The 64,817-nt window shown below is 48.0% G+C and overlaps 6 protein-coding genes across 6 annotated transcripts; 4 read left to right on the top strand and 2 right to left on the bottom strand.

Moving 5' to 3' along the window:
* Positions 1 to 6,048: 6,048 nt before the first annotated feature.
* On the top strand, positions 6,049 to 9,434 carry LOC146591352 (olfactory receptor 51A7-like). The gene is made up of 3 exons (XM_085313067.1): positions 6,049 to 6,965; positions 7,968 to 8,006; positions 9,257 to 9,434. Exons 1-3 carry the CDS (start codon positions 6,049 to 6,051, stop codon positions 9,432 to 9,434), a joined length of 1,134 nt encoding a protein of 377 aa, XP_085169193.1.
* Positions 9,435 to 10,955: 1,521 nt separating this feature from the next.
* On the bottom strand, positions 10,956 to 11,891 carry LOC146591351 (olfactory receptor 51G2-like). Its single transcript, XM_085313080.1, has one exon. It carries the CDS (start codon positions 11,889 to 11,891, stop codon positions 10,956 to 10,958), a length of 936 nt encoding a protein of 311 aa, XP_085169206.1.
* A 15,538-nt stretch (positions 11,892 to 27,429) lies between these two features.
* LOC146591350 (olfactory receptor 51G2-like) lies at positions 27,430 to 28,412 on the bottom strand. Its single transcript, XM_085313066.1, is given in 2 exon segments — positions 27,430 to 28,211; positions 28,214 to 28,412. Coding segments are annotated over 2 exon segments (981 nt in total).
* A 4,404-nt stretch (positions 28,413 to 32,816) lies between these two features.
* LOC146591349 (olfactory receptor 51H1-like) lies at positions 32,817 to 36,752 on the top strand. The gene is made up of 2 exons (XM_085313079.1): positions 32,817 to 32,829; positions 35,833 to 36,752. The coding sequence occupies exon 2, from the start codon at positions 35,865 to 35,867 to the stop codon at positions 36,750 to 36,752; it is 888 nt and encodes a 295-aa protein (XP_085169205.1). The 5' UTR covers positions 32,817 to 32,829; positions 35,833 to 35,864.
* A 16,755-nt stretch (positions 36,753 to 53,507) lies between these two features.
* On the top strand, positions 53,508 to 54,470 carry LOC146591348 (olfactory receptor 51G2-like). Its single transcript, XM_085313078.1, has one exon. It carries the CDS (start codon positions 53,508 to 53,510, stop codon positions 54,468 to 54,470), a length of 963 nt encoding a protein of 320 aa, XP_085169204.1.
* A 7,642-nt stretch (positions 54,471 to 62,112) lies between these two features.
* LOC146591347 (olfactory receptor 51E2-like) lies at positions 62,113 to 63,069 on the top strand. The gene has a single exon (XM_085313076.1). It carries the CDS (start codon positions 62,113 to 62,115, stop codon positions 63,067 to 63,069), a length of 957 nt encoding a protein of 318 aa, XP_085169202.1.
* The last annotated feature ends 1,748 nt before the right edge of the window (positions 63,070 to 64,817 follow it).

The following is a 64,817-nucleotide window of genomic DNA, read 5'->3' as shown; positions in this document are numbered from 1 at the left end:
GCATCCAAGGAGGAGAGACTGAAGGCACTTGGCACCTGCCTCTCCCACATCTGCGCCATCCTGGTCCTCTACATTCCCGTGGTTCTCTCGTCGGTAATCCACAGGTTTGGTCACCACGTTGCCCCTCATGTGCACATCTTGATGGCCAATTTGTACCTTCTCTTCCCTCCCATGATGAATCCTATAGTGTATGGCRTCAAAAYCAAAGAGATCCGTGACCGGGTGCTYGCTGCCTTTTCTTGCAAGAGGCTCTAAGTTCCAGCTGTCATCTGCTGCYGGTCCAACTTCAGCTGCAGCTTCTTCTCAACTAGACCTGYAGAATGATGTAGGGCTGTCATGAAGCATCTCCAGACACTTCCCACCTGAACAGGCCCCATCATCCCTGCTACACTATGGACATTCTGTCTCTATTTGCAATTGCAATGTCCCTGCCATGCCATGAGTTACTTGCTCCACTCTGGGTTGCGCAGAGCGGGACTTGGGGCACATCTTTGGAGGATGCAGCACAGGGACCAGATGATGCAGCTGTGCAATCAGCACAACYGGACTTGGGTCCARCCCTCRGCTCTGCCTCAACCGTTTTCTCAGTGACAACCTCTGGCTGTGCATCCTGGAGCACAGAAGAAGATAGAGAAGGAGGAAGGGCTGAAGTCAGAGCGGTTGGGAAAGGGCATGGCACATGGGATGGTGCATAGTCATGCTAGTCTCTCCAACTTCCTCCACTGCAACAAAATATTGATGTATTTTTACACACCAGGAAACGAGAGCGGTTTAAAGCCATGTAGATGAACACCTAAATATTTAATGGGTTTTTAACAGGAGTTATGGGAAAAGTCTTCCTGGGGGCTTGAGATAGAGACTACCTGAAATCTAAATTCCCAAAGGGAGGCGTAGTCATCAAAGTTATCACATCTGAGTATCTCTCTCTTTCTGAATAAAATTTCATTGAGATTTGTGGTTTGTTTTTTATTAAAGCACTTCATGCTCTTCACAGAGAGGGTAAAATTTAGCCATTCACCCTTTCTGTTGAGCTGTATGTTCTAAGTAGGATCATAGGCAAGATACTGCTGTGATTTAAAAGCCTTTTTCTAACAGTGATGTGGATTAGATTTTCAAGTGAACATGGGAAACTGRATTTGCCTGCACCCAGTGGGTAATCCAATAATACCAGCAGCAGCTTGACACCTAACTCACGCTGGAGTGCTTCTTTTGGCTCCACTCTCCTGCCAATAGAAACCACATTTTCAAGGCACAGCAGATGAAGCCTTGTAATTGGCACCATAAATTTTATCCTCAAACCATTACTACCTGTTTAATTTTTCTGATTTCTCTTCCTACTTGCCTGTCTCAGGATCACTTCAGCTTTAGGGTGGCTGAAGAGTTCTGGTGCTGTATCTGCATGAATCACCCTTGAAAGACATCTTCCTTCCGGAGTGTGGATAGACTGCTGGCTGGGCTACCATATGAGATATCAAAACTCACTGTAAGTGAGATAAAATTCTCCAGAAAATGAGCTTGAACACACAGAACACCCAATACTTTACTGTTTTTTTTCCAGTTCAAAATCTTGTCTCTTGACAGACAGCACASTTTCCCAACAAATGTTTACCTTAAGATATCAATAGAATCCATGCACCTGTAACTCATTTAGGGACCTACTGAATAGCCATCTTGTTTCATAGCCACCAATAGCTCCACTCATAGTGAGCTTTTCTAATCCTTTTTTTTTTTCTATTTATGCTCCTGGCGTTTGCAGCATTCACAGAATCACACAGAATCAGTAAAGGCTGGAAGGGACCTCTGAAGATCATCTAGTCTAACTCCCTTGCTCAAGCAGGGTCACCTAGAGCATGGTTGCATCCAGGGTTGCATCCAGGTGGGCTTTGAATCTCTCCAGAGAAGGAGACTCCACAACCTCTCTGGGCAACCTGTTCCAGTGCTCTGTCACTCTCACAGGGAAGAGGTTCATGGAATCATAGAATCAGGAAGGTTGGAAGGGAGCTCTGGAGATCATCTAGTCCAACCCCCCTGCTCAGCATCAGCAGGGTCACCTAGAGCATGTTAGACAGGGGTCTTCCCCTCTAACAYGAGGAAACATGAATTCCCCCTCACGCTCAGGCAGAACTTCCTGTGGTTCAGTTTGTGTCCGTTGCCTCCTGTCCTGTCACATGGGACAACTGAAAAGAGTTTTTCCCCGGCCCCTTGACACTCTCCCTTCAGATACTTCTTAATATTGGTAAGAATTTACCCCACTCAGTCTTCTCTTCCCCAGGCTGAACAGGCCCAGCTCTCACAGCCGTTCCTCATAGGGCAGGTGCTCCAGCCCTCKGATCATCCTCGTAGTCCTGYGCTGSACTSTCTCCAGTAGCTCCATGTCTCTCTCGTACTGGGGAGCCCAGAACTGGACRCAGKACTCGAGATGAGGCCTCCCCAGGGCTGAGGAGAGGGGCAGGATCACCTCCCTCSACCTGCTSGVAACASTCTKCCTAATGCACCBCRGGAGACCATTGGCCTTCCTGGCCACAAGGGCACATTGCTGGCTCATGGTCACCTTGTCATCCACCAGCACTCCCAGGTCCTTCTCTGCAGAGCTGCTCTCCACAAGGTCAGCMCCCAGCTTGTCCTGCTGCCTAGGGTTATTTTTCCCTAGGTGCAGGACTCTGCACTTGCCCTTGTTGAACCTCAGGAGGTTCCTCTCCACCCAGCTCTCCAGCCTCTCCAGGTCTTTCTGAATGGCAGCACAGTCCTCTGGTGTGTCAGCCACTCCTCCCAGCTTGGTATCATCAGTAATCTTGCTGAGGAGGCACTCCATCCCCTCATCCAGGTCATTGATGAAAAATTTGAACAGGATGGGACCCAGTACTGAGCCCTGGGAGATGCCACTAGCCACASRCCTCCARCTAGWYTCMRYRCCACTGATGRTGACCCTCTGAGCTCTGCCTTTCAGCCAGTTCTCAATTCATCTCACTGTCCACTCATCTAACCCACACTTCCTGAGCTTGCCTAGSAGGATGTTATGGGAGACAGTGTCAAAAGCCTTGCTGAAGTCAAGGTACACAACGTCCACTGCTCTCCCCTCATCTACGCAGCCACTCATTCCATCAGAGAAGGCTATCAGATTGGTTAAGCAGGATTTCCCCTTGGTGAATCCAGGTTGACTACTCCTGATCACCTTCTTTTCCTMCATCTGTCTGGAGACGACATCCAGAAGGAGCTGTTCCATCACCTTTCCAGGGATGGAGGTGAGGCTGACCAGCATATAGTTGCCTGAGTCCTCCTTCTTGCCCTTCTTGAAGACTGGAGTGACTGGCTTTCTTCCAGTCCTCAGGCACCTCTCCAGTTCTCCAGGACCTTTCAAAGRTGATRGAGAGCAGCCTGGCAACAACATCTGCCAGCTCCCTCAGTCCCCGTGGGTGCATCCCATCCGGGCCCGTGGATTTGTGAATGTCAAGCTTGTCTGGAAAAATCTCTAATCCTATCCTCCTCAACCGAAGGAAAATCTTCCTTTCTCCAGACTTTCTCCTTTGCCTCCAGGCTCTGGGATTCTTGAGGGCTGCCCTTAGCAGTGAAGACTGAAGCAAAGAAGGCATTCAGTAATTCTGCCTTCTCCGTAGCCTTTGCCACCAGGGCCCCCGCCCCACCCAGCAGTGGGCCCACATTTTCCCAATCTTTCTCTTGCTGCTCATTCAATTGCCATTCAATGGCAACGTGTTCCACAGCTTCTTGTGCATTTGTTTCTTACAGTTTCTCTCCTGAGCTGTTCCTTTYCCAAGACAATGAATTCTCATCTATTTATTCTCTCTATATGGATACTGTTCCATGACTTGGATGATTTTCCGTCTTTCAGTCACCACACTGGAGAAGGTGCTGTTGTGGGGCTTGGAAGTCAGGATATGGATTGGGGCCTCAATGCTGGGAACCGGAGGAGGGTCACAGATGTGGGGGACAGGCTCTGCTCCAGCATGCAGAGGCCCTCCCCTGCCCTTGGAGGCACATCAGCTTTTGAACACTTACAGGGTTAAAATGCGGAAGTGTTTGGTGGCAGACACTTTCTGCCACTGCTTGGAGACCCCAGGAGAGTGTTGCCAAGATCCCATATAAGCACGGAGGTGGAGTGAGTGYGGGAGGCACCTGTGTGCCGGGCATGGAAACCCAGCAGGCAGAGGCGCTCAGCTCTGAGCCCTCCTCATGCACGGCAGTGGTGAGTGGGCATGTCAGCTGGGGGGTTGAGAGGGCYGGACCATCATCTCATGCCTGCTGGTTTCCATGGAGGCAAGATGCCAGGGTGTCTCGTGGCTCTGGAGAGCTGTGTCACTGCCGACCCAGGGAGCCAGACCCGACATCCCGGGCTGAGCCAGCCAGAGGCAGCTCCTATTTGGCTCATTTGGCAGTAGCTCTGGGCTGCTTGGGTCAAACCTGGTTTGGTTCTACTTTAGGATGAAACTCAAGTTTGCTCCATCTCAAATGTCTCTCCCCCTCCAAGGACTGAGATTCTCCTCTCCCTTTCTGTCAACCCTTCCAGCAAGGCACCCAGCAAGGTGTTTGCAGGGTTTCCCGTCTGCCCTCAGGAGCCAGCACTTCCCAGGACACAGGGAATGGCTTCCCAGGTAGGTCTCATCAATCTTGTTCCTGGACGGGCATCTCTGCCTTGGGCTGCCAGAAAGCCTCTTCCTCGCCGCGATGCTCTGCAGGACTGTTCTCTCCTCCCCCTCTTCCTGCGCTGCCAGCCTCTGGGATGGTCTCAGCTGGGAGCACATCCTCATATTAAACAGCRCCTCAGTTTCCCATGGCAGTGTCTGGATGAGTCTACTGCCTTGACTGGTTTGCCTCCAGGTTTGATTGTCAAATTGAGAAGCATGGGAAGAGTCCTGCCACACACCTGCACTCTGAAACCTCCCTCCCTCCCATCTTACATTCCCTGCCTTTCTGCCTCTCTTCTTTGCTCCTTCAAACAGGCGACTTGGCAGAGGAAGGTCTCCCAGGATGACAGTTTCTGAGGAGTGCATGTGCGTGTGCACGTGTGTAATCAAGGGGAGAAAACGGTGCTGGTAAAAGCKGAAGGCAAGCAGATGAAGGCAAGAGGGAGAGGAGATGGGCTTCATGCTTTTKTCTACTCAGTGACTCCCGTAGAATGTGTCCACGGGATGGTCATGGAGGGGCTTTGAGTTACAGTCAGAAGGTCRGACCATTGACTTGCTTGTCTAGGCTAGAGCTGGGGTTAGTTTAGGGATGAGGTGCTGGTATGGATTTGGTGCAAACTCCCAGTACTTATCCCTGCTACTGCCATTTCCAGAAATGATCTTTGAATAGTGGTTATTCCATCCAGATCTGGTCTGTGCTGTCATGTGCACGTCCTCAGGGGAGTCTCTTGGAACCCGGTCACCAAGGTACCCGGGACAGGGCAGGCAATGCAGCAGGCAGCAGTCCCTCAAAGGCAACCCGATGCTCTCCAGAGGTCCCTTTGAACCTCTATCATTCTGTGATCCTGTGCATGTTATGAAGTCCCCCATCTGCCTTTCCAGTTCTTCATTTTGGACTCCCTAAGTCCCTCTTCCTTTAGACCACGTTTTCCTGAGACATCGCTGACATCCACAGCTGGCCACCAGCCAGCCACACAGCATAGGAAGTGTCCTAGCCTGCCCTCCTYGTCTCTGGGGACTGACACTACAAGYGTGCTYGTGGCCTTTGCTGAAGTCCGAGTGCCAGTTTTGGGGCTGGGCACTGGGCACAGGCAAAATCCATTGCCTGCTGGTGCAGCCAAGCCCGACTCTTGCTAAAGYCGAGATGGGAACTTTGAAGTGGAGTCTCAGCAAGGCTGTGAGCCAGCAGTGAAGATGAAAATGCAGACTTTGCAAGGCCTGCCATGTGTGAGGATGTTCTCCGTGCTAGCAACGAATACCCATATGTCCACCTCTCTACAGCTCCTTTGCCATTCCAGRAGGGCTTTTTGCTTGTGTGCAGGCAGGGTCTTCACCATCCCTGCTGCTTTCAAATGACAACACTGCTTCTCCCCCTAGGGCACAGAGCTGACAGCATCAGCATTGTAGCATGATGATTTCCAATCTCACCGTGTACAGCCCAGACGTATTCCTCCTGACGGGCATCCCCGGGCTAGAAAATGTCCAGTCGTGGCTCGCCATTCCTCTGTGCACCTTGTACGTGGCTGCAGTTCTGGGCAACTGTACCATCCTCTTCATCGTCCACACAGAGCCGAGCCTCCACCAGCCCATGTACTATTTCCTGAGCATGTTGGCCCTCTCCGACCTGGGCCTCTCGGTGTCCACCATGCCCACGATGCTGAGCCTCTTCCTCCTCAACTCCCGGGAGGTGGACGTCAACTCCTGCATCGCCCAGCTGTACTTCGTCCACACGTTCTCCCTCATGGAGTCGGCCATGCTGCTGGCCATGGCCTTTGATCGCTTTGTGGCCATCCAGCAGCCCCTCAGGTACACTTCCATCCTGACGGACTCGACTGTCCTCAGGACTGGGCTGGCATTTGCTGTAAGGAGCGCTTTTATGGTAATGCCTACCCCCATTCTCCTCCGYCGGCTGCAGTTCTGCCTTCCCAACGTCCTCTCCCACTCCTTCTGCCTGCACCAGGATGTCATGAAGCTGTCCTGCTCTGACAGAAGGATCAACAGCATCCTTGGGCTCTTTGTCGTTGTCTCCACCATGGGCCTGGACTCTGTGCTCATTGTCCTCTCCTACATCCTCATCGTCAGCACGGTGCTGGGCATTGCATCCCGAGACGAACGCCTCAAGGTCCTCAACACTTGTGTCTCCCACATCTGTGCTGTCCTGATCTTCTACATCCCCATGATCGGCATTTCCATGATCCACCGGTTTGGGAAACACGCYTCTCCCCTGGTGCATGTCCTCATGGCTGATGTCTATGTGCTGGTGCCCCCTGTGATGAACCCCATTGTGTACAGTGTGAAAACTAAGCAGATTCGGCGGCGGATACTCCTGAGATTTCCCAGGCAAAGACTGCTGGAAGAACACTAAGCTTTTGTTAGACACCCGTTATCCAAATAGCTTTACCGTAGGAAGATACTTTTGCCCCAACTCTTTCTTTTTCTTTTCTAGCTCAGATTCACTGCCCCTCTGTTRAAGAGATCGTGCGAACACAGCCTACGTACTTCCAGACCACCTTTTCACTGGCTTGGCCTGGAGGAGGACATCTCTTCTTTTGCACTGGGGGCAATGGCTCTCCTTGCTCGGGCTGGCCTCTAGTGCACAAGTACCACACTACTTGCTGTGTGGTTGCACTCTGCAAACTCACAGGTGCCACGTCATGGCCACAGGCAAGGCTGGGGAAGAGCAGGCTCGTGCTCTCCTGAGACCCCACTTAAAAACAAAAGAGGGGTTATAGCAATGCTTGTCAGTAAGGCGTAAGAGCTCCCCAGGAGGTTTTTTTTCTGGGTGGTAGCTACTAAATATTAATACGTATGTAACAGAGAATAGGGGAAAACTGAGAAATGTCCAAGTTTTAGCACTTCATTTAAAGTACACGTATTTAAATCCACTCAGGTCACTGTTGCAAGATACCAATGAAGCACCGTGCTTAGAAAGCAGGAAGTTTGCTCTAAAAGAAGAATGTGCATGTCTGTATGAAATTTGGGGGTGAAAAGTAAGAGCCACCATCTCCTTGTGCTTCAAACTGTGCAGCTGTGAAGGGGAAGGAGGCAGCTGAGGCTTGAAAGCAGTGACTGTTGCTTAGGCAAACTGGAGTTTGGGAGGTAATCCTCCTTCTCTGCTGGGAGGTGATCCTGCCCCTCTACTCAGCCCTGGTGAGGCTGTGCCTGGAGCACCGGGTCCAGTGCTGGGCTCCTCAATGCAGGAGAGTCRTGTAGCTACTGGAGTGAGTCCAGCAAAGGGCTACAAAAACAATTAAGGGACTGGAGCATCTCTCCTACGAGGAGAGGCTGCGAGAGCTGAGACCGTTCACCTGGAGAAGAGAAGACTGAGGGGGATCTTGTCAATGTGTGCAGTTATCTGAAGGGAAGGTGTCGAGCGGATGGGGCCAGACTCTTCTCAGTGGTGCCCAGCAACAGGACGAGGGGCAACAGGCACAAACCGAAACACAGGAAGTTCCACCTGAACATGAGGAAAAACTTCTTTCCCGTGAGAGAGTGACAGAGCGCTGGAACGGGTTGCCCCGGGGAGGTTGTGGAGTCTCCACCCTTGGAGATATTCAAAAGCTGTCTGGACACGGTGCTGGGCAGCCTGCTCTAGGTAGCCCTGCTTGAGCGGGGGGGGCAGCGGGGGGTTGGACTAGATGATCCCCAGAGGTCCCTGCCAACCTCAACCATTCTGTGATTCTGAGTTGCAGAATTGCCTTAAATGCAAAAAGGCTGGAAACAYGACCTATGGGACTGTTGAAAGTGTAAAGCAGTGGCTGCTCAGCACACTGAGAGAACAGCAGTGGAAACAGCAATGTGGGTTTCAGAGGAAATTCCAGCCTGGCCATGTGTGAAAATTATTGTCCTTACTGAGACCGCTCCTTGTTGAYGATAGCAGTTACCTGCTGCCAAGGTAGATAGAATCATAGAATTGGTAAGGTTGGAAGGGACCTCTGGAGATCAACTAGTCCAAACCTCAAGATGTGCAGATCCCTGCAACCCACTTGAGCAATTCCTGTGTTTGACTAAATTCTTCCTTCTGCTTTTCTGCTCTGTGTCTTTGCCCCACAATGATGAGGCGGTGATTCATCCAGACCTCCCCCCAGAAACTTTCTTTAGACTGAAGATCACAAATCTACTCCCATGCMCACATTTTTGTGTGCAGATAGCACATGCAGGCTGTGCTCTCACTCACACCTCCGAGCTATCTGAAGATGTTATTGCCCCATCATCCCCTTCACGCAGTGTATTGGCTCCCAGCTTCACCCTCCTCTGTGAGATCCCACCTCGAGGCAGCCCTCATCCAGACACCCCTCCGGTGCTCTCCGTGGTCTCCTGGTGCCTCCCTCACCTCGGAGCACTTGTCTGCTGGTCCACCCTGCCCACCRTGCACAGAGTGTCCTCCACATTTGCCCCACTTGTGTCCTGCCAAGCTGGGTTTACAACTCAGGCTGAGGAAAGTTCTCCACAGATTTGCTCTCTGCTTTACCAACGCATGTTGGAGCAGGACCACAACAGGGGGCTAAAGCTGTTGTAGGTTCATTTTAAAAATAAAAGTCCACTTTCTGGCATTTGTGATTTTGCCTCTTCTGCTTTTGCAGCAGTCTTTTAAGTATTCGGCTCAAAACTTGTAGGTACTTYCCCTCCTCAGACACTGGCCCCATCGTGCTCATCCTGCAAGTGGTTAAAACTGACCTGTACTGCAGGAGGTCACGGTTTCCCACAAAGCTACCAAAGGCCATCAATGTGAGAAGGACAGACATGCCCACCAGACAGGCTGGTGGTCAGAGCGCGTGYCTGGAAAGCCAGTGAGTGGACCTCTGAGGCTGGAGAAGCCCCAAAGGGACTTCAGCTCCCCAGGAGAGTACGTTGTGGGAAGTGCAAAGGTAGGTGCCTCCTGGGCTTGTGCTGGGACCTGTCAACACTGCAGTCTTCCCATAAAACCTCCAGGTCACCTCACATCAAGCATATCCCAGCACCAGAGGGGATGGTGCATGCAGATCACCATCCTTCCTTCTTTTAAGGTCTTCCTCTTATGTTTATAGCTTGTTTCTTGTGCTCTGAATCACAACCCAGTTATGAGCACTGACACACATTTGTCAGTGCCTATGGTGGAGAGCATTACACACATCCCACTCCCTCCCCAGTCCCTACCCCGCACTCCGCCCCTGCAGTGATGCCTGTGCTCATGTCTGCTGGGACCGTGCCGGGCTCAGTGCTGCCGGGGTGTCTTGGACATGCTGCTGGTGTGGCCGCAGAACCAAGCCCCTGGGGTGATGCAGACACAGCAGCCACCTGGGTGTCAGCCCCATATGCACTAAGGCTTGGTGTGGGCTTTTCCCACTGGGACCTGCCAAGAGAGCRCAAGCTCTGAGCACACACTGCTGGGGGGACTGCAACTACCCAAGCCAACGGGAGGGCTAAGGCGGRGGTGTGGGACCGCAGATAGATACCCAGCCTCTACCGGCTTTAAACCAGTGAGTGGCTTGCCAAAGGGCGGCTGGCTGGGCAAGGAATTTAACCCCAGTCTCATGAGGCAGCCACTAGAAGGATGGGAGGAAGCTGGAGAGCCGGTAGCAGCCTCTGGTCATCCTGGCCAGGACCTTGTTAGCTGCAGGAGTTTTGGAGCAGCTTGGAGCTGCTCTGAACTCAGCTGGTTGGCAGCTTTTCTCAAGCAATCGCGAACACCACGCCAGGGCAGAGCATGCATAGCCTGGTCCCCAGCTCAACAGTTGGGCCTGATCCTCCAAGGACTGGAAGTGGATCCTCCCAGTGTGTAACTGTGGGGTGCTACACGTGGCACAAAGACAGGTCTCAGCATCCTGCTGGGACTCCTAAATGTCAKTACCCACTTCCTGCCCCCAAGCTCCCTCCTCTGTCTCTGATGTAGGGTAGCAGTTTGGCAGGAAGACCCCCTGGCAGTGTGCAGTCGTGCCCACACCAATCCAACAGACAAGGGCATGTTTTGTGCTTCCAGCATGCCTGTCATACACCTCATGCCCAAGCCCAGATGCAGAGCGTGGRGAAGGTGTGTGAAAATAGCTAGATACCCAGCTCCTGGGCACACCTGATGCAGGTCTTTTGCTCCGCCAGCAGAATGAAAACCAAACAAGACTTGAGAAGATTATTCCTCACTTACAGCATGTGCATGGAGAAAGGAGCAAAAAAAAAGTCTTCAGGCTTTCTCTTTATTACATGTACAAGTGTGCTCTGAGATTTCGGTTAGCCCAGGCAAAGTGACGCTTACAAGTTGTTTTGTCTTGGAATTAAAACCACTGGTATTTCCCGGCTGCATCATGGACAGAGGTGGGGCGGAGTGTGGATATGACCTCATCACCTGAAGAATACCCTAGCAATGCGGGCTCGTATCTGCTTGGTTTTCGCACTGTAGACTATGGGGTTCATCAGTGGTGGGGCCAACAGGTAGACATAACCCATGAAGATCTGCACGGGGGGAGAAGACCCGCCCCCAAATCGGTGTATCACAGACAATCCAATCATAGGCGTGTAGAACAGCAAAACAGCACAGATATGGGACACACAGGTGTTGAGGGCCTTGAAACGCTCCTCCCGGGAGGCGATGCTCAGCACAACTCTGAGGATCATCATGTACGATAACAGAATGAGAAGCAAGTCCACRCCAACAGTAGAGACGATGACAAATAAGCCGTAGATGCTGTTGACTGCAATATCTGAACAGGCCAGCTTCATGACCTCCTGGTGCAGGCAGTAGGAATGGGAGAGAACATTGTCCTGGCAATACTTAAGCCTTTTAAGGAGGAAGGGGAGGGGAAATATTAGACCCACACCTCGTACCATGAATGCTAGTCCCATTCTTATTATTCTAGGGGTAGTTAAGACAGACGCATACCGGAGTGGGTTACAGATGGCAATATAGCGGTCAAAGGCCATTGACAAAAGCACAGAGGATTCAATGAAAGAAAGTGAGTGGATGAAGAACAGCTGGACAAAGCAGGCATTGATGCTGATCTCTCTGGAGTTAAACCAGAATATACCCAGGATGGTAGGCATGGTGGAGACGGATAAGCAGATGTCTATGAGAGCTAGCATGGAAAGAAAGATGTACATAGGCTCATGGAGACTCAGATCGGTTTTTATAATAAACAAGATGACAGAATTTCCTAGCATGGAAATAACATACATGGAGAAGAATAGGATGGAGATCCAGAGGCTCACAGTCTCTTGGCCTGGGATGCCTGTGAGCAGAAATACTGTGGGCTTCATCTGTGTGTCATTGTGCATGAACATGGCACATGGGATGGAGCTGACTCCCCTCAAACTGTGCTTCCTGTAAAGGATCACAAGAGATATGATGATATTTATCCCACTGCCAATTTGAATTGAGGGACTCCAAAGGGCTCAAGGAAAAGAAAGTAGGTTAAAACCAAAATATTGGGCTTATGCTATCAATAAAAGATCTGGAATGAACCTTGGCCTGAGATCCCTTTGTGTCTTAGGTGCTAGTGACTATTTGAAGAGTTTACTAAAAATCCAATAACAAAATAATACAAAAAATAATCCCTTCAGGGAGAGGATTCCCTGCTGTACTCTGGGGGTCATGTGGAAAAGCAGGAAGGTCTACAGAACCTTTCCAAACATAATTCCTTTGCTGTACACATGTTCATCACAAATGCACAGTGAAAGAAAGGTGTTTATTCCACATATTCATCCTGCCTTAGCCATATTTACCCATGTGTTTCAGTGCCTCCTGGATGGGTAAATATTGATGTTACTTCTTCAGCATGGCTAACAAATACGATTAAAAAAAAATCTTCTCTAAACTTATGGTACCCAGTGTTATTATTTCCTCTTGATCATCAAGAGGAAAGGTCAGAGTTCTGGCTCTCAGGGGACTAGAAGTTGGCCTGAAGAATATCTTTCCAGATTCACTGATTCTGGTAGACTTCCTCTAGGTTTATGTAACAAATCAGAACCAGTCCGTGCCAGCAAGGCACTTATTAGGGTGTAAATCCAAACAGGAGTCTACCTCTGGCCACGTGGTGGTTGCATAAGTATCTGTCTGTCACAAGGCAGTAAGGAGAGCTACTTTGAGAGGTGGGCAACATCATCAGTGCATGAATTCCTCAGGCAACCTTGTAGGACTGGTATTTAGCAATGGCATGTGTCATTGTGCACAACAAACAGGTTCCCTTTGCTACACCTCAGCACTCCTTTTTGTCAGAACTTAAATCAGTAGTTTTGCTTGTCTATGAGATTTTAGCAAATACTGCACAGAATAATGCCTCAGCCTTGTGTATGAAATATAAAACAGCTCTAGTCAGATTCCAAGAGACAAAACTATGCAATTATTTTGTGAACAGGTATTTCAAAAGCTCTACTTGCATAAAAAATGCTTCCGGCATGTTTATTTAATATCTGTTTCAGACAAAGATAATAGAAAGTGAAGCTACGAGTATTCTCTCCATATCTTGTCTTTCCCGTACACTTCTTTCCTCTTTCTCTGACACATTGGAGAGCTGTGAGAATGATTAAAATCCTGAAAAGGATGCCTTATTGTGAAAAAATGTAAGGAGCTCAGTCTGTGAGGTATTATCACAGTGAATTTGAAGGTCTGGAAAATCACAAACTGGAAGTCTTTACTCAAGAGACAAAATTTTAGCTCAGTCCTCTTCAGCCTAGCTACCAAGACATAATAAGATGCCGTGGTGGAAGTCTGAAGCGAGACAAATTCAAATTAGATACAAAAGAATGCTTCAGTTATAAATATAAAATTGCCACAATTCCATTAAAGCTGTGCTGGATTCACCATCTCTGGTGATTTTTTTAGAGGATTTTTTTAGATGAATTTTGGAGGAGGAATTAGGTGAAGGCTCCTTTCTTCCACACAATTTATTTGGAGGAGTTTCTTCTCTCTAATTTAAACAAGACGAACTCAAGGCCAAATGTAGTTTTGATGAAGATGAAAAACAAGAATGCTTGTGCCCTATGGGGTCTTATAAAGTGCAATATTGAAACCAGTGCCTAGATTAGCATACCCATAATGCATTGAAAGTTTTGTCTGTGACACTGTTATTATATTGAAAAGTCACAGGATAACATTTTGCACAAAAATGGAAATATTTTCCTTGCTCTCTGATCTCTTTAGGAGATTTTTTTTTTTTTTATCTGAAAATGACCTCAAGTTTTGTGCAAGGCTGATAGAAAAGGCAATTCTTTCCAGCAGAAAAAAGATTGGTGACTTCCTGCCAATAGCAGTCCTTGGTGCAGCAGATGTTTGGCTGTCTTCACTGTCCATGGTATCAGGTGAGGAACAGAAGACCATCTGCCAAGTACTACGCAGTCTGCTCACTGAAGTGTAGTAAGATATGGCTCTCTAGGACACTCACTATCTCCTATAATTCAGCTGTGCATTTGCGGACAGAGAACTTTAAATGTTTGATCTTTCAGGAAAGAACTTCAATATGCTCAATACACACAAAAATGTATTTGAGAGCTCAGTCTATGTACAGTACTGTAGTTTATATATCATCTTGGAACTCAGCTGCGAGAGGTGAAGCAGCTTTGTTTTAATTTAGTAGTACCATACATCGCTTGACCCACAGCCACAGAGCAGGGCAGGTAGGAGCCAAGCATCTACAGTCAAACCTGAGAAGAGAGTCCATGGATAGACCAGACTCTAAAAGAAATGGATTCTGCCTGCTGGCATGCAGCTGACACTTCTCTTACTCTGGCCAAGGGTGTGCCCTCCTGGCAGCACACACACACCGGAGGGTCAGGGCACCGAGCCCCTGTATCCACGAGCACCACATGGCATGGATAGACCAGGTCCACAAGTTACGAAGGGCTAAACAGAACCGGGCTGTTCTGAATGCTTGCGCTTGCCCAGTGGAGCATTCTGCTAGGATTAGACCTGCTGCTGTCTCCTGGCATGTTAACACGATCTGGTTACTAGCCTTTGCTTTGCTTTTTAAAGACATAAAGGTAGAGGAATCTGCTAACGTACCTAATTCTGCTGGAAGGGAACAGTGACTGTCACCCTGGAGGACTAGGAGCTGTTGCAGAGTTCGTCCTGGCTGCAGGCAGGTCCACTGAGGGGACTGCGCAGCAGTGTCTATGAAGCAGTCTCATGCATCTCCATGAAGTATGTTCATCCACCTGATATGCTCAGCTGATTGCAGATCTGTTTCAATGCTACTCACTGCCTGTGCTGATCCCTAGGGAGCCAAAGGAAAGGCAATGACACCAAACAGCCTGGCTGGGACTGCTGCTGAGTCATGCCACTCCCGGACACCTGGCTTTTATTCTTGCTCTAGCTCCAAGGGATTAACCTCATGTCTATCTCAGGGGCACACAGGCTCAGTCGTCAATGATCCAGCAGCTACGACCGGCTCACTGCCTATTGGGACATCCACAGCTGCCTCAAAGTCTGCAGCTGGAGGTAAGTTGTTCACTCCAGCATCTACATCCAGTTGTACTGTCCAGATTTAGAAAAAACTACTGGGGATCTGTGTAGCCCAGAGAGTGAGGCCTTCAGCAACACACGTGACACCACTACACCGTCTTAACTTTGTACCCTTGCTAACCTCAGAGAGGTTCCAAATCCATCCCCAGCCCAGCTAAATGGTCATTCCTGGAGCAAAACCCTAATCCTCCCACAAAAGAGGACTTCACCCAGTGCGTGAAGCACCAGACAGGAAGGGGGAGCAGTGTACACAGCTGCATCTCAGGCTTTGGTAGAGGTGTCACGTTCCTCATATAGCCAATCTTTTCCAAGGTGCAGTCAGATACCAGAGCTGAAAATGCAGATGGAGATACAGAGGCTGTCAGCCCAGAGAGAAGTCTCCCTGAACAACACTTTATAACAACAGAAGTATACCACATTTCCTCACCCTGGCGGTTCACCCAGTAAAACATTTGTCCTAAGCCCWTAGGAATATAAATCTGGTCTGTACCCGGGCATGTCCCTTGTACATTTTTCTGCTGGTACATCTCTGCAGCAGATTGTGCACAAGGTATGGTGGAGGCCAGCAATCCCACAGGTGTGTGTGTCACAGAGCTAGCGAGGATGGCTAGAAACCAGCTGCCAGCATTCATGGCTCGTTAAGTCGCAACACAAATTGCACCCCTCCCCATTTGGCCAGGAGCAGGGTTCCTTCTTTCTACTCTTTCTTGGCTATGGTCAACATGCACACAGCGCTGTGCTGCTCTGCAGTCTCTTCAGGATCCTTTGCCAGATCTGTGTTATTTTGATGTTGTATACAATGGGGTTTCAGCATGGAGAGGAGGAGGACATAGATGAAGCCCATGAGGATGTGCACCATCAGGGAAGCATGCTCCCCAAACTGGTGGGCAGTGGTCAGYCCTATGAGGGGGATGTAGAAGATCAGAACAGCACAGAGGTGGGAGACACAGGTCTGGAGATTCTCCTCCCCAGAGGCAATGGCAAAATAGGAAAGGAGAACAAACAGTGAGTCAATGCCAAATATGGACAGGACTGCAAAGAGGTGATGCTGACTCTCCTGTCTAAGCAGGTAAGCTTCATCATGTCCTGGTGAACATAGAACGAGTGGGAGAGAGTGCTCCTCGCAGCAGCTGGAGGAGCAGCAGGGTTGGGAGTGCAAAGACAACAACCCTGGAAAGCATCACCAACCCTATCCTGGCTATCCTGTGACCAGTCAGGATCAGAGAGCATCTGAGAGGGTTGGAGATGGCATAAAAGCAGTCAAAATGTGGTTAGAATAAGATTTCAGGTTCCTCTGCAGGAGGCACGTGGCTAAACTTGTTCTATTATTTCAAGGAATTAAGAACACGAGTTGCTTGATCAAAGTCACCAGCTGCTTTTCAAATCCCCTCTCAGCGTTCTCAGCCATACAAACATTTCCCTGTCCATTTCATTTTGTCCTTACTCAGACTTACTGTGCAATGTTACCAAGAAATGACCAGTTCCTGTGGCAGCTCCCATATATAACTCACATTAAGTGCAAGCAACCAAAGCCTTGAGGTTAAGAGAGTCACTAGCTTAACTGAGGTAGCAAAGCCAGTTCTATTTCAGGGGGAGACCTGGAAAATAATATATGGGGAAGAATCGCAGGGCTAGGTAAGAGTGGACACATTTACTGTCCTGACACCTTCCAGGACTCTACGGTGTCTCTAGGCCCTTAGCATCCTCACTCAAAAGGAGCTCCTGCCCTGGCAGAGCCAGGGATGCCTGGTGACAAGACCACTGTGTCTTCATGGCTGAGACAACATCTTCCACCACCTTCTTTTGGCCCTGGCAGGAGACAGGAGCAGTGGGATCAGGCTCACGGTCCAGCCAGAACAGAGTTGCTAGAGCTCTTGGAGAACTATAGGCCAGTCAGTCTGCCCTCGATCTCTGCAAAGGTGATAGAGTAGCTATGCTGGATCCCATTTCCAAGCATGTGAAGGACAAAAAGGTGCCCAGGAGCAGTCCGCATAGCTTCCCAAAGAGGAAATTATGCTCCACCAACTTCAGAGTCTTCCTCAAGGGGAGGACTGGCTGGGTGGAGGAGGAGAGAGCAGTGGATGTTGTCTACCTTGATTTCAGAAAGGCTTTCAACACTGTCTTCCCACACATGCTCCCGGGCAAGCTGAGGAAGTAGGGGCTACATGAGCAGACACTGTGGTGGAAGGCCAAATGGCTGAAGAGCAGAGCTCCAAGGTTTTTGCTCAATGGCACCAGGTCTGACTGGAGGCCTGCAGCTAGCAGTGTAGCCCATGGGTCTGTGCTGGGTCCAGTGCTGTTTCATTTATTCATCAGTGACTTGGACGATGGGGCAGAGTGCACCCTCAGCAAGTGTGCTGATGATACACAGCTGAGAGGAGTGGCTGACACACCAGAGGGCTGTGCTGCCCTTTAGAGGGGTGTTGACAGGCTGGAGAAATGGGCAGAGAGGAAGTTCAACAGCGGGGACTGCCAGCTCCTGCCCCTGGGGAGGCCCCAGCAGAGGCTGAGCACTGGGCAGGTGGAAAGCAGATCTCCAGGAAGGCCCTGGGGTCCTGGTGGACAATAGGTTGACCAGGAGCCTGCAGCACCCTTGTGGCTGGGGAGGCCATGAGTATCCTAAGCTGCATTAGGAAAAACATTGCCAGCAGGTTGAGGGATGTGATCTTTCCCCTCTGCTCAGCCCTGGTGAGGCCACAGCTGCAGTGCTGGCTCCAGTGCTGGGCTCCCCAGGACAGGAGAGACGAGGAGCTGCTGGAGTGAGTCCAGTAAAGGGCTATGAAGATGCTGAAGGGACTGGAGCTGGAAGAGACCAGCCTGGAGAAGAGAACCCTGTAGGGGGATCTTATCAATGCAYGTACATTTGCAAAARGAGGGGAGTAAAGAAGATGGAGCCAGATTCTTTTCAGTGGAGCCCAGTGACAGGCTGAGAGGTGAGGAGCACAATCGGAAACAGGCAATTCTGTATGAATTTAAGACAAACATTTGTGATGAGAGTGACTGAGCACTGGCACAGGTTGTCTAGAGAGGTTGTGCAGTCTCTACCCTTGGAGATACTCAGAAGATGTCTGGACATGGTCTTGGGSAATGTGCTCTAGGTGAACCCTAGGGTGGTAGCACCACATGATCTCTAACAGTCCCTTCCAACTTCCACCATTCTGCAGTTCTGTGAACAACCTCATTCTTCTCTTTGTTCTTTCAAAGCCTAGAAAACCAGGTGCCTTAGCCCTGGAGGCCAGGAGGGYTGGGCTGGCACCGTGGTTGTGATCGGGTGGTCTGGTAGCTCAGCAAAACAGTTTTCTGAGCTGACRGCAAAACATTGAGCACTAAAGCAAAACCCTCTGTTTTCTGTGTCTTCTGCTCTTTGGAAGTCTCCCAGGTACATGCCTGTATGTAGGGGTATGTGGACTCACAGGGCAAATCCTCAAGGAAAGAGATGGAGGGAGATCTCATCTCTCTGTAGTGGAGGGGATAAATCTCCTGTGGAGTCTGTTTRTATTCAGGTCTTGTTCAGTCATGGTGCTTCTTGGACTTGAGGCAGGGCAAGAACAAGCTGAGGGGGGCTGGATCACAGTTYGATGCAACTCCATCGCGCTATCCCTTGTTGGTTATGAACATGTAGAGCTCCTCTGGGTTTAATGCACCTCTCTTACTTTCTTTCTGCATGTTGGAAGTGCCTCGAAAGAGACTCCCAGAGGACCAAGCCCTCTTTTCGTACCAGGACCTAGATACTGGAAGGTTCAGGCCCATGTGTGATGAGTATTTGGACCACAGCAAAGCTTAAGCCTGCTGAGTGCCGCTGTAATGTCAGCCCAGGGCCACCTCCTTGGCCCAAAGAGAGACATCCCCCCCTTCCTTGGAGGAGTGCCTGTGCTCCTCCTCCCTGGGTTGTCTGGGGTGCTTACAGGCCAGGCAATGGGCATTTCCTCTTCCTGGCATCCCTAGTCTAGTACAGAGAGCCAGACCCCAAAGACATCTGTGCCTTTGTGCCCAGAGGCAATTGGAAGCTCTTGGGATGGCTTCTGTGGCCCCTGTGTCTTTCCAATGCACCATCTTCCTGCCCCTGCTTGTCAAAAGGACAAAATGCTTCTGGTTTCTGCAAGGGAGAGCTGAAAGCCATGCAGTGGAAGAGCTGCAGATTGCCGAGAATGGCCAATGCCTTCTGCGGGTGGCAGCGGGCATCTCTCATTTGGCTGCCTGCCAAGGACGGCGCCCTACAGAACTGTCTGAAAGTCAGCAGAAGACACGTAGCGCCCGAATGTTTGAGAGACGAGGAGCCGCCAAACAGTCCTGCAGAAGAGTGTTTTACYGCAGCTAAGTTGCGCAGGAGCAAATCCAGAGCCCCCTGCTCCTGGTCCAAGGCTCCCCGGGCCCTGAACAGGGAGCTCAGTGCTTACCGCGGATGGGTTCCCACGGGTAAAAGCAAACTGCCCGTCCCGGCCCCGTTCCCCTTCCTGCAAGGTGCGAAGGACGCTGCCACAGGGTTTCGTTCCTCCCCCTCCCTTTCCCCCTTTCCTTTTTTCTTTCCCTTTTCCTTTCTTTTCTTTCTTCTCTTCCTCCTTTCTTTCCACCCTTTTCTTCCTCCTTTCTTCCCCATTCTTTCCTCTGCTCCTTTACTTCCTCTCATTGTGCTTCCCATGTTTTTCTTCCTACATTTTTTCTCACATGCTTTTCTCCCATTTTTTTCTCCCTTTCACCTCTTTCTTCTTTCCTCCCYTTTCCCCTTCTTTTTTCCACCTTTCCCATCACCCCCTTTATTTTCTTCCTCTTTTTTCTCCCTCCTTTTTCTCCATTCTCTTCCTTCCTTTTAGCCCCCCTTTTCTCTCCTATCTTTGCTCCCCCTTTACTCCTTTTTTTTTCTCCTTCCTTTTTCCTTTTTTTTCCTCCCTTTTTTCCCCCCTCTTTTTTCCACCTTTTTTTCTCCCACCTGGTTCTTCTCACTTCCTTTCTTCCACCTATTCCCCCCTCTTTTTCCTTCCCCTTAATTCCTTCCTTTTACTTTCCTTTTTCCTTTCCCCTTCCCCTTTTTCCCTTCCTTTTTCCTTTTTTCCCTTTTCTTGTCTTTCATTTCCTGTCTTTCCTTTGCTTTCACTTTCTTCTTCCCCTTTCTTTTCTTCCTTTGGCTTTCTACCCCTTAATTTCTTCCCTTCATCTTTATTCCCCCCCCCTTTTCTACTCTCTTTTTCTTCTGTTTTTTTTCTCCCCTGGGATTTTCCCCCCTCATTGTGTTCTCTCTTCTTTTTTAATCCTCCTTTTTCCTTCCCCCTTTCCTATCCCTCCCTCTCCTATCTCTCCTTTTTTTATCTCCTCCTTTCTAATCTGTCTCTCTTCGATCAACCCCTTAGTTATCTAAATTATCAACCCCTTAGTTATCTACCTATTTCCTTCTTCCCCTTTCCCCTCTTTTTTCTCCCCCTTTCTTATAGACATCTTCTTTCTTCCAACTTTTATCCCTTTTTGTCCTCTGTTCTTATCTCACCTTCATTTTCCTTCCCCGACTCTTCTACCCACTTTTTTTCTCCCTCATGTTCTCCCCTTTTTGCTGCATTTTTCCTCCCCCTTTTTCTCCCCCATTTTTCTCCCCTATTCTTTTATTCCTATTTTCTCCCTCTCTTTTCTCCCTACATTTCTTCCCCATTTTCCTCTTCTTTTCCTCTCCCCCTTTTCCTCCTCCTTTTTTCCTGCACCTTTTCCCCTCCTTTTTGTTTGCTTTTTTTCTTCCCCTCACTTTTCTTCCTCTTTCCCCTCCTTTCTCCCTCTTTCTTTATTCTCTCTTTCTCTCCCCTTTTCTCAAAATTCTTTTCTTCACCCCTTTCCCCCCTTTTACTCTCCCTTTTCTCCCATTTCTTCACTTTCTTTCTTTCCTCTTTCTTTCCTTCCACATTCCTTTCCTTCATCCTTTCTTTTCTCACCCTGCTCTTTTCTTTTCCTTTCTTTTCTCTCCATTTCTGTTCTTTCTCTTGACTGTCTATAGCTTTTCTTTCTTTCTTCTCTTCCCCCTTTATTTTCCCTACATTTCTGTAATCTCCATCTCTTCTCTTTCCCTTCCTCTTTCTCTTGCTTTCTTTCTCTTGCTCCTGATGTTCATCTTCATCTTGCTTTTTCTCCATCTCCTTCTCTTTCTCTACATCCTGTTTCTCGATCTCCTCCTCTTTCTTGCAGTTTTGAAGCCCACAAGCAGCAAGCAGGAATGGCAGAAGCTCCCAGGAGGTCCATGGAGGGGCACTGGGAAGCAGGACAGCAGCAGCAGCTCTCCAGGGAGTAGCTGGAGGATGTTGTKGGGGCAGAGCCAGCTGAGAGTTGTGGAGGCTGGATGGCAGGTGGTTTTCCTAGGGTCTCTTTCTCCAAGATCAGCTGATTCCTTGGGTGCAGCAAGGCCGGTTAGCTGAGGTCCTGACCTTCATGCCTTGCTGGTGGGAAGTGAGCATGGAGGTCAGGCCCCCAGATGCCCTGTCTCCTGCGAGCCACAGCCCAAGTGTTGGCGATGCTGCCTCGTGTGACAGGCCAGCAGTGGGAGGGCTACATGGCGAGGCTGGCTTACCTGGACTGGCTGGGGTAGGGTCTTCTCTTCGCCACAAAGAGCAGCCAGAGGCTGACCAAAGAGAGGCTGCTCAAGGCTGGAGGCCGGCTGTGCTGAGCTGTCCCCGTTGGCCAAGCCTCACCTCCAAGCAGAAGGCCACGCTATCCACCTCTTTCTTTTCTTAGTCTCAGCTGCTGCAAGCAAGAGGAAAGCAGAAGTTGAGTTCAAAAATCGGGAGCAGAGAGCTCTGCTGCCTGGTGCGTGTGTGCAGGGCTGGATGATGCCAAATGAGGAGGAGAGCTGTGTGAGGAAACAGCGATTCCACCGCAGCAGGGCCAACGAAGGGCTTGCTGAGGGAAGAAGCACCTCAGCTGTAAAGCTGGGACCATCCCTCCGAGCACGCCAGCTTTCCTGCTCTTTGGACGTGCTCGTGACTGTTCCCTCCCAGAGCAGGGCAACACGCAGGGCACAGCAATAACAGCGGGGTGCTGGGCACGTGCTGAGGTTTGGGGCATGGCAGAGGTTCCTGGGGTCCCTGCAAGGCAGATGTGTCGCTTGGGCAGCTTGCAGTGGCTGCAGTTGGGATTCCACTATCTGAGCATGTCCCTACCCCAGAGCTGGCGAGAAGGGCCGGAGGAGCTGCTGCTTCTCGGTGAGAAGGCAGCTCCTCCGCTTCTCTTCAGAACTCACCTGTTGAGTGGCCAAGCRCCTCTTCAGCAGCTGGTGGGCCTGAGACAAGGATTTGCATGCTGCCAGCCTGCAAGAAAGGGGTGGGGGTTACAGAGCTGGCAGCAACGGCTGCCGGCGGGTTGCTTCCACCGCACAGAAAGATGCAAGTGACTGCAGGGAAGAGCAGAGGTGGCTGGACGCCTGTGGAGGAGGCGCCGGGATGCCCCAATGGCCCTGCCTCTCTGCATGAGCAGGGAGCTGGTGGCAAAGGTGCTGTTGCAGCCGGCCACTCAACCCCGTGGTTCTCAGGGCCGTTTCCCTCGCCAAGACTTGGACCCCTCCCGCCAGCACCCGGCAAGGGCTGGGGCAGAGGGACCTCCCACTCTGCTGAAACCAAGGCCTCCACGGTGCGGCACCTGGCGACCCGGCTGGCTCTGAGAGCGCAGAGCCCACGTGAGCAGCTGGTGGTGGGCGCCGTTCCCCAAAGCCCCGTGGTGTTGGGGCGGAGCGGACGCGCCCCAGGTATTTTGGCRCCGTCGGAGCTGACAGCCTGGTCGAGGAGCCGAAGGGAGGTGAGGCTGGGGCAGCTGGGGCTCGCCGTGCACGCAAGCAAGGAGCTGCGGCGCCGGCTCCAGCGGCTGGTGCTCGCGCGCTGTCCCACGGCGAAGCGGCTCCCGAGCGCTGCCCGGGGGGTCCCGTCCAGCGCCGCTCTGCTGCGGGCAGCTCCCCCGGCAGCTCTCCTCCACCCGCAGCCTGGCCGCGGGCAGCCCGAGCCCCCCGGCAGGGCTCCCCCGAGCACGGTGCTCGGGCGACGCTCCTTCACCTCCGGCGACCTGCAGCAAGAAGGAGAAAGAGCCTCGGAGCCCGCCGCTCCTCTCCGGGAGAGGCTCAGCACCCCGGACACATCCCTCCCGCGTGGCACCACTCCGCTCCGCCACGCACCGGAGACCCCGCTCCGTGTCCCCCCGCGGCGTCGCCGGGCTGAGCAGAGCTGCAGGGAGGTGGCAGGGATGTGGTGGCTTCTGCACGCYGGGAGGTGCCTGTGGAGGTGTCTGAACCTCCAGCGGGGCCTCTGCTTTCCCTGCGCACAGCCCGAGCTGAGCCCCAGCCAGCGCGGGGAGGACKGCCGGCGAGCACGGCGCCCGGCACCCCCCGCAGCCCGCGGCGTGCCCCCAGGACTCACGGGAAAGCGACCCCGTAGGGGCCAGGGGCCACACGAGGGTGAGGGTGCTGGTGCATTTCTGAATTTTAGTTCATGCAGCTTTCCTATTTCTGTTAGCTCTGAGGAAGTTAGTTTCAGTGCAGGGCTTGCAACAGCTATGGGCAAGAAATGCTGAGTGTAGGGTAGAGGTGCTGGAYAGCGAGCTGCTTAGGGCTCGTAGCTGAGGAGCCTGGCTGGTGTACGGTGCCAGGAAAGCAGGACACTACGTACTGATGCTCTCTTACACGTAGTCCAGTGGTTAAAGCACTCCTATGTGAATGAGGAGGATTTAAGCTCAGATTCTGGTACAACTTCAAGGGCTTTACCCCCCTCTCAGCTTACTGGGGTGGGAGGCTCTCTCCTGCTGAGGCTGTCCGTGGAAATCTCCAGTATTTGCTGGGCTGTGGCATAAGTCCCTCGGTTGATGACTGGGGCTTTCCTCTGGACTGGAGAATCCTGTTGCTATGTCCTACTTTGATGGTTCTTCAGTATTTTAACCAAAATGGGTAATTTTAGTAGAAGAGGCTAAGAACCTAGGTGAATGAGTTCCGTGCATTTGCCTCCTAGGTGAGGTTTTAATTATGATAAAGCCTGGAGGCAAAATCCTGTGTGAGGCCGTGGGTGTAGGCTAGTCATTTCTGCAGAGCTGTCAGGACATGGCAGCTGTGCATGCATGCAGCAGAAATGGGTTTGCKGCAGTGTGCAGAGATTTCCAGGAGCATTAGTTACACAGCTGGGGACAGAAGGCCTTCTTCCCCTGCTCTTGGACCATTCAGACTCCTCTCCACTTCCAGAGTCCATGGACAAGCACACCAGCAGATAACCAGACTCTCAGGTTGCGGTACCATGCTGTGCATCACGTCTTTATCACTTCACAGGTTTCTGAGAAGTTAGTTTCTGAGAGTTAGTTAGTTTCTGAGAAGTTAGTTTCTGAGAGTTAGCAAAGCTAACTCCTGACATATGAATTTTCAGGGTTTAAAAAAAGCAGGGTTTGTCTCCTTGCAGCTGTCTTCATTCCTCTGTGATTTATTTTTTGTATGCAATACAATGCAAATTGCAAAGCACCAAGAAATTTTGAGGTGTGCACTGGAACAAAAGTTTATGGGGAAGGTTATGAACAATTTAATGGTTGGATGCAGGTGTATGTGCCTCATGCTGTAGTCTAGCATCCCTCAGGTAGTGCTTTGATGATCCTGAAACATGGAAATGTACAGCATTACCACAAGAAGGAAGGAGCCCTGTGAGGCTTTTGGCTCTGCTACACCACAAAGGGTGGGCAGCTGAAAGCTCTCAGTGTTGGGTGATGTCTCCTTGTGTGATGGAGCTGAATCACACCACTGCTGTRCTTGGTGTGCAGACCTGTAAACTGGTGAGTTCTGTGCTAAAGCAGTAAAGAGGTTCTGGGTGGCTAGCCTATTTCTGGCCATGCTGTGACATCCCTGGGAGATGCTGGTCCCTCCTCGTGCTGAAGCAAGCATTTCTCATCCTTGCTTAACTGCTTCACTGAGGGCAAAACCTGGGCTGATGCTTCAGCAGATAGTCCTGCAATAAGGTGTTGCAAAGAGGAGAAAGAGCATGCTTGCTCCCATTTAGGCTTTCCTCCTGCCTKGCACAGAAGCCTTGGCTGTGCAAAGATGCTTCTTGATTTCGTCTTTCTAGCTGGGAAGGGATGAGCAGGCTTGTTTGAGTTAAAGGAGATCTGGGCTCAGGGTACTGGGTCAGACATCTCCAGTCTGTGTCTATTCTGTGTATGAGACTTGGCAATGAGCTATGGAGTCTGGAATGAGGTGTGAGCACAACTTTCTGCTCCTTGGATGTTGTCCAAGGGTTTCAGTGTGGCTCAGCCTGCTATAAATTAGCCATAAGACTGTGGTAAGGAAGATGTAAAAATATTTTACTGCTACAAAGCTTGTCTCTGCCTGTTCCAGCTCCTTTCATGAGTTATTGCAACATTAGCAGTCACATACCCTATACTGTAAAAAATGAGAATTGTGTGATCTCTCAAAGTCTCTTAAAGCCTTGTAGTCACTTCTAAAGTGCAGCGGTGCATCTGTTTATCCAGTGCACAGCAATACCCTCTGTAAGTCTAGGCTGAGAAGGGATGAAAGGTTGTGCATCTTACTGAGAYAGTAATCGAGCAGTTATTCACTTCAGAGTTTTTTGAGGAGATCTGAGCTTACCCTTCTGTGCTGGCTGTAGCAGAGGACTGGCAGCACCTGTCTTGCTCTTGATGGCCTTGCAAGAATTACCTCTGAGATGTATGTGCTGGGCACTTAGTGTCATGGTGTAAGCATTAGTCAGATGGACTARGCTCCACCAGCAAAGAAACGATGTTCCCGCAGTGTTTGACTCTCAGGTGGCAGAGTGGACCAGGAGAAATTATGAGATTTGRGGTTGTTAATGAAAGACTTTATTAAGGGAACAACCATTCCAAGGGTCTCTGCTTGACAGCATGTGAGGCTGGCATCTGGTTCTGCCCGTCACTCCTTTGTCATTTTGTTAATTGGCAGATGTAGTCAGCTGATATTCCTTAATGAATGAGTCAAAAGAAGGGGGGTGTGGAGTTTCAGTGGTCCTAAAACTAAGAAATTACACATTGGATACTTAAAAGTCATGCAGCTGCCTTAAAAAYTAGGAAATTGCTAGTTTGGAGCTTAAGGGAAAATTAATGCTTTGATTCTTTTATGAGCTTTCTTTATTCTGACCGTTGAGGAACCCTCATATCTGATTTGCTCTGCAATTGAGACAAACAAAAGGTAACTGAAACAAAAATCTGAACATGTCTAATCCTCAACACTAAGAGGGTGAAAATGATTGAAGGGGGCTATCAGTAACCAGAGTTATTTGAGGAAATCATGTACAGGCTGTAGGGAATGTGCAGGCTGCTGGACCATTGAACAACTGCAACATTTACCAGTTTGGGACAAGCCTAATATTCAAATTCCACATATTCATTTGGGAATATTATAAATGACTACTCTTGTCCTAGGTAGCATGGGAGTGATAAGGAGCTTCTGTAGTGGCYGCGCATGTGTGATTTATGGACATGTCTGTCTGCCTGTCCTTCCTTGCTTCCCCTGACTTTTGAACTATTGACCAAATTCAGCCAAGTTTGGCTGGAGGATAGAGCTTTAAAAGCATTCTGTTTCTACAGGTTTCATTACAACCAGCAGTGAGGGAAAGTGAAAATTCCTATTTGTTTTCCTTTATTGAGGGAACAGCTAACAAACCATGGTTGATYAGAGGTCAGAGAATCCACACAGATGAGACATGCAGGAACTGGGCAGCTTCCCTTTGGTGTTTGCTGCTGTTTGTTTGCAGGAGCACTTCGGGAGCTAGAGAGGGATCTGTACCAGCTGAAGTTAAACACACCTTCATTTTCTCACGCACTTCAAGCTTTATCCCTGCAAATGTCACACGATGTGGCCTGGGAAGCATTCACGGAGCAGCAATCTATGGCACTGGTAAAGTCATCTGTGAACGAGTGGATGTGCTCACCACGTGCATGCAGCGTGGAGCAGTGGGGGTTCCTGCAGGTTAGTGTACCTATGGGTCACTCTTGCRTCCTGCAAAGGGGCTGTGCCTTGTRCTSYGCYGTACACTGAGCTGTGACAAATGTCAGAGTGGGCGTCTGAGTCAGCCGGGGCAGCTGCCCTGCAAAGGGAGTCTCAACCTCCCCCCGGTCCGGGATTGCTCACAGGAGAGAAGAAAGGAGCTAACCCACCCATGSAAGGGCACTGCAAATGTGAACAGTGAGATGCTTGTTTGCTTGATGTGATTTTTTTTTTTTGCTAATGGTGGAATTGGTCCCTTTGCTGAATGCACCGAGCTGAACATCTGCCAATGGGCCAAGAGGGCTTCTGCAATGCAGTGTCCCCACCTGTGCTCTGTTAGGGGTCAGAACAGCCCACATGCCCCTGCCATGCTGCTCACTGTCTCTCACATGTACATTTTGTGCCAGGTTGGTCCCCTCTCAGTGTCTCCCCCAGGTCCCCTGTGCCTGCAGAAACAGTCTGGCAACCTGTCCCCGTATCTCCTTCATTCTCATGTAGTACAGCATGGGGTTAAGGACTGGTGGGGCAAGGAAGTGGAGGAAGGAAAGGAGGCTGTGGGTGATAGCAGGAGTAGGAAGGCCCAGATGATTGATGAGGGACAAAGCCAGCATTGGGGTGTAGAAGAGCAGCACCACAGAGATGTGTGAGAGACATGTGCTCAGTGCCCGGACTCGTTCCTCCATCAAGATGAGGCCCAAAATGCTCCTCAGGATCCAGACATAGGACAAGATAATAAGCACCGGATCAAGGCCCATGGTGCTGAGCACAATGAAGAGAGTGTACATACTCTCCCTGGAGCCAGCACGGGCCAGTTTCATCACATCTGAGTGGAGACMGTAGGAGTGGGACAGGATGCTGGTCTGGCAGTACGGCAGCCTTTGGAGGAGGAAAGGGAGGGGGATGTGCAGAGCAATGGCCCGGACTGTGATCGCAAGGCCAATCTGAAGCACCCTGGTGTTGGTCAGGATGGAGTTGTATCTCAGAGGGTAGCAAATGGCCACAAAGCGGTCAAAGGCCATTGCCAGAAGCACGGAGGACTCCATGATGGAGAAAGCATGAATGAAGAAGAGTTGAGAGAAGCAAGCGTCAGAGGTGACCTCTCTGGAGTCGGACAGGAATACCCCAAGCATTGTTGGCAGGATGGAGGTGGACAGGCCCAGGTCTGCCACAGCCAGCATAAGCAGGAGTAGATACATGGGGTGTGGAGACTCGGCTCTGTCAGTATGATGAAGAGGACTGTGCCATTCCCCAGAGCAGACAAGAGGTACAGCGAGCACACGGGCACTGCCAGCCAGTGCAGGCTGTGCTCGAGTCCCGGGATGCCYGTCAGGAGAAAAGTGAGAGGGGGAAATATGCTGATGTTGGCACTGGGACCAGTGTCCTGCATCTCCGGCTGTATCATCTCCGGCAGGGAGGCAGCGCTGCAAAAAGCAGRTGTGAACAGTGAGTGGGAGCGTGAGAGCCTGCAGGCACATCATCTGAGCCATGCTCCTGCTCTACAACCTGCAGGCTCAGCTCTGGAGGAACATCTTGGCTTTCTGAGGCTACTCTTACTGCAGGCTCAARTACTTCATTAAGTGGAATAGGTTCATAACATTTTTAGTCTAGATTTCCTCACTTTCCATAATACAAAAGTTTCATTGAGCAGAGTAGAACTGGGAAATTTTCTGCCACTTCTTTGCCAATTTTTTTTCCCCTACAGCTGGTACCCCAAAAGCTACCTTCACTCTCATTTTTTCATGCCTCTATTTCTTCAAAGAAGACAAGAGGAAAAATTACTCCTCCTTGCTAAAAAAGACTCCTTTTATTATTATTTAGTTAAGAGGGTCAAAAGGGCTGCTCCTGGCAGTTCCTGACTCTGCCACTCAGGAGAGTAGCTTGGTTTGTTCAGAAGGACTGCGTGTCTGATAGCACGCACCTCCTGAGGCCTGACCYGTTTCTCAATGCAAAGCGACCGAGCCACCATTTCTTAGTCACTAATTTCAGAGGTACTGGTGGGAAGGCAAAAGATCCAGCAGGAGCAATACAACCCTTCATCCCYCCACTCAGCCATTTTCAGTTGCTTCTCTCCTATTTCCTGGTTTCAGGAGTACATTCGTGCTCAAGTGTGCCTGGACCCTTACGAATACAGCGTTTGAACCATACAGGAGATGCACCCCTTAACCGTGAGCTGGTTTGCAAAGCCCTGTCTAATACCCTCCATGGGTATGCTACARCGGAGAAAGCAAAGCCCCTCAGTAGGGTCCAGCAGATGCATCTTAACGTTTCCTTTGAAACATTCCTGACCCAGGCATTAGGGATRGAGAGAAAAACCGAAAACATCCCAGAAGCATCTACAGATCAAGCGGCTATTAACAGTGGGGTAGGTGGGGTCCTTTCAGGCGATGTGTGTAGCCCAGCAGGGCCCAGAGAAGGTCAGAGCGGGCTCACCAGCTGGGAGTGTGCTAGGAGCACCGTGCAGAGCCCCCCTGACGTGCCCTGGTGGTGGCGAGCTCTGCTCAGGCTAATTGTCCTCTGCTGAGAGGCACTATCCGGCCACGCAGGGTGCAGTAACGCGGACAGCAGTCCTGCTGAAGGGGAAAGCCAGCTGCTTGCTGGCTCCTGGCGGGGTCGTGAGGGCTCAAGCTGGGTCTTTGCAGCCTGCTGGCTGGAGGGCAGCAGAGGGTCAGCAGCGCTGGTGCTTCCTTGCAAACGTTAACCCAGGCCAGCAGCACACCTGGACCGATGCTGAGCAGTGGCGCGGGCTCCTGAAACCTGATTAATGCTGAAGTGCATCTGAATCTCCCTGCCTTGGCGAACCCCCAGTGCTGACCCTCCTCCTGCCGTTCCCTTTCTGTTGCTCCTGGGACAGAGCCCTGCATCTGCCTCCGTGCTGTCTCTGCACCGAGGCTGGAGATGCTGCCGGCACACACCCCGATGGGTTGTCCCCCTCACTTGCCTGGTGGCTGAGCACCCACCTTGATGGGACACTGAAGGATGGGGTCTCACTGCACCAAGGTGGTGGGACAGACCCACCCATTGTTTCACCCTCACCAAGGGACACTTCCCTCTGCCTCATGCTTAAAATACARTCACTTTATCTTCCATCAATTAGCTCTCGAAGCCTGGCTCAGACCTCACGCAGAGCACCGGAGCGAAGCTCCAAAGGAGCATTGCAGGTGTAAAACCAGTGTAAGTTGAGGATGTGAAAGGGGGTGTGGGTTTACTGCAGAATTTGCCATTCCTCCTCTACTATTAGCTTTTCTTTCCCCTCAGACTGCACATTTGTTATCCCAGCTGGGGAAAGGASCCTGTTCCTGGCTGTCTCTTTGGAAAGGGTAAGATGCTGCTGAGACAACCTGTTGGCGCGACTGAGTGCTGTGTTTGACAGCAGTRTATCCTGGAGGACCCGAGGATTTGGGAAAGGGCTCCGATGTATTGCTTGGGGTCACTATTCATGGGAGGCAGGAGCAGCAAAGGAGGGTTTTGAAGCAGTGAGTGGTCTCCGTGGCATTTTCAAAACTGAGAGCTGCCTCTGACCTGCCTGAATGCTCCATTTCGACACAGCTGAAACAAAACTGCTGGGAGTTTAATTTTACATGTCATTTGCTGCTGCAATACTTAGAAGAATTAAAAGAAAAAAAAATGAAAATGAAACCAGACCTTTCTGGGGAGAGAGGAGTTAAAATGAGATTTTCTAGTTATCAAAAAATGAGGAAGGAAGAACTAATTAGGAAAAAAAAGAAAGAAAACTGCCAAAGGATGTCCATTGTGGTTGAACTCGGGCTAAGAGCTACGTCTTTGGCTAAGGCAGACCCAAACGGGCGTTGTTAAGGRTCTCTAGTGAAGGCCTCTGGCGAACTCACCTTGCTCGGGCAGCTGCGGACGGTGCGAACGGCCTGGGGAGGGATGAGCACGTGTGAGCCCTGCCGCCGCCGCCGTGCTGTGCACGCAGCCCGCCGGCGTTTATAGTGCAGTGCTGCAAAGTCCCTCAGGGCCGGTAGCAGCGGCTGGAAAGCTCCACTTCTCTCCCCGTTTCCTCTAACGCTGCGCGTGCTGGCAGGAACTTCCCGGCGGCCAAACCGCTGCAGCGGCTTGTGCCTGCCGCAGGGAAGCACCCGAGTGTCTCAGATGCAGAGCGTGAAGTTGAGATCTGGAGGCTCCGAGCTGCAGAGCCCATCTGCCATGCAAAATGCARTCCTCTAACCAAATCAGCATCGCTTTCAGGGCTGATGATACTTAAACACCTTCTGCAGCGCAGTTCAGATTTGTGCTCTGCCAGCAGCCTTCAGCAAAGGGTGYTGGATCGCTCTCCCAGGGGCTATGAAGATGCTCAGGGTCTGTTGGTTCAACCAGGCCCAGCCCAAGTATGCAGGGAGAGGATGCTAGTGATGAAAAGCACTGTGGGAAGAGTCATGTCACCTTCTCTGGCCCCAGCGAGACCTGCTGGGGTGCTGCCTTTGACAGCAGGTAAGGGATACRTAAGGATATTCCCATGATAAGGGCAGGTGCACCCCATGAAGGGCCCTGTGTTGGGTCCCCCAGTCTMACTTGCACAATGAAGTTTCCCTTTCACAGCCACCGGCCACAAGAGAGAGGTGGGGGAGAGGCAGACTCAGGCCTCGTATTGAGTGGCTCTCATGATCCCATAGACAGCCCAGGAGCTTCTGTGGGGTGGCATCAGCCACCCTGAAGATGGGCTTCCACATGACCAGGCACTTCTGCCTTACTTGGGTGAGCTTTGGACCAACACTAACGGGGGTACAGCATGCACTGGACTCTATTCCTTGCAGGCAGGGAATAGCTTTGGAGGCAAACAGCCCTTGGAAGAGCAAGTGTCCATCTGAAAACCATTCTGCAAATGGAAACCATTCTTAGATGTGCTCTCTAAGGCGCAGTTCCAGTGGCCAGCTCCAAGTACTGCCTGTCTCCAGTGAGGCTCTGACACTCACCCAAATGCTTTCTTTTGCTGCGCTCCCAGTTGGTGCTTTTTAGTTTCCTCTTCATTTTTCCATGTTAGTACTAATGTGTTACCAGAATTTAATCATTTAATTCATTTAATGGATGCATTCACAAAGAAATCCTATTCTCTTCCACCCTGCAATGCACCTGTCGGCACCAGGGGCACATCTATGAGGGGTGCTCAGTGCCATGAGGTCCTAACTCAGGCCGGAGGGAAACTGAAATCACACCAGCCCCTGGAAAGGTCAGRTCCTGCTGCCTTATTTGTTGTTTCTTCAATGCCATTTTTCTTCACTGATGTTATTCTCTTCTTCTGTACTGCCAGGCCTCAGTGAAGTCCACACCTAGTATATTCAATACGGTTGTTGATGCCTTATTTAAGCAGCCCCCAGTCACTCCAGTGATATCTTCTCTTCTACCCCACCTTATACACACAAGTATCCTGCTCCCCAGCCTAGCTTCCTGCTCTTTCCCATTTTTCACCTTTCTATGAAAAACACATTCTACTTCTGCTCTTCTCTTTATGGGCACACCCAGAGACCCAGTCCCCTTTGTCTAGAGACTAATGCAAGTTTGGTTTTGGTGTTTACACACACACGCACCCCCATCCACACAYACATACATGTATATGTGCACACACCTATACACACACACACACATATCCATGCATGCATCCACACACGTGGACACAGCTACACAAAGTATGGTACTCTCAGCKGAACCTGCACCTTTGCCCAATGTGGAGGCTTGGGACCCTGGGCCTGTATTTGCCATTCAAACCCTGACTGCGCCACAGAGGTTAGGTGGTGGCACGACCAGAGCTAACCTGTGCTGATGCAGGTGTCCATYGGGATACCTTGCCTCTGGGAGCTCCCACCTATTTTGCAAAAGCGGAGCTGCGATCACCATCTAGCACTGGAGGGTAGTAGTAATGCACACCTACCTCTCACCTGAATTTACCTCTGTAGTTAAATAATCCTTAGAAAAACACTGAAACTGAGTGATATTGACGCTGTAACTTTCTAAACAGTATGTCCTTGTTTGGTTTTAAATTATCATCTCCATGCAGGAATTAGAGCCAGATTGTGCCTGGCTTCTGCTCTACAGGTGGTCTGACTCGATAGTTACCATGGTCATGTTTTATTTATTCTTCAAATACATTTGACAAGGGGCAGAATTTCACCTGGAAAAYGACACAGTAAGTTCTTCTACACTGCTGTGCTTGCTCGTCTTTGTTGCAGCAGGAGTTACCTTGCAGAGGAACTGGGCTGCTTGAGTGGTGGGAGTCCACCTTATTCTGTCAGAAGATAGCTTACTGGTGGTAGCGCAGTGTCTTGCCTTGACAAAGGCTGCTTGGGAGAGCACAGTTTATAGCTTCAGAAAGCCCATGCTGTAAATTTTAGCCTCTTGATTTATCAGCAAAGAGCTTGCAAACATTAGGCAGGAGTGAAGCAATGATATTCTACAAGAATGTTTGAGAAAGTATTTAGAGTAGCCAAAACTTCCAGAAACCTGCTGCTGTCTACACAGGCCTTAAAATGCTGCAATTCTGCTTTCAACATCCCTTGTTAACACTTCCTTTTCCTGTACAAAGCCTGATATTTTTTTCTTCCCAGTAATCAGGATCCCACTTCTGGTCTGTACCAGGGGTCACCATCAGGAGCCTTTGCTCTTCCCTCCCCTTTATGGGGAGATCTGCCGTCATGCTCGCTAGGTCACCCGTGGTGCTCACAGCCCTCGAGAGCAAGGACCGCAGCTGTGACTTCCCACTGTGTCAGAGAAGCCCAAGGGGTTTGGTCTGGCTGGTTAAATACGGCTTTCCAGGCAGACCGTCCGCCCAGTGCGTGTCTGCAGCAGATTGCACAGTCAGGGCTGCCCCTGGGTCCCTGCCCAAGTCCTCTGCTGTGTCTGGGGTAAGTACTGGAGGGGATGGCTGGAAGAGTACGGAGTACATGCGTTCTTCCCCARGAAGGGCAATTTATTTGAGGACCTGAATCAACATGAGAAATTCCAGACATCTCTGGCAGAAGCAGAGAATCAGCATATTAGAAAAGTGCTAAGACAGAAAATTGCTTTACTAAATCTTAGTTTTGATCCCATCTGTACAGATTGTCTTGATCTGARAAGCCTTCCTGAACATTGATCTTGATCAATGATTATAAACTTCTTTCATCCCCTCAAATGCTCTGTGAACAGTATGTTTATTTGTAGAATAAATTTACTCTCTCCAGGAGCAAAGAGAGGTCTTTAGCTCCTTAACTTTGGTCCTTTAGGTCCTTATCTACCCTGCTGCGATAGAGCAGCACCCCTCATGAGCAGGGCGATTTGCAGGTGTGAGGGGACCCAGCTGCTCCAGAATGGTGCCTTGCTCTTGTGAAATCTTGAGGACTTTTTTTTTTCTTTTTTTTTTTGGTAGTAGATAAGGTCTAAGAGTGTGTGTGTATGCACATACTTAAGAGCAAACCTTAGCTTGTGCTTTTCRGTGATGGAAACGTGATTGTTTCCTGCTGAATAGAGACATGCACATTTTCCCTGATCTGCCACGGCCAGAGCAGAGAATGTACTGCTTTGACCACTGCCTGTTTAGACTGTGCTTTTAACATGCAYTAAATTTAACTGCATTTTCTGACAAACCTGCTTGGAATATTTCCTGGGAAAAATGGAAATTACCTTGGAAATTCTCCCCCCGTCCCTACCCTGCTTGCCTCTGCCYCCTGGTCCCTGTGCACAGCAGCTGGTCTCCCACGGCAGCCAGTGGAGCTGCCCATGACGCAGGCTGTTTGCAGGATGGTAAGATGAAGACACAGCGTTTGTTCCTCGGTTTCCTAATGGCCTCAGGCACCACTTCAGGTCATAGTTAGGCCTTTGAGTTTCTTCCTTTCCATGTAACATTTTTGGCAGCTGAAAAACACAAATCCATTTTCCTTCCATCAGGGCTAGTTTAATCAATTGGCCTACAGGTTTGATAAAGCTCCTGAAACTTTTTTACTGTGATAAAAAGGGGGAAAAAATCAATACAGATCCAAGTGTAATGGTACTGCGTCCCACCGCAGAGCGAGATGTTATCTCTCTGTTCTGGCTGCACTTGGTTTTGCACAAATCTTGACCTTTCCYTGTCTGTGTGTCTCTCGTTTTCCATCCCCCTTTCCTTCCTTCTCCTGACTTCTTGCTCCAGCTTGTGCAGAAACCAGCAGTGACTTTGTCTCTGCCAAAGAGACAGAGACTCTGTCTCTGCGGCTGCCTGTGCACCGTGGCRGGAGGAGTGGGTGCCTGGGTGGTGTTGGGGATGCAGCTCCCCAGCGTCCTGCCTGGCCACCCCTGCTGCTCCTGCTCCCATCATGGCTGTGGGAGCAGCAGGTCCCTTCCCTAGGACTTGCCTCCCAGGTCTCTCCCAGCCCTTGTCTTTTCTCCTTTCACAGGCAGGAGGACCTCGGCCACAGGCCCTCACCCTAGTGTAGCGAGGTTGAACTTTGCCTGCACGGCTGAGAAGCTCTCGGCCAACTCGTGAAAGGGTTGAGCATGAAGGTGTCCTGCAACCCCAGATGTTTAGCGTTCAGGGACTATGACTGAGAGACCCACCGTATGCTGTGCTGCTCTTTCCCTCATTCTTCAGGGCTGCACACAGCCCGGACAGGCGCCTGAGCTTCAGAGGTCAGTGTCTGATCTGCTAATGCCATCCCCTGGTTTGGTGTGATGGATGAGGCATGGATGGCAGCTGCACAGGTGTTTCAAAAGCCTGCCTCTCCAGCCTCGCTCTAGTCAGCGTGTGGGCAGAGCTTCGTAAAGCAGTTGTTATTCCAAGAAGCTCTATGACTGCTAGGCTCCTGTGCCCTCAGTGCATGGGATGTGCACTTCCAATAAGACTGGTTTCAGTCCCCTGACCTTCATCCTCACTGGAATTCCTGGTCTGCCAATGAGTAACTACTGGATGGCATTCCCTCTCAGCTCCCTGTACCTCCTCATGCTCTTGGGGAACTGCACCTTGCTCTGGACCATAAAGACAGACCGCAGTCTCCATACACCAATGTACTATCTCCTCTCCATGCTGGCAGTGGCAGACTTGGGCTTGTCTGTCTCCACACTACCCTCCATGCTGGGTATATTCTGGTTTGAGTCCACATCCCTCCATTTTGATGCGTGCATTATTCAGATGTATTTCATCCAYGCCTTCTCTGCCATCGAGTCTGGTGTTCTGGTTGCAATGGCCTTTGACCGCTTCGTCGCTATCTGCTACCCTTTGCAATATGCCTCTGTCTTGACAAGTCCTCTGATCATGAARGCAGGAGGGGTGATCTTCGTGCGAGGTGTCTGTGTGGTGCTCCCAGTTGCTGTCCTTATTAAGAAGCTCCCTTTCTGCAGGTCCACACTCCTGTCACACTCCTTCTGCCTGCACCAAGACATGCTGAGGCTGGCTTGTGGAGATGTCAGGGTCAACAGCTTGTATGGACTGACTGCAGTGATACTCACCAAGGGCCTTGACTCCCTGACCATCCTGCTGTCTTACATGATGATCCTCAGGGCCATTATGAGAACCATCTCCCATGAAGCCCGAGCCAAAGCCTTTAGCACCTGTATCTCCCACCTCTGTGCTGTCTTGCTCTTCTACATCCCTCTCATTGGTTTGTCCATCATCCACAGGTTTGGGAAGCACCTGCCCCCACTTACTCACACGCTCATGGCTGATGCCTACCTCTTGGTGCCACCTGTCCTGAACCCGCTTGTCTACAGCTGGAAAACCAAGCAAATCCGCAGGCGAATTCTCACCCTGCTCCGTTGGAGAGGGGCCCAGCAACAGGTCTAGTCCTGGAGGGGCAGCACACCAAAGCCAGTCTCCTTCCTTTCCTTTACAGATTGGTTGATCATGGAGAGTATTTTCTGGGAGAAAATCATTCATGTTACTTCACTCCCCACGACAAACCTGTCACCCACATGGAAAAACAGCTCATTTTTCTCCTCAGAGAGGGCTGGATTATGGCAATTCATGTTATTCCACCTCTCATTTTGGGATGTTTCATTTCTCAGAAAGTCTGCAAGAGAGCAGAGCTAGTGTGAGCTAGTCGTAAAGCTGGACTCCCTTCAGCTATGGAGAGAGAAGACTGTTGAGAACAGATTTTAGTCAAGGGATTCACTGCTATTAGCAGTTTTAATCTYTGAAGAAATGCAAACAGTATCCTAAGGCTTGTGCTTTTAATTAGAAATATCCCTTCATCAGTCAATTACATTAAACCCTCGATTCCCAGATTTATGTGGTTATAGGAGACTCTTCAGCTTTCTTTGCACTAATAAAGTGATTTGTGTCTTTGCAGTTGTGGAGACCAGGTAGGAACTAATGGCCTATGGCACAAAGAGTGAAAAMATTTGAGTCCAAACTCACTGAGGGGGTCTGCAAGGGGAGTGTATGTCTTTTTACTGTCTCATGATATCATCTCCTTCGCTCATAACTCTCTGGGATCATTGTGAAAATCTCCCCAACCTCCCCAGGCATAATTCAAATGAGAGTAGGATGTCTGTCGTAGAAGAGTGGTTCCACACTGAACCTGGGTGCAGGAGCTATTCAGTGCRCTTTGAACATCTCCTGCCATGCAGAGCCCTATTTTTGCACCCTCAGCTATGCTGCCACCTTTCCTTGGGGTGCGCTTTGCTGTAGCATCATGGAGATGGTGCACACCAGGGAAGGGGCTGCTGCAGCCATGCCCAAGCCGTTTCCCCCTGCGCGGATCTGTGCACTCACCCCAGGGACTGGCAGCTTGTCTTGTTCAACCCAGCTTCCCACGATAATCTGCTGTTCTGATCTGGCCTCCCACTGCTGCTAACTGGGTTGTTTCACCAGAAAATAGCAGCTGTTACTGGACTCAATCCCTCTCGCTTGTCTGTCAGGGAAGAGCTGAACCTCAATACTTGGCCTGCTCTTCTCAGACTTCCTTTTACCTCTCTTGCCTTTTCCACAGCCTTTTGCCTTATCCTAGTAGCTGACTGGCCAAGAAAGAGGGAGCAGAGTGAAAAGAAGGAGAAAGAGAAACCAGCATGTTGGAGATCATGTTGGCTRTCTGATTCGTGGTGGTGGGGGATGAAGGCAAAGGAAACAGCCCATTTCAGGGTGGGCACTCAGCTGATTTCAGTGTGGCTGTTTAAAGAAGAGCTACAGGGTCAAAACTGGAGTTTAGGAAGCCCTGACCAGGTATTAGCAGGCTTCAGCAAACTGGGGACATGCCGAGCACTGTAGAGCTGTGCTGAGAGAGCTGGAGAGCTTTGGTACATAGAACAAATCGATGTATTTTTGTTTTTAAGAGCAGTTTTTGGTCAATATCATGAGAGCTTCTCCTAACTCTCTCAGGTGCTGTTACAGAGAATCCAAATGATGGGAATCGTTGTGGTGAGAGGGAGTTAGGTACTGTGGCACTGTACTGATGAGCATGGAAGAGCTCTGTGAAAATGGTACCTGGGTTCTTCTTTTTCACCAGGCAAAGGAAATCCTCTGTCTCTTCCACTGCCTCTCAGGTACTTTCACTGTGAGGTAGCAAAACAGGAACACATAGGTGCTCCTGTGCATGCTGCAAAGTTTCATGTCACTCAGACAGTAAGAAGGGATTGGTCTGCAAATATGTGCTCAGTGCAAAAAGAAAGCTGGTTACCAGGGAGATATGAATGTCCCAAGCTGGAAACATTTCGCATAAAGATTTTGTGCCTGATGGCTGGGAATCTGCTAGAATTCTCTCCGTGTTTTTTTCCAGGGTCAGTAGTCCAGTCTGATGTTTTCCTGGTGTGTCTGAAAAGCAGATGTCTGAATGCAGGCAATTTTACTACGTAAAGCCAGAAGCACAGCTGTTATAAATCAGTGTTTCCCAGTGAGTGGTGGCTTACTCCAGCTCCCTATCAAGTTTTAGTTCTTTAGAAGTCCAAGTTCTTCTCTGCTCTGTGTTAAATGAATACTCAGTGTTTTTGCTCAGCTTTAATTCCAGTGTCTGCTTGTATTTCTGCTAGTAGGAGAATTAGCAAAGGACACAACAGTCTGCTCCCTCTCACCTCCTGGAAGGTGGTCATGAGCTTCAGCCTGAGGCTTATATTTCCTTATTTCACCCTGCTGTGTCTCATTATGCCACACTCACATATAACTTCTCTTGGATGCAAGAGAGTAAATAATTTCAGCCCAGTTTGTGGCTGAATCAGATGAGTAACAGACAGACCATAACATTGTAAAATGGCCTAGGTTGACCGTTGCTGTGGTGGCCAGCACCCAGACGTTCGCAGATGAATAAGCCATCACAGTCAATGTTCCCAAAGGGCTGACTCGTACCATACAGACAGAACTATGAGATACAACAGGACGTTTGCATTCTCTTCCKGAAATTGCCAAGCTGCTTTGATCTGCCAGTGAGAGGTTAGAACTTGGGGACCTAACAACGGAGCTCTGAACTCTCAGCAGTATCACACTGTACGTGCATCACATCCATGTTGCTGTGTGAATGAATGAAGAAACAGCTTAACTCTTGCTTGAACATTTTGCCAAATCCAGTGAGTCAGATTCAGCATGCTATGGGCAATTTTTTGCTCTAATTGCTCTAATCACCCGTGGGTGGCACAGAACAGTTCCCTGAGATGCTTTGAGGTTAATGCAGTTGATACATGTCAGCTGTTGACAGATCTGGTGGTTGTTTTGAACCTTTTGCCTCAAAGGCAAAAAACAGAGCTGGGTTAAACTGACAGCTGGATTAGACTGACTTCATTCGTTTCAGCTAAGAGATGTTGGTTAATACTGGGGCTCTAACTTACAGACCCAAGGAGCCTCTCCTTCCAGGCACMGGTGATAGGATAATTTGTCCTTCTTGCTTTAAATGGGGCTTCCCCAGCTTTCCTGGCGATGGTCCTTCRTTCCTGAACAGTATGCAACTTATGCATTTCACTCCCAGAACACCTATGCAACACTGAATAACCGGATTTGTCGTAGTGTTTGTATTTGTCCTAAAAGCATCTCACTGTCTCTACCAAGTGACTTGTCAGGTACTTTGCTGCCTGTTAGTTTAGATTTGAACATGAAATATGCCACACCGAGGCTTGCATGCATTAGCAATGTGTGCAGCTCCCTCTAAGCTCAGCTATTCTCCAGCTATATCTGAGTTACAGCAATTTACCAGCTTCATTTAATAATTGACAGGGCCATCAGGCTTCCTAACATTTATTGTTTATTTTTCTGTGTTTGATTTTCCATTGATGGCACCAAAAGTAATAACATTCATTACAATTCTTCTACAAGTGCTTTCCACCTGTTCTCTTTCTCTTATCTGCATTTACTCAGCCCTGTACCTACAGAGTATATTTGCCGTGACAAAATTCCCTCTTGCCAATAAAAGTGTAGGTTCTCAACTTCTACTTCACACCAGTGTATGTACCCTGGTCAGTAAGGTAGCTCTGAAGATGTATGGGGATGTATGGGATGTGAAAATAAACCATTTCCTCATTGCTTCTTATTCTGGTTAACATTTGTGTTGTGTACAATTTCACATTTTAATCAGAATTGCAGCTTTTTTACAGAACTAGCTAATCATGTACAATGCTTGGAACAGATTTACTTGGTTTTTTTTGTATTCAGCAATTTCACAGAAGCTTCCTTCCAGGAAAACAGAAAGGCTCTGTATGGCAGCACAGCTTACGTACTGGTAAAACATCGTCCGCTCTGCAATGCATAAAATCTTGGTTCTGATTTTACTGTTAATCCAGAGACAAACCCTGAAACTGGGTCAGATTTGGACTACACTGTCAAGATATCTGGGGGAGGTCTAAAATTATTTTGGTAGCAACCATCCACCTCTTTTGTTTATGCAGCTTGGGATTTCAGAATAATGAGGTCCTGTTAAGTTTCAAGGAATTTTGGAGTAAATCCACATGAATGGAATTCCTGAGGAGGGTTACATGTACATTGGGAAAATGTCTGATTTTCCCTTTGGAATTGAATATGGTCTCATGTGCTGACCTAGTTTAAACCCACAAAACCCTCTGTTTACTCCTTCACATCCATATGTTTGCACATTGCCAGAAAGAACAATGTTTAATTCCATACAAGCAGATTTCCTACATCAGTCTCAGCCTTGAGAATGAAATAGATCACATCTGAGGCCAATGCTTCCAGAATTAATTGGATATGAATGAATGAATGAATGAATTACGTATTTTGAATGGAGACACCATAAAAGGGAACACAGCTTTTCAAAGTACTGAGGAATAACTCCAAAAATCATGCTTCTCTAAATGAAGTCTCTAGGTTCAGCACTGGATTCAGAGACCTAAATTTAGGACCACCTGTGGGCCAAGGGTCTAAGCTCCCATGACAGCCAGAGGTAGTTCAGTCAGTGTAGTCACCTGAAGCCAGTAGAGCACATCTGCTCTTAGGTGAGTTGAGCTGCTCTGTGGGCTCAGGCAAGGAACCTCCAAATTAAATCCTGCAAAACCACATCCTATTAGATAATTCATCACCTTAAAATCCATCCTGTACTAGATCTTAACCAGCAGAACCAGGAAAGATTCTTCTACAGAGCTCCAAAGTTCTTCCTCTTCTGTCTGATCCTTGGCCCTCTACTCAGCCCTGCTGAGGCCTCATCTYGAGTCCTGCATCCAGTTCTGGCCTCCCCTGTACAAGAGAGACATGGAGCTACTGGAGAGAGTCCAGCRTAGGGYTACAAAGATGATCMRAGGGCTGGAGCACCTGCCCTASGAGGAACGGCTGYGAGAGCTGGGCCTCTTCAGCCTGGGGAAGAGAAGACTGAGGGGGGATCTGATCAATGTGTACAAGTACCTGAAGGGAGGGTGTGAAGGGGATGGGGACAAACTCTTTTCAGTTGCCCCATATGACAGGACAAGAGGCAATGGGCAGAAACTGAAGCACAGGAAGTTCTGCCTGACCGTGAGGGGGAATTTCTTCCCTGTGAGAGTGAYRGAGCACTGGAGCAGGTTGCCCAGAGAGGTGGTGGAGTCTCCTTCTCTGGAGATCTTCAAGGCCCGCCTGGATGCAACTGTGTCTAACATGCTCTAGGTGACCCTGGTTGAGCAGGGAGGTTGGCCTAGGTGATCTCCGGAGGTCCCTTCCAACCTTACTGATTCTATGATTCTGTCCATTGGAGGTGTTTCAGAGCTGTCTAGATCACGCATGAATAAAACCACAGATGTCTGTAGCTAGCAATAGCAGCATGTTTAATCATCAGACATTCATCCTGGTAGGTGGCAGTGACATTTCTGCCCAGTCTCTGTGCTCTAATCTCCTTGTACTTACTAGAAACTCTACAGACTATATTTTAAAGGTAGAGAGCTTACATGCCCCCAAGTATATTTTGCCTTCATGCAAGTTCTCTCAGATCCAGTTCTACCTTTTTTGATACTGCCAACCACACTGAGTGTGGATTGGTTTAATTCCGTGGAAATTGCCTTCACAGTCTGTAACGCTGTCTTCCTCAATGAAATTCAGTCAATGGGATTGTGTGTCCTTCTCACAGTGGCATCCAGTCATTTCATCAGAATAATCACCTCTGAGAAGTACCCAATTCCTCCTAATCTTGTTAATGGAAAAGTAAGAGTGATGACTTTATCCAGAAATATCTTCATTGTCCTTTCAGGCTCTTGCCTCATTAAATACTCTTTTTTAAAGATTTACATTTGCTTCAGAATGCAGCAGTGGCGTAAAGGTCAATGAGTATAGTACATTAAAGCAGGTCCTACAGTCCTTGTGCTGTCTCACATTCTGACTCTGAGGTGACGCTGAACATCCCAGGACATACATCTCGGAGTCCTGAAACAGGCACCTCTCACATCGATCTTCTCCAATTCCTCCTCTTCCCCCTCCTCCCTCAGTAACTAGCATGCGTAGGCTGAGGAAACACCTCTCCTATGTCCTCTGTGTGCAGATGGTTGCCAGGAGGAACACCAAACATCTCTACAGGAGATCTGTAAACCATTTTGTCCAAAGGGCAGTTGTTTACAAAATTGTTTCCAGAGGAGATTTTATTCTCGAAGGGACTGGAAGATTTGTGAGTGTGAATTCTAATGGAAAATTACCCTGCAATCCTTCGAATTACATCTCTAGTTACGCTGATTTTTTTCCGATGTCTAGTGTTTTCTGTTGGCTCTGCTTCCACTACATCTCTTTGAGAAACCCTTTCAGAAGCACAATACGTCTGTGAAACAAACAAACAAACAAACAAACAAAAAAAAGTACACTCTTGAGCAGCAACAAGATTCTGACTTCACTCAACATCGGAGTTATTCAAATTTCAATTATCAAATCTGCTTGATTCTTCTCTCATTTCCTTTTGAAAGCAGAGTCATATGATAACATTTGCTTAATTGCCAGATTGAAATTTGACCAGTCTGATGATGTTACAGTGCTTTAATTTGTAACTGCAGAGTAGCATGTAATGCTATTAATGTATCTCCTCATAGATCTGTTCTTATTTCCTTGCTGTTGTTACAGAGACACTGAATACAATTGCTTCTTAAAATTATGACATAAATATGACATCTGCTCGCTTTTTGGTGACCATGTTAACCCATCTCACCAGTTATAATATGCCCTTTCAGCACAAATATCGGGAGACAGTAGAAAGACTGGAAATGGGTAGCTGCAATTATTTAGCTTTTGCATATGTGTATTTTAGCATGGACTAGCAGACCTTGCTGTTGTTGTTATGCAAACCCTCAACAGAAGGATGACCTGAAACACAGAGACATTGTAGCAGACTGATAAAAGTGAATTGACATATTTGACTTTATTAGAGTGAACCTATTTAACCGACAGAATGCAGAATACGATGATGAAATCAAAATCCCAAGTCTTTTCAGTCTTTTCAAAGTGATATTTAGAATTTCACTCTCTTTAAACCTTGAGAAATGGAAAAAAGACAATTGTGAAACTCTGCAGAATGCAGGCACCATGATGTGACCACTTTAATTCAGCTGGAGCCAACAGTCTGGAAATACTTTGGATTAATTAATTTGCTCAATACTTTTCCTTCTAAAAAGAAAAGCCTCCCACAGAGTAGGCCATGTCGTTTCCCAGCCCCCAAAAGCACCTTGGATTCATTTGATCCAGCTTCAGGCACTCAGTCAAGGTTCCTCCGTAGAACCCAGGTACCTTGGGCATCCTCTGTCACATCCAGTAAGAGATGAGCAGCTCACGCCCTATGGGCAGAAGGCAATTTTCTCTCTGCTGATGAAGCAGAGGAGAAGGAAAACYGGTCTCCTAATCAAGGTGATTCCAGTAAGTGGAATAAACCTTTCTTCCCACACYGATGTTGTCCCATTTCACTGAACTGTGTTGTCCTAAGTGACTGTTRGTCTTTTCTGCATACTTTGTGGGGCAATATAGTGATCTCTCTACAACTAATCTAGTTGCCTCTCCTTCTGCTGCCTGTTCATGGATGAGCTGTGCTTTGGGTGGAGGTAGAAACCATGCTCCCACTGGCTGGGGCTTCACAGACTGTTCCTGTTTCCAGCTCTTCCACGCCCATCACAAGGGAAGGACATCTGTCTGACGGTCAGGGCACTTACCTCTCGGTTGCAGGAGCAGGCACCGCTCCCACTGAGATCACTCGCAGGCAGTGCCCATGACAGTGAATTTCTTGGCTTTACCTTAAAGTTTCTTCCCAAGCAGAGTAAACATATTGCATCCCAGCTGCTATTTACAGCCTTCAGRCAAGGCAGGTCTGCTGGCAGGGTTTTGGGACATGTTGTAGGTGTTGCTGCTTTAAGCTTGTGTTTTAGCAAATTACAGGCAGGTCATGTCAACCTATATTCATCTCTCTGCTGCCTCTGAATCACCTCTATCTACCAGCTTCACTTAATAYAGGAAAATGAGATACATGGCTTTGTGATGTTTGCAGATCTCTCTCAGATTGTTTGATTTTCCACTCACTGCATACTAAATGCGGTGAGTTTGTTGCCTTTGCAACAGGACTCCCTGTCCTTTCTGCATTTTCTGAATCTTCTCATTGTATTATTTACCCGATGCCAGCCATTAAATATGTCAATGTTTGCCCACACAAGAGCTCATTCACTTCTGCAGGACGGCGTGCTGGTGACAGAGGATCTCCTGTGTGTCACTAATGGCAGCACAGGAAATTGACTGACACCACTTCACTTTACCAAGGTCTTTGTGATGATTTCAATTAAAGATACTGTTTTCCTACTGAAACGGTCCAGCTGGTTTGGCCTCTGAAAGAATTACAGCTGTATGGGTTTAAAAGTGCTTTGTGCAGGTTTAACTGTTCTGTTCCCTGTAGAAGACCGTGCTGGAAAGGAACTGCATGKTTTTATAATTTCATCCAAACTTTGTGTTGAGGTCATCCTTTCTTTCATAAGCTGAAATAGCTAAAGCAGTTCAGCTTTGGGATGGATCATAAAGCCAGAAATAGTGGTGCTCCAGCAGATGTCTGATTTTTATTAGTAACACCGAATGAGGATTTTATTTACATATAGCTTTGAATTTCGGACAAACAGCCATGTCTTTCGCTGCTTCCCAGATCTGAGTGTAAATCCACAGAAGCTCAAGTCACTCACCAGAAAAAAATATATGTACAAAGCCTTTGGTGGTGTAAGTGGTATCACCTCTGCTGAAGTCTGATGCAGAGACACCAGCTGATCCTACACTGAGATTAAGATCGTGATTACTAAATATGGAAAGTCAGCTGTGTTACAGAACCTGGGAGAGTTTGGGAAGGTTTTAACCACAGGCTACCGAACAGTGATTTTCTGGCATGGCATGCAGCGTGGGACCAGTGCCAGGAGGGAATTCTGCACTTTGGAAGCTAGCGATGCCTGGAAACACTGCACAGGAATAACTAAATGGAGCCAGAACTGGATTTGACCTTCCCTTGATCCTGCCTTTCACTATGTGCAAGAAGTCTCACAGTTGGCTTGGACATCTCAAACAGTGCGTGGAGACACACTGTTAACACCAGGCACAGCAACAAGGCCCTTCCAGGGTTGAAACAGTGATACTCACAGAGGATCGGGCAGGTAAGGTGCCTGCAGCAAAACCTATCTCCAGGTCTAGATTCTGAAAAAATGGACTCAGCTATYCTTCCCCCTTCCATACACATGTACAGCTGCCCCAGACCTGAGTCCTGCCCCATTTCTCTTACATCTATCGTGCACGTTCTGCAAACCCAAAGCAGAGCCTGACCCAAAGCCTCCCTTCTCCATTCTCTACAGCACTTCCCTCTCACCATAAATCAAAACCCAGCACCGTGGCACACTTCTCCAGTATCTAACAACACCATCCACCTCCTTAAGCCAGGAGTGTAAACCCAAGCTCACCAACTCCACCATAACCCTCAACTCATATGTGCAGTGGSGACCAGCAATGACGGCTGACTTCAAGTAGCTGCTGGATCTCAGATGTTTAACTCACCTCTCCTGCCCTCGGTGGTCAACAGGTACTTCAACCTCATCCTCGGAGCTCTGCAGGGGGATGGATTCCGCCTAACGCTAAGGACAAAGTGAGATACTCAAGCAGGAAAGCTACCCATACTCTAGAGTTATGCAGTCCTTCAGAGGATCTTTCATTAAAGCAGCTGGTCTGTGTCCAGGTCTTTCAGAGCTCTTTTCCTCAGTGCTATTTTCTGACCATCAGTAGGCATCTGACCTTGAAAAATGTTGCATCACTGTTTAGAGCTGCCGGTGCCAACAGGGTTGGCTGCTCCTTTGGTAGCAAGCTGGAGAGACAGTCTGCCAACGAGGAGAAGACATCTCTCTCATGTTGTAATCTCACCTTTCAGAAAGCTAGGCTATTTTTGTCAAGCTGAAAACAGTGGCTGTGACCAAAGAAAACTGTATATAAGGACATAGCCTTTGTATTTTGAAACATTTCTTGAAGAGAGAGAGATGAACAACACTCCCTGCCTTCYTTTCTCTCCCTCCCTGGACCTCCAAAGTCTGGGGCAACCTTCTGGGATGCTTCTGGGCTGGAGGAAAGGGAAACCACAGCAGCAGGCTTTGCTCTGGGTTTGAGCAGTGCGATCTCACCTTTCAAGTTATACCTGTGCATGGACGTAGCTCCCTGTCAATCCATGACCCGTCCCCGAAGAATCCTTCACCAGGAGAAAGGAGTAAAGACAGGCTGGTGCTGAGGTCTCTTGTGGTTATTTCAGGTGACAATGGTGCTSTTCTTCCGCATCTTACTAAAATATTTCCTTATCCTTATATGCATATCTCCGTTGAGCAGCTTCCTGAATGTTACGAGAATTTTTTGAATAGTATCTTCTAAAGGCTTTTGCATGGGAGGACCATGCCCCCACCTTTCCCTTCCCTCCTCACTATCCCTTCTCACATTCCTATCAGYAGTCACACACTGAACTCTGGCCTGTACTGTAAATATGATTAGGATTGGCTTAGGCTCAAATTATAAACATTTCCAGCAAACAGGCTGATGTGTGCCAAGTAGGGTCCATGCTCCCCCTGAACTGTGGTTCTGGGAAAACAATTTTGTTTAAATGGGAAAATAGATGGACAGATTCTCATATTCTTCTCTAGATGCATGCAGTACCTATGCTTCTGGGAAACATGATCAAGCAGAAAACTGCAAGAATAACTTAGTGAGAACGCTGTGAAAACGTCATTGCAGGGAGCTCGGTACATATGGKTGATTCTTGAGACATGAATCAACGGGAGTCATAAGATTTCAAGGGCATCTGGTGCAAAATGAATCAATCTTAACACTATACAATAGGCAGGCTGCGGAGCGTCTTAAAGTCTCTAGTGATTCAAGCGAGACTAGCATTAGCCGTTTTATACTGCCTGCTGGCAGACATGGGTCTGCCAGATAACCCTGGGCAGTCGTTTTCAACTCTGACCCTCTCCCTTGTCYCAGCAGACACTACGTGGGTTCTCCTGCTGCACAAGTGTGTACTGCCAAGCTGCCYAGCAGGCTGATCTTGAGAGGACCCTGAAGCACTACATTTATGACAGAAATAGTTGATCAGTTCAGCAAATGCAGGCTAGGTAATGAGGGGAAATTTTCTCTCTGGCAGTTCCTAAGGGTGATGCTTCACTCTGCAGGCTGGGTCGTTGTGTCACTTGCAGTTTCCAACCTAAAGATGTTATTCTCCAGCTAAAGCTCATTTGCTCTGAAGAGCAGGAGAACATCTCAGCCAGAGGAAACTAAAGGTCTCTCTGGCCTGCCATCCTGCCATGAATAGCAGCCAGTAATGGGCATTTAGGAAGGTTATTTACAATTAATCCTTCCTCTGGCACATCTCCCAGCTTCTAGCATTCAGTTTAGAGGCTTCCTGAATAGGAGGCTGCATCCTGACCATCATGTTTAATAGAAATCGATGAACTTCTCATCTAAGAATTTGTCTAATACCTTTTTGAAATCTAATTATACTTTTGGTCCCCATGACATCCAGTAGCAATGAATTCCATGATTTAATTATGAGCTCTTTGTAAAAGAACTTTTTTATTTGTTTTAAATCTACCACCTGATATATTCATGGGGTGTTGCCATCTGTGTAGTTCATATAAAGTGAGAAAAGATGAATAATTGAACAATTATGCATCTTCTCTTTCTCTTTCATTATAGTATAGACCTTTCTGAWTTTTTTTTGTCTCTTTTCAAGGTTGAAGAGTCCTAGTATATTCATTTCCTCTTCTGTGRGAGCTACACCRCACCTCTGAACATGCTCATGCCAGGAAGTTAGAAGTTAGTTAGCTTCAATAGCTCTTCCTCACTTTTTTTTCCTTTTCCCCTGTGATACACATAGAGATAACAAACTTATGCCAGTACCAGTAGGACATATGTCACTAAGTCATGTTGTATTCATTCAGCCACAAGCCTTGGCTTGTGGTTTAAGAACCAGGTAGAAGTAGACAGCCATCGTGCATCTGCACTCATAGATTAGATGTGTCCAGGACTGTTCTTTGGCATYGAGGTCAGCCAACACTGGGTGGTCCAGGACCAGGTTAGCACAGTCTTCTGCCCCTGAAATGAGACGGCCACGTACAAGCTGCCCATGCAGACTCCTGAACCCCTGCCTGGGGATTGCTGAAGCCCTTGCTTGTTAGGGCAGCACCATGCCAAGGAGAAGACAAGTTAATGGGATAGATCACGGGCAGTGACCCAGCACTGTCTAATTTACYGTTTTAGTAATATCACTTAGATCTAATGACTGTATTTACTATAGACTCCTCATATGAGACCAGACATACCCTTTTGCTCCTCTGTGTCTTGGCTTACAGCCACAAAAACAGAGGTTAATAGCAATTTCCACCTCGGAGCTGAGATGGTAAAGATAAACTTATTATCATGAGACATCCAGATACAACTGGCTTCTGGGCCCTCTGAGAGGATATCCACTAATGTGTCTGTGTTTGGTTTTGTAATATGTAGTTTGTTTTTATTGTGCAATGTATAATGATTTTAATTAAACATTTTGCATATCGCTATTTGTGGAGGGAATAGCTAGCACACTTTCACCTCTGCTACTCTCTTGGAGAGATGCTGCAAGCACTCTTCTTGCAAAATTCATTATTACATGCATTACAGACCCATTCTCACAATAAAAATTATGTATATTGCCAGTATGCTGCAGCATTGCCAGCCATAAATCACAGGGAACTATAAACACGTCGCCCAATAAACCATCAAGAGAAAATCATGCCTGCTGGGAGAGCATCATAAATGGAAAAGATCATTTACTTCATGTACTATTTTCACTCATACATTTCATGCTGTTTACGCGTGGAGAGCTTGGGCTCCACTGAGGCTCCCGATTGGTTGTGTGACCGCAACGGGGTCAGTCTTCAGGGTGAGTTATAAATGCTGCCCTCCCAACAGCAGGATGTGGATGCAAGTTCCTCCTGTGGATTGTAACTGGATTGTACTGCCTTGCAACGCGTGCGCAGGTCGTAAAACACCCGGTCCGGGCTGCTGATCCTGGTAAGTACCCCAGATAATTCGCAGCGTCTTCCTCACRAATGCGTTGCACTCACTGTGTAACTGATCTGGTGACTGCGGTTTACGGGGCCTGGGTACCGACGTAAGCGGAGGGTGCATCTCTGAGGCGTTGTCAGGAGGTCCATGACACTCCATGGCGCCTGCTGGGTCCGGGGTGATTAAAGCAGGGAGCTGTAATTTCAGCCAGCTCCCAGCCTTCGCAGCCTCAAGCTCCGCGGTGCGCCCTGCACACCACCGTCAGTGGGCCCAGCGCTGCAGGCACACGGCAAACCGGTGAATGCCTCCAGGGGAAGGTTTTGCTACTGCCGTGCCATGAATCACTGTGCTGCTCGAYGTGCAAGCCCAAAGAGGAATCAGCTGCTCTTCCACTGTCTGGCAGCCCAGCTCAGCCAGGGGGAACAGCACATTCTTATTCTTGCCCTTAGAGCCAACAGAAATCAAGCTTTGTAGGTGCTGCATTCCCASACTCGCTTTTCTAACCCTTCTTTAGCTAAATGGCTCGTCTCTTGCTTGGACGCTGGAGCTGTCAGCAAAGCATTTGTGGAAACAGCGGTCTCTTCTTGGGGAAAAAAGAAAAAAGATGTTTTTGTTTCATCCTTCCCACCCCATCTCCCAGGCCCCTACATTTGCCTATGCCGAGTAGATTCCCTTAAAGCACCAGCACTTTGCTAAAACTACTGAATGAAAATCAAAGCTCTAGAAAGAGAAGAAGSCAGAATTTGGCCTTTGAGTGCTGGAAAGGGAAGGAGGGCTGTACATCCTAACCATGTCCCCTCTGAGGCATCAGCACTTGTGTCTGACCCCATTCCCTCGGGCTATCTGGAGAAGCTCTTCTAGCATAAAAAGTAGTAAGCAGTCGGACTGTTTTCTTTCGGAAGTAGGATGCCTTTTCAGGTCAGCAGCAATGCCATTAATGGCAGCTACTGCCCTTAATCTTTAAATTCACATCCACCTGCAGYTGGAGGCTTGTTTTCTGATAAGGGCTTGGCTATGGTGTGAAAAGTATAATTGCTCTCCCTCAGCAGCCAACTGGGAACTATAACTGGGCRCTATATGTATATGTATATATAAAGGCTTGCAGTGGGGTTCCTTCTGCAACAGCTGTGAGTGCATGGTGAACCAGAGTATTTCTGAGGTGAGCAGAGCTAACAGAGCCCATTTCTTATWACCTAGTGTGGTAGGTGTCACTGGTGCCTGACGAGGTTTGAGCTTGATATGGAGGTTTTCTGGCAGGAGGAACGCCCCAACAGACCCGCTCTGTGTTGAATCCCAGTGAGTTCATGACTGRTCCTTTCTTTCTGAGAGTGCACTAACAGAATCTCTCATCCTTATCCACCTCCATATTTCTGGAAACAGAGCAAATCTTAATATCTTTGAGATTCCTAGATATTTGCCAAATTTTGCAGTAAGGGAGCCTATTAGACAGACATGCAAATATACATGCACCCAGCCTTCAGATGAAACTGARTTGCATGAGGTAATAATCTGTATTTCTATGCTTTCTTTGGTACTAATTAATTCTCACTGATCAGATAATATTGTCTTGGCAGAATGGGAATAATTATTATYTTAGGAGAGTGCAAAACAGATTAGGATTAGGACAGCTTCCAGTAGCCTCTGGACAGTTTGCTTTTGCCTACACTGACCGCTGCCTGATGCCTATGGGGAAAGTGCAAGATGACGCCTGGTAAGTGGCTGCACCCTCTCCTCCACTATCTCATGCACTTCCTTCTTCAGAGGRATGGCAACTTGTCCATCAGCACTTGACATCCTGGGGACTACATGCAGACAAATGACTGCTGATGATAATGTGCAGCTTTGCCCTGAAAATAAAGTGTTCTTGCCCAGAGGGAAAGGTTTTGGGGTCCTCCTCTGATTGCTGTCAGATTCATGTTGCTTTTTAYCCTGGAGAAGGAAGATGTTTTTCTTTTCTAAGCTTTGGGCTTTGGGCTTATGTTCACACACAGGCTGAGAGTCTAATGGAATGAAATTTTGTCAGGGATGTAATAAGTACATCACAGAGGATAAGTGTGTTTATACAAAAATGAACCGCACTATAGCAAACCCTTCTTGCTTCTTCAAATCATAATTCAAACTTCTGAACTGACTGTTTTCTACCCTACAGAATGCCCATTAAGCCTGAAATGTCCTCCCCCCCCTTTATTAACTCTTGTTTTGCACATCCACAGCTTCCCACCTCATCTGTGCAGACAGTTATTTAATCACAGGAGACAACCAGGTTCATCAGGCATGGTCAGCCCTTGCTAAACTTGTGCTAGTTGTTCCCTGATTGCCCTCCTGTCCTTCATGTGTCCAGAACACAAAYGGACTCATGAGGACGTGCTCTCTGGTGTTCTCAGGCAGTGTGGTGAGGYTTTCCAGCCCAGGGTCCCCTGGATGCTCCCTGTGTCATGGAGCAGGGTGGCTGCCCACCAGGGCTGGGGGATGGGAGCCAGGGATGGCAGCACGGCAGGCAGGGCAGCATCTACATGGACCAGGACAAGAAGAYCTGAGAAGCTCTGCTGGCAGCCACCTGGGCAAGCCATTGTCTTGACAGCCATGCATGGAAAAGGTCTGAGGCCAGGCTGGGAATTCACATCTGGGGTTGGGATGAGCAAGGTGCAAGGATAGGAATAGGCGAAGCTGTGGCACAGCTCAGGAAAGGACCAAGAGCAAGGGAGAGTTTAAATGCAGCTCTTGAGCAAAGCAGGAAGTCCACGATGGGGCATCTCAGTCACAAGTCTGATCTGCAGTTGCACAGCCGCACAATGCCAGGGCTGACCTTGAATGAAAGCAGCTAACCCTTATGAAATGGGGAGGGGAAGAGGTTGCAGACCCTGAAACTTGCCTTTCTCAAAGACGAACATATCATGGGCCTTTTCCCAGGCATCAGGRACCTCTCCCACTCACCATGATGATAGATCATTATCATCCAGTAGTGCATAGATAACAGCCTCGTAATCACATCAGCCAGCTCCTCCAGCACCCATGGGTGAATTCCCTCTGGCCCTGAGCACATGAATACCTCTAGCACTGAGCAGTTCTCAACCTACAGCTCCCTGCTGTTGGCTTTCCCTTTGCTTTTCCAGCACTGGGACCTGTTGAGCTGGGAGAGGCTTTGCCCATGAAGGCTGAGGCCGAGAAGAGTACTTGAGCCTTCCCCATATTGTCCCTTGCTGTGTTATCTCCCCAACATTTAGCCCACATTTTCTATGAACTTCCTTTTGCTCTTAGTCTACCTGTAGGATCACATCTTATCACACCTAATATGGTCACTTGTCCTTGCTGTGGCCCGTCTGATTTCATCCCTAAGGACTCAAGCAATATTTTACACTCTCTAGTTGCATTGCCTTGTCTTCTTTCCTCTCCTCTTGCACTCTCACTTTTTGCATTTTATGCATTCTATGGTTTAATGGGCAGTCAGAGTATAATCATATGTGACTTCATAGTAATTACCACAATGTCCTAAATAGCACAGAGGTGTCTGCCCAGGTTGTGGGTGAAGTGGAGGGACATGGGGCTTGACATTATCCAGTTCTATATTCGGTAGAGAGTCCAACTATGTGGAGTTTCTGTTGTTGATTTGTTTTTAGGTATAGGTCATGTGAGATCTGAGCTGGGATGGAGCATGACTTACATGCCACGTGGGAATTCAATGGCTCCTACTACCAGCCTTCAACTTTCCTCATGATGGGCATCCCAGGGCTGGAAGCCCTTCACCACTGGATCTCCATTCCTTTCTGTGCATTGTACTTTATTGCCCTCTTGGGGAACTGTTTGATCCTCTTCATCATCAAGAAGACCCAAAGTCTTCATGAACCGATGTATTACCTCCTCTCTATGCTGGCGGTCACTGACCTGGGCTTGGCTTTGTGTACACTGCCTACTACTCTGGGCATTTTTTGGTTTAATGTCCGAAGGATTGAGTTTGACACTTGCCTTACTCAGATGTACTTTATCCACATACTGTCCCTAATTGAATCCTCTGTGCTCCTGGCAATGGCATTTGATCGGTTTGTTGCTATCTCCCATCCACTGAGATACCCATCCATATTGACCAAGACAACTGTCATAAAAATAGGGCTGGCAATTATATTGAGAAGTGTACTTTCCCTCCTTCCAGTACCCTTCTTGCTCAAGAGATTAACCTATTGCAAGAAGACTGAGCTTTCTCATTCATTTTGCTTCCATCCTGATATCATGAACCTAGCATGTGCAGACATAAAAGTCAATGTCTTCTATGGTATGATTATTCTCTTATCAACAGTGGGAATGGACTTCATCTTCATTGTGTTATCCTACATTCTGATCATTAAAACTGCTATCAGCCTTGCAACCAAGGATGAGTGTCTCAAGACTTTGAATACATGTGTCTCTCATATCTGTGCTGTCCTAATATTCTTCATCCCAATGATTGGACTGTCCATGATACATCGCTTTGGAAAGAACATCCCTCCCTTGGTTAACACCTTGGTGGCCTATACCTACCTTATAATCCCCCCTGCTCTCAACCCTATTATCTATAGCATAAAATCAAGCCACATCCGGGGGGCTTTGCTCAGAGCACTGCGGAGGAAGAGCTAGCCCAGCTGACAGCTTCCTCCACCAGTTCTGGTAGAAAGTGCAAGTAGACTGGTTTCTTGGCACTCCATTAGCTGAGATCACTGTCTTAGGATGAAAGAACTGCAAATCCACTTGGGAGCTACACCTCAACCCAGACTTGTGGTTTCCCCCYTTTTTTTGTCCTAGTGTGACATTTGGTTCCATCTGTGAACACTCCAGGCTTTGATGCCAGTGTTACATACGGATAGARGGACCCAACTGTAGGGAGAAAATTGTGGGAAAATGGTCTACCTAACTTTCTCTTTTCAGGTCACACAGTGAAGTGGATCAAATAGCCTCTGTAACACGTTATGCAAACTGTGGTAGCCAGATAACAGAGTTTAACCTTCACTCAGACCACCTAGCGCAGGGTCATCACTCCCTCATGCCACAGGATAGCTAGCCCAGGTGGCAAGCTCTACCAGGCAGGGCTTGGACCAAGAGTTCGGAGTCACCCTGAATATCCCAGTCATTATTTGCTCAACTGAGAACATCCCACAGGAGCCTCATTTCCAGGGCTTGGGCATAGAGTATTTTCTGAGAATGAGATCCCTTTAAGTGGGCCTCTAGCACTGTCAGCCTTCCCCTAAAAAGACACAGCCTTCATCTTCATTTGTGTTTTTAAATTGTCATGTACACCAACAGTACTACTTTTTCATCTCTTGTTGATTTCATTGAGCCTTACCATCTTTCCAAGTTTAATGTTCCAGCCATTGCTTTGCACTGAATTTAATGTATGTGTGTATTAGAATACAATAACCTTAATAAAAACTCTACTAATTGTCAAAGGTCAAAAGACATCGTGAAATCTTTTTTCTTGGTTATATATGTTATACTAGGCTAGTTTGGCGTAAAATCTTCAGGATTTACTGTACAGGATCGTATGCATTATGTTTTCTTTGGATGGTGCCTGAGAGTCTGGTGTACTTGGCATTCTTGATACTGATTATGGAGGGTTCTATTTCCAAGACGGAATAGTAATGACTGAACTTCCTGACACTATGACCACATACTAAAATTTTCTGACTGGGATCAATAAGACACTGATGTACACCTCAGAGAACAGGGGGAGCTTCCAGTCCCTCCACAGGTGGGAACTGATAGCATCTCCCAGTGTCTTACTGCTCTGCTGTAGGATGGATCTCAACTAGGCACACAGTAGGATTTCATGATCATGATCCTGGCTTTTTTTTTTCCCTGCAGAGAGAATAAAATTGCCCAGAAGCTTCCATGCCACCAACTGATGGAGCCATATTTTTGTTGCTTGCATGCCATAGTTTGGCCAGCCTGGAACAAGGTGCAGACTATGAAGAAATGGTCAGTATTGACCTTGGAAGGGTGAAACAACACAGCAATATAAGTAGGAATGAACCTTCATACCAGAATTGGCCTGCTAAGCACTTACTACTTCCTTTGGAGAGTTTCAGACTAAGATAGGACTGCTCTATTCATAACCATACTTAGAACAAATAGAGAAAAGAGTAATGAGGGTACATCTCCATAGAAAAATGGAAAGGTAGAAGGGAAGATTCCCGAGGGAAGGATAACCCACTATTTGTTTGGGTTATTGCTGGTTATTTTCCTGAAGATCCCAGAGGATAATTGCACAGAGTAAAGTACTACTCAGCAAAATACCACCAAACCCTCTGCCTCAGTGGTAGGCACAGTCAGGCTCACAGCGCAGGCCCCCCTTGCCTAGGAAACACCAAGGCAGCAGCAAAAGCTACTGGATGTAAATAGTCTAATGGGAGCACTCTTTGCTCAAAGTATTTACAGCCCACCTCAGTGCTAGTATCTAGCTTTTATCAGAGGAAAGTCTAACATAAGGGAATAAACAGTTTACAGCAGAAAAGCCTAGAGAAGAGCTTTACTGGGAAGAAGCATTGCCTGCAGGACCCTGCACAGCATTGCCCCCGGTCTGAAAATTTCCAGATAGTTTCTCCCTGGACTGCTCTGCTTCTTAGCTATGACCATTTTGAGAAACAACAAAAGCCCAAAGAGCCTGTACCTCAAGTGAATGTGCGTTTGGGTGGTAGGGGCAGCCAAGGAAGAAGTGTATGGACAACTTATTACAATACCAGGAGACCACAAAGAAGTGAGGCTTACGGTACAGTTGGCACACCTCCATTACGTGGTTCAGCAGAGCATTATCTCTCTCCCTATCCACTTCCAAACCTATATAGCCAGAGGGTACTAAGCAGATGCCCAAGTATTTTTGGGAACCTCTAAGTAAGGTGCCATCTTTTAGGAACGCATGTTCAAAAATCTAATTTTGAATGCCTCAGGGAATGGAAAAGGTAATTGTAGTTTAACATTTGCGTAAGAGAAAAACAAGATAGAAGAATCACTTAAATTGGCTAACTCTTATTCTGTGATGCCCTGAGCACCATTTGTATCATGCAATCACAGTATTTGCCAATGAATTTATTTCCTAAGAGGCACAGGAAGAGCAGTGGGAAACATAAATAGCTTGCACGGCACAGCGTGTTTACCTTAAAAAATATCAGACACAGAGTGTCAGGATCCCCAGTCTTGAAACCTGCAGTTCTGAATCTCCTCTGCTCCACTGTCCTCCTGCTTGGTCTTGCTGTGGTAGCTGTAGAAAATGTAGTTTACTTCCAGYATAAGCTGTAGGGAGCCATTTTGTATTTCCCAGCTGGGCTGGTGCTCGCAGAACTTCCTCTGTTTTTGCCCACAATCTGAATGTGTTCTGGTTTGACTGAAGCACCACAAGGCCAGACTAGACCATGCTGGACCCATGGATGTCTGAGAGTCRGGTGCAGGTCAGGTCTGATAAGCTGTGAGGTCCTGAGTTCAGATCCACTGAAAAAGCCAGTGCTTCTACTAATTCTAGGGTTTGGGATGGGTTAATTCCTGGGAGGTGACCTTTCCTGCTGTGCATTCCTGCAGGGAAAATGAGTATCCTGCAACTCCCAATTTTAAGTTTTGCTTTTAGGCCACGTGAGCCCTGGTGTCAGCAGATTCAGCATCCAAAGCAGAGGAAGGAGAGAGGCATTGAGGGGGCACAGAACATTGTTATGGCTTGAACTAGCCAGAAATCAAGATTTCTAGTTTGTGTCATTTGCTTTCACTTTGGACTTGTTCCAAACTGAATCCCAAATGAATCATAGAATAGAATCATAGAATCAGTAAGTTTGGAAGGGACCTCTGGAGATCATCTAGTCCAACCTCCCTGAAACAACCAGGGTCACCTAGAGCATGTTATTCAGGGTTGCATTCAGGCAGGCCTTGAAGATCTCCAGAGAAGGAGACTCCACAGCCTCTCTGGGCAACCTGGTCCAGCGCTCCATCACTCTCACAGGGAAGAAATTCCTCCTCACATTCAGGCAGAACCTCCTGTGCTTCGATTTGTGCCCATTGCCTCTTGTCCTGTCASATGGGACAACTGAAAAGAGTTTGTCCCTGTCCCCTGACATCCTCCCTTCAGAGATTTTTTTCTTTTTGCACCCCAAATTTCCTGAGAAGTGAGAATGCAGAGGAAACTTCCCACTGAAAATACCAAACAGAAGTGTTTCACAAAGGGTGTTCCCACCCATGGGAGAGATTCCCTGCCTCTGCCCTGGACACTGGAGCAGGGTAGGGAGCAGCRAGCAGGGTTGTAGCTCAAGGGGGTCCGTGGAGCTCTTGGTCAGGGGCACCCTGGCAGGTTCCCAAGTAGGAGGCATCTATCCAAGATCACATTCACTTTGCCACAGGGYTGAAAGCAGCCCGAGCATGGAGTCCTGTGAGCTCCCCAGGCAGGAGGGACATCGCTGTGGTCCACAGGGATGGGAGGCTGGTGCGTGTGTGGGGGAGGTGGCCAAGTACTAGTGACAGGAAGGACAGCTGTGGTCAGCCTGCCCAAGGGCCCTTTTCTCTAAAATCAATAAACTTAAGGCTCAGATGATCACTCAGAGCTGCATGTCTGCTTTAGGATCTGGAGCATGGCAATGCAACTTATGTGGCCATGTACTGTTCRTAGTTGTACATACAACTGGAAAGTGTGAGAGAACCTGCTGGAATAGGAAAYCACAGGTAGCTCTTAATGTGAGAGGGTGAGACAAGACAAGATGAAGAGAAGGAAAGGAAAATGGAGAAAGGAAAGGAAAATAAGGAAGKATCATTAGCTATCCTTGCAACACTTTATTCTTCTTGACCATATCCACATGCCTAGCCTTTCTCCCTCTCCTAAATAAGATGGCTTTACTCCATTTCTCATTGGGCGCTGGCTGGTGCTTGCTTCTGCCTGAGCATTGCCTGGGCCAGAGCTACCCGGCAGCAATTGGAGCTGTCCCTGGAGAAAGGAACCCATTAAACAGTGTGGATGTTTGGGGACAAGGCTCAAGCCCATGCTCTGCTTGCATTAGTAAGGGCACAATGGGTATGACTCAAAACACAGCAAGCTCCCGCCCATGACACGAGTGTATTTATAAAATAACAACTGAGTTGCAAATGGAGATGATCAGGCAGCTTTTCTACTTCCAAGTGATGCCAAAAAGTATAGGAAGAAACCATTTGATCAAACCACAGATTAAGGTGAAGTTTTAATTTTATTTCAAAAATGGTTTGATTTTGAATGATTTCCTTTTTTTTTTTTTTTAGTTTTTATTCTCTTTTCATTCTGAGGTAGTATTTTGGTTTGATTTACACTTTTTACTGATGAGGTGATATGGAAAAATGGTTACGTACTCACAAAGTTGCTTAGCTGATGTGGGTTACTAGGGTTTTAAGAGAAAAACATATTTAGATGAAAAATTTTGATCAACTGCAGTAACAGGAGAAGACAAGTATCAATAGCATTGGCCACTCCATTAAGACTATCTGTYCAGTCCACAAAAGTAGCCAGCTTTCAAAATCTGAGCATATGGACTTTCACAATCCTTGGGAGATGCTGTCCCAGAAGTGGAAAAGGTCCAAGACACAGCAGCAGAGGGCTAGGAGGGACACCAAGCGCCTAAATGCAAATAGCTGGATGTGAAAACCGTATTTTTCCAGAGAAGAAGGAGGTCCAAGCTCTGCACGAAGCAATCAGATGAAGTCCAAAATAACCTAGCAAGATCTAAAAGAAACAGGCTATTTCTCAGAAAATTTCCCTCAGAAAACAGGGATTGCAACTGTTAATGCTAACAAAAATACAGAAGAGCCACGTAATCGTATGCATCAGGTTTTACACGAATCTATCAAGGTGCTGGAAGAGGTCTAATTGTCCCACGTGTGACTGCCACATTCACTTTTTGCAGGGGCATCYGATACCTGCTATCAAAGCAAGTGTGACCCAGTCCAGTAACCCCTTCAGGTGGCCAGTCCTGCCAAGGGCTGTTGYGGCCAGAGAAATGCCCGTTTCTTTGGCTAGGGGTGCATGCTGCACCAGAGGCGGAGCAATTCAGGCAGCGAAGTTCATCCATGATCTCATTTTCTTCCCAAACCTTTTCGGTCTGCTTGCAATGCAAAGAGGCCCTGCAGTCCTTGCAGGGCATATATTTAGAAAGCAGAGGTCAACAGGCCAAATCCACAGAACACATCCAAATTTGTCATTCCCCTGGGACAGTTTACACAGCTATCACCCAGTGGAAATCAATGGAGCTGTGCACATTCACCTCTGCAGAGAGCTGGTCCCACGGGGTTAATAAGATAGATCTCGTTATAACAACCTCTTACGCATATTTCTTTTTAGAAAGCTTGAAATTACTGGAGGTTGAAAAATAGGAAAACAGCTAAAAGGGCTTTTGAGGACGCATCATATGTTCCCATCTCTCTGACAAATTGCCAGTAGGAGAAGCAGAAAGGATCATTCAAATGCTGAAAATTGCTCCACTGCCTGCTTCATCCTGGGAAGATGGAGCCTCAGACCCATCTTGGCTCTGTGAGGGAAGCCTGGTCAGTGTTTGTGTGTTTACACTGCGATCAGCTTTGGTGGCTGCTGCTAGTGGTTCTCTGGCTAGGACAGTTTTATTGTCTGCAGGTGGTCATGTTTTGCTAAATGTGACTACTGGGGCTTCCCAGTGGAAGGAGCAGCCTGGGAAAATAATTCGTATTTGCTGGTKTTTTTAAAGATGATCCAATTTTTATCTCTTCAGAAAGGAAGCTCCATACAGGACCTGGTCTTCATTGCGCTAGCAATCCAAAATCATTATTCACATCTGAAAACATTGGTGGATTTATCAACACCAAAGAGCTAAAGATGAACTGAAACATCTAGGGATAATTCACTATGTTTGTGTGTGTGTGTGTGTGTGTGTGTGTGTGTGTCTCCCAGTCACATTCTCTTATAAGAAATGAATAGAATGGCAGATTTTTTTTCTGGAGATTCACACTATAATTACATTTCAGTAACCAGCAGGTAAGTTGGCTCAGATAATTGCTGGCAATAACTGAAGTGCTTTGTTTCTTCAACGTGCGTCTTAATGTAAGTAGTTTGCTGAAAATTTCATCAATAAAATGACTTTTAGGCAACTTGATATTAACAGTCTATTTGCACTGTCTATAACGTGTGTATAAAAGGCTAAAAGCTGTTGCTATAAGAATGTCACTCTTATATGTTATAGATTCAAGATGGAAAAAAATCCAACGTCAGGGAATAATAAGTGACCCATGTTTTAGAGAAGGGGCTTCACCACAGAGAGGCAGTAGAAAGAGAAGTTCTTTGCAACCAAATATTACCTTTAGAACGGTCTATATTAGCAAAGTGCATAAAAACATTTTGCATCATTGTTTTACATGGCATAAAAGTTGTTGTAAGAAAACTCAGTAATGTAGCAAACTGGGCTTATGTACTTGACCGCATGCCACAAATACAACGCAGGAGAGCCAATGGATTTATCTAAAACAAGGGCAGAACGTGGCCAAGGGGACCGCAGCTCACTGCTAGGACCCCAGGAGAGTAAGATGCACCCAAAGCTGTCACTGGTGCAGCTCATTGCCTTCTCCCTCTTCGGTCAGCATGCCCACCAAACCTTTTTTGCTATCTTATCTGCCATTCTTCTTGGATTACAAGACTACCAGAAACTTACAGATATATAATAAGCTTTATGGGGATGAAAAATGAATAGTGATCAGAAATTTCCTTTCTATAGGTATTCTGATATTTCACTGTATGTTTTCAGGAGGAAGAGATGAAAAACCRTTTTGTACATGCACACAAATATGTATGCATGTCTCAACAAATATGCATGTCTGCGGGTGGGTGTACAGTATTGGGGATAGTGAAGCAGGGAGGCAGTACAGGAAGTTTCACAAAGTATGTTTCTAACAGAATAGTGCAGTAGATCAGGAAAAAATCATGCAAAATTGAAGTTCTTAGATCTATCATTTCAAGTGTTGATATTATAATATGTTCTGTTTAAAATAATTCACRCATTTCCTGATCAGATTCAAAGATCGCAATTTTGTGAGTGTATATGTTGTTGTAGATAGCCATAATTGGCTAAAAGAATAAGAGAGGAGCTCTCCGTATGCACCTTGCGTCTGTATAGGTGTAGCAGCTGTAAGATACCATTGCATCTCTCAAGCATAGCCCCTTGGCATTCACAGTCATGGGAAAGGATTTTTAATGGTGTTTTTTCTCTTGCCCTTGCAGTGCAGGAAGTGGGATGGACTAGCGTGACTGCGCATCGCCCTGTGTGCCATGCCCTTCCCCAACAGCTCTGATCTCAGCCCTTCCTCCTTCATCCTGGCCAGCATCCCTGGGCTGGAGGGTGCCCACTTCTGGATGGCGATCCCTCTGTGCTCCATGTACATCGTGGCCATCGCAGGCAACTGCGCAGTGCTGTTCATCGTGAAGACAGAGCCGAGCCTGCACGCTCCCATGTACTTCTTCCTCTGCATGCTGGCAGCCATCGACCTGGCCTTGTCCACGTCCACGGTGCCACGCGTCCTCTCCTTCTACTGGTTCAACACCAGGGAGATCAGCTTTGGTGCCTGCCTCCTCCAGATGTTCCTCATCCACACCCTCTCGGCCATCGAGTCCACCATCCTCCTGGCCATGGCCGTGGACCGGTACGTGGCCATCTGCCACCCTCTGCGACATGCTGCCATCCTCACCAATGCCCTGACAATGAAAATAGGCCTGGCAGCCATGATCAGGGGAGTCCTCTTCTTCCTGCCCTTACCCTTGCTCCTCCTGCCCCTTCCTTTCTGCAGCTCCCGAGTCCTGTCACACTCCTTCTGCCTGCACCAAGATGTGATGAACCTGGCTTGTGCCAACACCACTCCCAGCATGGTGTATGGTCTCACCGCTATCCTGCTGGTCATGGGGCTGGACGTCCTCCTCATCTGCATCTCCTACGTCCTGATCCTAAGGGCTGTCTTGAAGCTGGCGTCATGGAAGGAGAGGCTCAAGGCATTCAGCACCTGTGTTGCCCATATCTGTGTGGTTCTGGCCTTCTACGTGCCACTGATTGGGCTATCTGTGGTGCACAGGTTTGGGAGAGGCCTGGCTCCGTTGGTCCGTGTCACCATGGGGAACGTCTACATCCTGGTGCCTGCTGTGCTCAACCCCATCATCTACGGGGTGAGGACCAAACAGATACAAAGGAGGATCCTGAATTTAATTCACATATATAAAATCAGAACTGCTCAGTGACCCGTGCTCAGTTGTTGCCTCTTTTATCTTCACATCATCTCATCTTGTTTTTCACTCAGAGTCTCTGGAGCAGGGGCTGTCCTCTGTACAGCACACGGCCAGGAGACTCCTAAGCACTAACACAAGGCAGAAAATAAATAGTAATTGTAAACTCCTTTCRAAGGTGTTTACCTCCTCCAAACTTGGAGTGAATCTAGTAGGACAACCCTAATCCAACCGTGACCAGGCAGACAGCTTTGTGGCAGAGAAAAATGACTCAGCAAACTAATAAAAATATCTAGACTCTCCCCATGGCACTTCTTAGTTTCCATCTCTCCCACAGCAGTGAAAAAGCTGAGTGAATGCTACAGCTGTCTTTTCTTAAGTCGTACTCTACTGAATGATGTGGTTAATTCACTCGGTTTGTGCCTGTGGCACATTCACTTTCAAAAAATATCTTAATATAACAGAGGTTTTTGTCAGAAACTTTGACTGTAACAACAATCCTTGAGTTAAATAATTACAGCAAGTGATATTATAAGTGTAAAAATTCACTTCAGAAAAAGGAATTCTCTGGTCTTGTTCTGACCTACTAGGTGTTCAGTCAAGACATCTCAGCCTCTTTATAGCAGACACTGGACAAACTTCAGACCTGGAGTTATTGGCAACAAAAGTGAAAATAATTTCAATTAATAATTACATTCAAGAAAATATCAGTTTCTCTAGCAGAAAATAAATGAGTTGTAAAYTTTATTCCCTTCATATCCTTCAGATGTGTGGACTTCCTAAAGAGTTATGACTCAATTTCAAGATCTTTCTCGTTCAAGATTTGCTTATACTTCCTAGATATCCCACATGAAATCAGAACCTCACAACCTTTTTTCTCTTTATTCTCATGACTCTTTGAGCAGTAGGACACTGCTACAGAACTCTTGTAATACAATGGAAGCCAAAAAGCCATGGGTCCAACACAGAAGGTRCTTTAGAAAGTAACTTTTTCACAATATATTTCTGCAGAATGAAAAAGGAAAAAAAACAACAAAAACTGTATTTAACCTTTTTCAGTTCCACCACTTTATGTTTTGGAAGAAGGTTAAAGATCCTGGGAAGGAACGCTGTACGATAGAATTTTAAAATTAAACAAACAAATTTAAACTGGGCATTCTCAGTTTCTTTTTTTTCCCTGATCAGTTGACAATGTTTACATTCTCTATCTTTTTTTTATAATAGATCTGTTTCTTCACAAATAGAAAGAAACAAGCAAAATCTTATTTTTCTTCTCAGTTTAGACATTGTCCTTATTGTTGGCTATCATAAACTGTCRTCTTCGTTGTTGAGGTGTCTGCTTTGCCATGGGCAGGGATGCGTTTGCTGTTCCTACTTACCTACATTGCCACAGCCATAGGAATTCCTCTGGTGAGAGGTGCCRGAGAAGTGCTGTCTAATTTGGACATGCTGGCTTTCAGTACATGAAGGAGTAACAGAAGGTGAATCACTAGTGCACAAGMCCTCACAGATCAAGACCTTTCCCAGGTGACTAGAACAATGCCAGGTGCTTTTAAGAAGCCTGATCAACAGGAGGCCCATGAGCTCATGAACACTTAAGTCTTCATCAGCAGATGATTATCACAGAATCACAGAGTAATTCAGYTTGGAAGAACCTCAGAAGGTCTCTAGCCCAACCTCCTGCTCAAAGAAGGGACATCTCTGGGGTCAAACTAAGTTGCTCAGGGTTTTTTCCAGTTGGGTAGTGAAAACCTCCAAGGGCA

The sequence above is a fragment of the Rhea americana genome, unplaced genomic scaffold (genome assembly GCF_003343005.1).
Source record: "Rhea americana isolate MKP2758 unplaced genomic scaffold, rheAme1 scaffold_376, whole genome shotgun sequence".
Lineage (NCBI taxonomy): Eukaryota > Metazoa > Chordata > Aves > Rheiformes > Rheidae > Rhea > Rhea americana.
The sequence above is the reverse complement of the archived record's forward strand: the minus strand, read 5'-3'. Positions and strand labels throughout refer to the sequence as shown.

Coding starts and splice junctions, on each gene's coding strand:
- LOC146591347 (XM_085313076.1), top strand. CDS start 62,113: ATGCCCTTCCCCAACAGCTCTGATCTCAGCCCTTCCTCCTTCATCCTG.
- LOC146591348 (XM_085313078.1), top strand. CDS start 53,508: ATGGAGCATGACTTACATGCCACGTGGGAATTCAATGGCTCCTACTAC.